This window comes from Poromitra crassiceps (assembly GCF_964638095.1).
Source record: "Poromitra crassiceps genome assembly, chromosome: 7".
NCBI lineage: Eukaryota > Metazoa > Chordata > Actinopteri > Beryciformes > Melamphaidae > Poromitra > Poromitra crassiceps.
In genome coordinates this window covers 34,902,858-34,974,946 of record NC_139628.1, presented here as the reverse complement: position 1 = coordinate 34,974,946, position 72,089 = coordinate 34,902,858, and the positions used below count along the sequence as shown (strand labels likewise).

The 72,089-nt window shown below is 42.0% G+C and overlaps 1 protein-coding gene across 6 annotated transcripts; it reads left to right on the top strand.

Annotated features, from left to right (window-relative positions):
• Positions 1-28,694: 28,694 nt before the first annotated feature.
• elavl2 (ELAV like neuron-specific RNA binding protein 2) lies at positions 28,695-57,119 on the top strand (the record flags this gene model as incomplete). 6 transcript variants are annotated; one of them, XM_083640743.1, is made up of 7 exons in its annotated part: positions 28,695-28,781; positions 30,710-30,958; positions 46,200-46,298; positions 50,570-50,723; positions 52,871-53,096; positions 53,865-53,903; positions 56,789-57,119. In XM_083640743.1, the coding sequence occupies 7 exons, from the start codon at positions 28,710-28,712 to the stop codon at positions 57,117-57,119; spliced, it is 1,170 nt and encodes a 389-aa protein (XP_083496869.1). The 6 variants fall into 6 exon arrangements, with proteins under 6 accessions (XP_083496869.1, XP_083496866.1, XP_083496865.1 ...); XM_083640740.1 differs by having other exon boundaries at positions 28,710-28,781; positions 30,713-30,958; positions 56,792-57,119; XM_083640739.1 differs by having other exon boundaries at positions 28,710-28,781; positions 30,713-30,958.
• Positions 57,120-72,089: the final 14,970 nt, after the last annotated feature.

Below are 72,089 nucleotides of genomic sequence, written 5' to 3'. Positions count from 1 at the left end.
GGTGATTTTTGTGTGCATCAGGTGATTTGTGTGTGCATCAGGTGATTTGTGTGTGTGCATCAGGTGATTTGTGTGTGTGCATCAGGTGATTTTTGTGTGCATCAGGTGATTTGTGTGTGTGTATATCAGGTGATTTGTGTGTGTGCATCAGGTGATTTTTGTGTGCATCATCAGGTGATTTGTGTGTGTGTATATCAGGTGATTTGTGTGTGTATATCAGGTGATTTGTGTGTGTGCATCAGGTGATTTTTGTGTGCATCATCAGGTGATTTTTGTGTGCATCAGGTGATTTGTGTGTGTGCATCAGGTGATTTGTGTGTGTGCATCAGGTGATTTGTGTGTGTGCATCAGGTGATTTTTGTGTGCATCAGGTGATTTGTGTGTGTGCATCAGGTGATTTTTGTGTGCATCATCAGGTGATTTGTGTGTGCATCAGGTGATTTTTACAGGGCAACAGAGTAGGGGAAAAGTCATCTGGTTGATCTCATATCAGTTGATTTAATGCTATACTTTATTCAGTAGAGTTTTGTCAGCTGTCTGGTCTTGTCTCCATTCCAAACACCTAGACAGTCACTTTTAATTGACAGTTAGCACAACTGGTGAGCTACTGAGACAGAGCTTGGCAGCAGCACTGTTACCTTTTGAGGTTGAAGGATGCCGTACAGCATATAAAACTGCAATAGCTGTGGTAGTTTATTTACCACTGGCATCTGACAATATGGCAAAGCTATGACATTTAAAAAAATAATCGATTTATAAGATCCATCGCGATGCGGACATGCGCGATTCTGCATCGATTCACAAATGTCAAAAATCGATTTTTTATAATCAAATAAAATATAATGGAAGTACATGCAGTTGTTTATTTTAATTATGGATCATAATACAATGCAATTCCAAATGCACTTTTATTTTAAAAGTAGCCACACAGTGAGAAAAAAGAAAGTGAGAAAAAATAAATCATGTATTGGGGAAAAAAAGTGATGCATCGATTTAAGATGCATCGATAATCGTAATCGAATCGTAGCCCTCTGAATCGTAATCGAATCGTGAGGGCAGTGAAGATTCACAGCCCTATATATATAACATTATTATTACCATATCAAATATTTGGAAAAGCCAGAACAGATAACAAATAAACAACACCCAAAAAGTGACAAAGCTTGTTACAGTTGTCCACCGGGGACCAACATTGATTTTACATTCATTTCGCTTAGGTGGTGCCCAATGGCTTGGGTGCTGTACCTAAGCCTTATAATGGTAGGGAAAACCCTGCGTGTGAGGTATTTGTGGCACGCATGACTATTCACAACTTTAGGTGGTGTCAAACAGTCAAAAGCATTTACCTTGTTTAAATAATGTGCTACCCAATAAATTGGGTATCCTCTGTACTCCCCCCTGCGAGACGGCGTGGGTGTAAGATCGGCTCGTCAACGCATTGTGATTGGCTGTACGTCGAGCGTGTGGGATTAACATGGCCAAAATGTCCAACAGCTTTACATTAGTTAACAAGCTAAGCTACTGATGTTATCAGAGATTTGGGAATGTTAACACGTTCACTGCCGTGGACGAGATATCTCGTCAAGCAGAAACCAGCGGTTGACTGCCGTGGACGAGATATCTCTGACGGTGGGACGTGGATCTAACCCTTTTACATCTCCTATAAAAATATGGGAGCCACCGAACGTGTACAACCCATTCCACCGACCCACTAAGTGGCGACAGTGCTCTCCAGAGTAGAAAAAGCCAAGCCAAAACTGCAGGGGAAAGCGCGAGGAAACCATTCTCATACTGTAGAATGGTTTGGCGAAAACGCTTTTGCGCTGGCGCACAACGGTGGCGCACAACGGTGGGGGGTTCCAAAAATAGACTGGGTGCAACACACTTTGAAACATGCAGCATAAATAAGCCCAGAATCGCAAAAGCTTCATCAAATCTCTCAACCGAAACCCCAAGAAACGAGCGAGCCCATCCAGACTCGCCCGACGAGGGGCAGACAGGCAGCAGACAGGCAGCAGAAACTCGCTTGTGACACGCCCGCTGCAGCCACGGAGGGAGGAGGAGAACACACACGGAGGGAGGAGTTTGAAGGAGAGGGGGGTTTCCTGCTGTTATGGAGGAAATTACTGTTCAAAACTATTGTTTAGATGTCTGACGTCTTACTGATGCCAAAAATAAATGGTTAAAGTGACTGTTCTATCGAATTTCACAAAAAGGCATTTATCTCAGCTTAAATTTTCAGACGCTGAAACCATGCTGTATTCAACTGCTAATGCCTACATAACTACTAACTCTACAAACTAACTCTTTTAGACAGAGAAAGCACACATTCTATTAGTCTTTTGAGATATTTTGTGTTCACAAAATCCTAACAGAAAATAATCCTCGGCTCTTGAAAGATGAGCCAGAATCCTCAAAAAAAAACCTTGGCAGAAGCTACCTACAGTAAAAAAAAAAACTGTTTGCAGTGAATGTGTTAATAATACATTGAAAATATGAATCATACAAACATTCAGTGATCAGGATTCAAGTGTACAGGACCATTTCTCATAAACATGAGCACCTTACTTTTTGAAAATAAATGTTGTGAGAGCTTAACTTCATCTGTAGTTGCAGGAGCCCGAGCACATCCGGTAGGACGGGCTGATCTTGCAGGGGGATCTGAGAGATCTACGGTACTAACTAGAGGTCGACCGATTAATCGGCCGGCCGATTAATTGGGGCCGATTATTGGCATTTTTAATTAATCGGCATCGGCCTGCAAAAAAAAAAAAATTTTTTTGGCAGGCCAGGCCAGGCCAGGCCACCGGGCATTTGCCCGACGTGCCCGATTATGCAGTCCGCCACTGAATGTGAGTCTTCTCATGCACCCATGAGCCTACTGTAACGTTACGTTTCCTCAGTCACCACCATCTTCTCCAAACACACTTCTCCCATCAAATGACAGCAAATCTAAACAGTTACATTATTATTATTATTATTATTATTGTTAATGTATAGAACAGTGCATGAATGAGTTCTCTGACATACTGCTCTCTCGCTATAGACTACCAGTCACTACTGAAATCTATACCGCATAACCCAATGTATTTTTCTATTTAATAAAAAGAATAATTGATATAAGATAACATCTTATATTAGATGTAGGCCTACAGTATAATGTTATATTCGATTTTCAATGTGCATGAATGGATAATGGAAATCTAGGCAACTAGATTTCTTTAAAAAAAAAATCAACAGAAGAATATTGCACATTTTTTGGGGGCGCTACCCACACGTTTAGCTGTGTGTTTCTCATTCCACGAATGCACAATCCTTACAAGTTGTACCCCGTTGTAAAGGTGACTAATCAGGCTTTCCAACTATATAAAATACAATACAAATTGGTATTATTAAAGGGGAGAAATAATCGAGCAAAATAACGTTTCCAAACTTTTTTTGAGGAGTTTATTTTAATCGTATTTTATCGAATGAACAAAATAAATAATAATCGGCATTATATATCGGCCATCGGCCGCCCTGCTCTCTAAAGATCGGCATCGGCATCGGCCATTGAAAAAGCAATATCGGTCGACCTCTAGTACTAACTAAACATGCTACACTTTCAAGAGTCCTCTAAGGGGGCCTGTTCAGTGAGGTAAAACTGTGTGCACGTGGATGGGTTTATCCTAGCAATGAGGGAAAACCAAAAACAGCCTTGTGATCTTCAACTGGGGCTGGTTTGTGACGAAAATGCCAAGGCAAGGCCTCCAGGGGAACAAGATGCTCCGTACTCAAATGCCAGCATGAGGAAGGAGGCTGCTGGCTGCACGCACACAGTGGAAGCCTTCACTGATTTTTGGGGGGGAGAGGCATCTTGCCAAGCGTCCTCTTCCAAGTGTTTATCTAATGAAATATTTCTGCCTTGTGGCACTATCTCTAGCGGGACAATAGCCAATGTTTGTACTTTGTACAGTACGTGGAATAAAAGGTGAAACATATGAATTGGAGATTGAAGCAGGACATTTTCCTGAAAAACAATATGTTCTCTTCTGCCATGTTTGTATTGTGATCTGCTGCTTTTCAATCTCTGCAAGTGGGAGGGGGCGAGGGACTCGTGGAGCAGAGAATTCCTCAGAATGTTAGTTTGGCAAGCGAACCTTTTCTGAATCTCAGGTTTTTGGTATTTCTGTACTTCTACCATTTCTTTGTCATCTTAATTGAAACTAGGGATGGGCATTTCTAGCAATAAATTAGCTGGGCCAAAGTCGACTTTTCGTCTAAATTCGCCCCCCCCCCCCCCCCCCCCCCAAAATTGCAACTTAAGTCGATCTTGATAATAAAAACGATTATTCGATCATTCGAAATTCGTTGCCCATCCCTAATTGAAACTGCAAAGAATATGTGGAAGTATAGACCCTTTTCACGGGGGCCATTTTGTGTCGAAAAGGCAGAATAAACACAGGTGCAACAAAACACTAATGAGGATTTCCAAATTCGTGTGGATGGAGACATGTTATTTTGTGCAGGCTCTTATTGCCTAAATGCTTTGAGACAAATGAGGCAGATGGAAAGAGCAGCAGGAGACTTCAGGCCCACATCATTCCATGACTGCAGTGCTTGCAGTGTATTGTGAGTTGGTGTGTTGACTGTACCTGCAGTGTATTGTGAGTTGGTGTGTTGACTGTACCTGCAGTGTATTGTGAGTTGGTGTGTTGACTGTACTTGCAGTGTATTTTGAGTTGGTGTGTTGACTGTACTTGCAGTGTATTGTGAGTTGGTGTGTTGACTGTACCTGCAGTGTATTGTGAGTTGGTGTGTTGACTGTACTTGCAGTGTATTGTGAGTTGGTGTGTTGACTGTACCTGCAGTGTATTGTGAGTTGGTGTGTTGACTGTACCTGCAGTGTATTGTCAGTTGGTGTGTTGACTGTACCTGCAGTGTATTGTGAGTTGGTGTGTTGACTGTACCTGCAGTGTATTGTGAGTTGGTGTGTTGACTGTACCTGCAGTGTGTTGTCAGTTGGTGTGTTGACTGTACCTGCAGTGTATTGTGAGTTGGTGTGTTGACTGTACCTGCAGTGTGTTGTCAGTTGGTGTGTTGACTGTACCTGCAGTGTATTGTGAGTTGGTGTGTTGACTGTACCTGCAGTGTATTGTGAGTTGGTGTGTTGACTGTACCTACAGTGTATTGTGAGTTGGTGTGTTGACTGTACTTGCAGTGTATTGTGAGTTGGTGTGTTGACTGTACCTGCAGTGTATTGTGAGTTGGTGTGTTGACTGTACCTGCAGTGTATTGTCAGTTGGTGTGTTGACTGTACCTGCAGTGTATTGTGAGTTGGTGTGTTAACTGTACTTGCAGTGTATTTTGAGTTGGTGTGTTGACTGTACTTGCAGTGTATTGTGAGTTGGTGTGTTGACTGTACTTGCAGTGTATTTTGAGTTGGTGTGTTGACTGTACCTGCAGTGTATTTTGAGTTGGTGTGTTGACTGTACCTGCAGTGTATTGTGAGTTGGTGTGTTGACTGTACTTGCAGTGTATTTTGAGTTGGTGTGTTGACTGTACCTGCAGTGTATTGTCAGTTGGTGTGTTGACTGTACCTGCAGTGTATTGTGAGTTGGTGTGTTGACTGTACTTGCAGTGTATTTTGAGTCGGTGTGTTGACTGTACTTGCAGTGTATTTTGAGTTGGTGTGTTGACTGTACTTGCAGTGTATTGTGAGTTGGTGTGTTGACTGTACCTGCAGTGTATTGTGAGTTGGTGTGTTGACTGTACTTGCAGTGTATTGTGAGTTGGTGTGTTGACTGTACTTGCAGTGTATTGTGAGTTGGTGTGTTGACTGTACCTGCAGTGTATTGTGAGTTGGTGTGTTGACTGTACCTGCAGTGTATTGTGCGTTGGTGTGTTGGCACAATCAGGAAGGCATTAATCTGTTGAAGTTGAGAACTACTGTCCAACTTCAATTACTAGCCTGGGTTTTTATTTGCTTCAATCACCCGCAATTGCTTTTGTGCTGCGCATGGAATTATGACATGTTAGATCTGGAGGGCCTTTGTGTTTGTGTCAATGACTTTGATTGGAAGTGCCGAGATCTGTTCCAGCAGATGAGGGAATTTAAAGGGACAGCTCACCCTAAAATCCAAAATACACATTTTGCCTCTCACTTGCAGTGCTATTTATCCATCTAGATCCTTTTGGTGCGAGATGCTGAGTTTTGGAGATATCTGGAGTAGAGATTTCTGCCTTCTCTCCAAAACAATGAAAGTGGATGGCCCTCGGCTTGTGGTGCTCAAAGCAAAAAAACAACAACACACATTTGAAAAAATGTATTTTTGATTTTAGGGTGAGCTGTCCCTTTAAATAGTTTTCCATTTGTATGGAATGATTGGATTGAGTGAAGTTCTATCTGGTTAGGGATGTTAACGGTAACACTTGTCGGTCTATTCACCTTATGTAGAAGAGACAGTCTGGCTTGAGAGAATAACAGGAAGTGTAAACACAATCTGAACTTCTGATTGTCCTGTGACTCATAAATCTGAGCCTGACTCATATGTAAGTTAAACTAGGTTTGACCAGGTGAGTCAGACTAGTTTGTGCAGGTAAAACAGCCAGTGTTTTGAACAGGAAGTCATGACACAATGGGTTAAGTGGGTGGGGCTACATACAGTGAATAAGAAAATTTGCATATCAGCAAAGTGCCTCGTTTCACTCCCAGTCAGTGAGCCCCCCCCCCCCCCCCACTGCTGTGTAAGCTTGGCTTCCTGTCTGCAACCAGCTCGAGACATCTTTTCTTAGCGACTTTTCAGACCCTCCTGGCGACTTTTTCTCGAGACTAGTGAAAACCTGGAGACTTTTTCTAGTAGGGATGGGTACCGAACTCGGTACTTTTACAGGCACCGACCGAATTACGTCGGTACTGCCCCGTACCAGTTCACATAAAAACGAACGGTACCAAATTTCGGTACTTGAACGCATCTGAGTAATAGAAAGAGAGTGGTGAAAATAGAAATTCCGACGGAACCTTAAGGCAACACGCAAGAGCGCGTTACGTCACTACGTCACTCTGGTTCTGAAAGCAAAACAGGACCAGCCGAAAGCTGTGGCTACACTTTTTACCAAGATAGACTCAGACAACACTGGTTGCAACATGTGTGATGTGAATTGCAAAGCTGGCCAGGGAAACACCTCAAACTTGAGGAAGCATGGTCAAACACAAGATATATTTAGCTAAATGCTGAAGACTGTAACGTCTTAGATAGGCTGAGGGTGAATGAAGCAGATAGCCTACCGCACCGTTGCTAACGTTAGCAGCACCTCCTCAGCTGTAACGTTGAGAGAGGCATCGACTTCTACAACATCAAGTAACGTTATTTAATTAGCTAGCGTTAGCTGTATTAGTTGTTTCACTGCCGTTGTGGTTGTTAGATAACGGGGCTTTTCACTGTCTTCACAACGACTGCAAACGTTACTACGTTAAACGTTAAACGCTAACGTTACTCTTGCTGCAGTAATTGTCAAGGGTTCAACAGAATGTATTTCCTCAGCCTGTATAGTAGCTATCAACATGAAATAAAAAGCATTTGAGAGCTTAAACCCGTGGGTTTTTATTTGGAAGGGTTACATTTGCCATAATCTTTATTAACATTTCTTAAAATGCATTAGAATATTTTTATTTTTAATTTTTGGGGTTAAAGATAAATTTTTTTTTTAATGAACATTAGGGCAAATATAATACGAAAAGCCAAAGGGTTAAGCTCTCAAATGCTTTTTATTTTATGTTTCTATGTGCTACAGAGCCTGAGATATGAAGGCTTTAGTGAATACTGACCGCTCTCTCTGAGAAGTTTGGATTTTTTTTATTTTTTACAACTGTAATTTTTTTTGTTATTAGAGCGTGTAAAGTACCGAAAATGGTACCGTTTTGGGTACCGTACCGAATTCCAGGTACCGGTATCGTACCGGTATCGGTTCAAATGTGAACGGTACCCATCCCTATTTTCTAGCCATTGGATTAGCAATATTTTTTTTTTATTTTTTTTTAGGTTTTTCTCCCATTTTCTCCCCAATTGTACTCTGCCAATTCCCCCTGCTGTCCCAGTCATTGCTCCACCCCCTCTGCCGATCTAGCACATGCTTCCTCCGATACATGTGCAGTCGCCAGCTGTTCTGTGAGTATTGTGAGTTGGTGTGTTGACTGTACCTGCAGTGTATTGTCAGTTGGTGTGTTGACTGTACCTGCAGTGTATTGTGAGTTGGTGTGTTGACTGTACTTGCAGTGTATTTTGAGTTGGTGTGTTGACTGTACCTGCAGTGTATTTTGAGTTGGTGTGTTGACTGTACCTGCAGTGTATTGTGAGTTGGTGTGTTGACTGTACTTGCAGTGTATTTTGAGTTGGTGTGTTGACTGTACCTGCAGTGTATTGTCAGTTGGTGTGTTGACTGTACCTGCAGTGTATTGTGAGTTGGTGTGTTGACTGTACCTGCAGTGTATTGTGAGTTGGTGTGTTGACTGTACTTGCAGTGTATTGTGAGTTGGTGTGTTGTTGACTGTACCTGCAGTGTATTGTGAGTTGGTGTGTTGACTGTACCTGCAGTGTATTGTGAGTTGGTGTGTTGACTGTACCTGCAGTGTATTGTCAGTTGGTGTGTTGAGTGTACTTGCAGTGTATTGTGAGTTGGTGTGTTAACTGTACTTGCAGTGTATTTTGAGTTGGTGTGTGGACTGTACCTGCAGTGTATTGTGCGTTGGTGTGTTGGCACAATCAGGAAGGCATTAATCTGTTGAAGTTGAGAACTACTGTCCAACTTCAATTACTAGCCTGGGTTTTTATTTGCTTCAATCACCCGCAATTGCTTTTGTGTTGCGCATGGAATTATGACATGTTAGATCTGGAGGGCCTTTGTGTTTGTGTCAATGACTTTGATTGGAAGTGCCGAGATCTGTTCCAGCAGATGAGTGAATTTAAAGGGACAGCTCACCCTAAAATCCAAAATACACATTTTGCCTCTCACTTGCAGTGCTATTTATCCATCTACCGTAGATCCTTTTGGTGCGAGATGCTGAGTTTTGGAGATATCTGGAGTAGAGATTTCTGCCTTCTCTCCAATACAATGAAAGTGGATGGCACTCGGCTTGTGGTGCTCAAAGCAACAACAAAAAAAACACATTTGAAAAAATGTATTTTTGATTTTAGGGTGAGCTGTCCCTTTAAATAGTTTTCCATTTGTATGGAATGATTGGATTGAGTGAAGTTCTATCTGGTTAGGGATGTTAACGGTAACACTTGTCAGTCTATTCACCTTATGTAGAAGAGACAGTCTGGCTTGAGAGAATAACAGGAAGTGTAAACACAATCTGAACTTCTGATTGTCCTGTGACTCATAAATCTGAGCCTGACTCATAAGTTAAACTAGGTTTGACCAGGTGAGTCAGACTAGTTTGTGCAGGTAAAACAGCCAGTGTTTTGAACAGGAAGTCATGACACAATGGGTGAAGTGGGTGGGGCTACATACAGTGAATAAGAAAATTTGCATATCAGCAAAGTGCCTCGTTTCACTCCCAGTCAGTGAGCCCCCCCCCCCCCCCCCACTGCTGTGTAAGCTTGGCTTCCTGTCTGCAACCAGCTCGAGACATCTTTTCTTAGCGACTTTTCAGACCCTCCTGGCGACTTTTTCTCGAGACTAGTGAAAACCTGGAGACTTTTTCTAGCCATTGGATTAGCAATGTTTTTATTTATTTATTTTTAGATTTTTCTCCCATTTTCTCCCCAATTGTACTCTGCCAATTCCCCCTGCTGTCCCAGTCATTGCTCCACCCCCTCTGCCGATCTAGCACATGCTTCCTCCGATACATGTGCAGTCGCCAGCTGCTTCTTTTTACCTGACAGCGAGGAGATTCACCAGCAGGACATAGTGCGTGGGAGGATCACGCTATTCCCGCCAGTTCTCCTCCCCCTGGAACAGGTGCAACCGACAGACCAGAGGAAGCACTAGTGCAGCGACCAGGACTCATACACTTATACTGTGGCTTGAATATCAGACAGGCAGGCTGCTACCTGGCTGCTGCAGCAGTCGGAAACTGGCAGAAACACAGCAGCCTAGCAAGCTTCATTCATAACGGAGCTACCTGTACATAGTAACAGACATACCGGTAGTTAAATTACAGCTTTTTGTTGTTGTAAAAACCGAACTTTCTCACACTTTTATTTTGAAGGCAAAATCACTAAACTGGAAGTGAAACTGCTGCTAGGTGCTGCTGCTAGGTACACAGAGTAAACTGTGTTCTTTATTTGAAGGTGTTTGTCGCCTGGCGCACTCCAGTAGTGTGGAGTTACTTTGCCGTGTTTAAGCATGTGATTGGCCCAAATGTCCAAGCACCGCCCAGACAGAAAACTAGCTTGTATCTCAAGAAGCTACCCTGCATGACCCATACATGATATGACCTGCCCTCAGCTGCACTGGGAGAGAAGGGGGCCGTTGAGGTGCCGTCACGATGGTGCGATGTTGAGGGTTGATCAGGTTTTGATGACATCACTTCACAAGTTGGTTTTCACTTTGAGAAACATGTGGAAGAGGCTGCCTGAGAGAGCCAAGTAATACAAAATAAAATAAACAAATATGGGAAAAAATAAAATGGAATTTGGGCATTGTGCACGTTACTTATCTAACCAGAGAGTTCTGATGATGAGAGAACTCCCCTTGCTCCTCTTGATAGCAGCCAGGGACTGTAAGATAGGGAGTGCTTGTAATCGTCACCCTGGCACGCATGGGCAGGCGGAGCTCTCTTTCTTTTATTGATTTTTTCCTACATAAAAAATAACCCGGTTAGTTACCGGTAATGGTTTCGGCAAAACCCAAAATGAACCCAAACTGACATCTCTAGTTTGTTCGTTTCTATGGTATATATCACTCATTGGTAATATTAGTCGGGATATGGAAATTCACCTGCTGGTATCCCAATTTTCCTGTAAATGAAGCCTCTGTCTGTACATTACATTTTATCTAGATTTTTTTGTGAACCCCCAAAATTCAAACTGCCCCTATGCTTTATTCCATTTGCACAAAACTCTTGCTCGGCAAAGATGAGAAATACTATCATAATGTTTATTTAAACCAGTAGGAATATTACTATAATCGGATAACATCACTTACCGCCAGAACAAATCTTTAATTTGCTCTCGCTCCAAGAGAAAACGCAACGAGTTGTTATTCAAACCTCTACAATCTGTAATTCTCTTTTCCCCCCTCAGATTTGTTTATTGGTTTTACGACATACAAATGTCCAGGAAGTCACTTACCAAGTTTCAATGTTGTGTCAAGTACAGTATGAACATATATTATTAGGGGTGCACCGATCACCGTTTTTGCCACCGATCACTGATTGCCGATCGCCTATGGGAAATATCTGCCCAACCGATCATCGACCGATCACCGATTACCGATCACCGATATATAAACTCCTCAAAGAAAGTTTGGAAACGTTATTTTAGGTAGATTATTTCTCCCCTTTAATAATACCAATTGGCATTGTATTTTATATCGTTGGAAAGCCTGATTAGTGATAGGGCTTTTTTTTATAAAAAAAAAATATATATATATATATATATATATATATATATATATATATAAATATAAATAAATTGCAGGTCGCCGATCGTATATTTGAGGTCAAAATCGGCCGATACAGATTGCTTGCCGATCGATCGGTGCACCCCTATATATTATAGAACAAAATCTTGCACAATCCAGTGACAAGAGACATAAAAAACAACCCCAACAAAAAACAAACGTAAACGTCGGCCACCAAGACAAAAATGTAAGATAAAATATAAAATTTACATGATAAAAGGGATACATTTCAAACCCACTATAGGTGTATATAAAAACCAAAAGGAAGAGAGAGAGCTGCTACTCTGGAATAGCAGTAAACCCCAGCCTCTAAGCATGTGCAAAAAAGGGCCCCCAAGTTTTATTTAATTTGGCAAGCGAGCCATTTACAGTACACCTTATCTTTTCCACTTTAACAAAATAAAAAATATCCCTGATCCAAGAGGAATGAGAGGGAGGTGCTGATCCAAGAGGAAGGAGAGGGAAGTGCGGTTGACATCCACCTCAGCAAAATCAGACGTCTGGCTAACAAAGTTACGAAAGCTACAAAGTCGGCTTTATAGTTTGGAAGCAGCAGAGTGAGAGGTGGAACCCCAAACAATGCTGTAACATGTAACAATGCTGTAACAGCAGAGTGAGAGGTGGAACCCCAAACAATGCTGTAACAGCAGAGTTAGAGGTGGAACCCCAAACAATGCTGTAACAGCAGAGTGAGAGGTGGAACCCCAAACAATGCTGTAACAGCAGAGTGAGAGGTGGAACCCCAAACAATGCTGTAACAGCAGAGTGAGAGGTGGAACCCCAAACAATGCTGTAACAGCAGAGTTAGAGGTGGAACCCCAAACAATGCTGTAACAGCAGAGTGAGAGGTGGAACCCCAAACAATGCTGTAACAGCAGAGTGAGAGGTGGAACCCCAAACAATGCTGTAACAGCAGAGTGAGAGGTGGAACCCCAAACAATGCTGTAACAGCAGAGTTAGAGGTGGAACCCCAAACAATGCTGTAACAGCAGAGTGAGAGGTGGAACCGCAAACAAAGCTGTAACAGCAGAGTGAGAGGTGGAACCGCAAACAAAGCTGTAACAGCTGTTGGTTCAAATTGAGTCCCAATACACTCCGACATTGAATTAAAAATGTCCAGCCAATAGCTGTATAGGGAAGAACAAGACCAAAACATATGAATATGTACAATCTGTAATTGTCAACAGATTTGTCATTCAAATTTCCCTGTAATCAATAGACAGTCTGTCAGTGTCAATTCCCCATGCAAACCACGTTTCTATCATCAGTCAGTCACAGGCCACCACCTGAAACACAAGCATCGGTTCCCCACCGCACAGCACTCTCTCTTTCCTGTGCGTAATGCTGTGCTGTGTGAGAGCTGCTGTATCCACTGTAGTTGAGCCGACCATATAAAACTAGGGATGTTCCTGGCGACTAATTTCCCTGATGACTAGTCTTGTTTTTTTAATTTAGACTAGTCGACTAGTCTAGAAGTAAGAAAGCACTTTATGTGGCACGTATATTATGAACATTGCACATCAGAAAACATGAGTACTCACCCCAGCACTGTGTCTTCAAGCTCATCATAGTCCATTCAGAGACATAGAAGATTTGCAACATCTCCATTCACTTCAATGGCCAGTTTTTTTACATTGCAAAAGGAACTTTTGGGAAGTAAGGTTCTAGATTAAGGAGCGCTGTCGAGTTGCATCAGAATTGACCGTTTGTGATGTACTTTGAAAGGGTGAGACGTTTAAAGAATCAAATTGGATATTATCAGCTTTATCTTATGCATTCAAACGTAGTGCGAGCCCCCTTCCTGAATCCGCATTTTCGACCTCCGATTGTCGCCACTCTCCTACTAGATTGCTCTGAGTCTATTATACCATGGTCTGGGTGAATACTTGATTCTGATTGGCTGCAGGGTGTCAATTATTTTGTGATAATGTACACCTAAGTAGTTCCAGTCAAACGGTCTGTTCACCATTCATAAATCAACGTGCGATGGTCTCAGCCCATATAGAGGATTTTACAGCAGAGCCATTCTGCTCTACAGCTGTTAAGGATTATTATGGCACTTTTATAAGCTAAAAAACGGTTCAAGTAACCATCTAGATGACCCTTGTGTGCTCAGTTTATCAAAATAATTGCTAGTATTTAGAAATCCCATTTTCGTTTTGGGCGATCTGAAGAACCAGTACGAGTCAGTCACGTCAGCTGACAGAAGCCAGGGAGAAAACGACAGAATTAACTGATTTGTGCAGCTCTGTGGTGATTAGCTAATGCCTCCGTGGAATTTCAATTATGATTTATTTCATTTTGGAAGATAATTTGTTCTCACAGATTAAATCTAAAAAGCCTAGTAGCTAAAAATCACTGTTTCCCCTATGAAGTTTTGCGGACAGTGCTGCTAGCCACACTGTCGCTTGTTAGCTCAGCTTGTTTTGATGGTCGTGCCTGTTTGTAGGTTAGCATTCTGTCAGTGTTGATCATTCACAAGGTTTTTACTGAGAGCAGAATGATATAGTACGAGGTCTCGTCCTCTAAAACACCTGCACCCAAAACTGGCAAACACACTAAATAAAGCAGTTTGCTAAACCTCACATTTTTTTCCACGACACTTTGGTGGACTGGTCAATGCAGGACAGAGCCTATTTTTTTATTTGTGTGTTTTTTAATTGATTTGGGGACAATGACATGGCTGAATAGCTAGCCTATCTTGTTGTTAAACATACTGTAAATTATATTCACAGTTTGTCAGCCGTACACAATGTTATTGACTTAGAAAGCTGCTAGCATGACGTTAGCTTTCTGGCTCTGAGCAGTGCTGTGAGCCGAAGGGCTGAGCGGACTATATTGCGTCCCATTGCTAAGGCTCGTCCTATTTACTGGAGCAGTGAACAACGTTTCCATTGCATGAGGAGCTGACGACAGAGACTGAGGAAGAGAAAGAGGGAGACAAGAGTGACTGAGGGAGACAGGAGAGAGAGGGACACATTGCACGTGTGCCAATAGGGCAGTCAAGGCCACGTAACAGCTGCGCAGCGGCCGAGCTGCAGGGCTGGTGATGCTGTGACTAGGAATTGAGCAAGTGGTATCAACGGGTTAATCAGAGTCAGAGTCAGTTTATTTACCATTTGCAAAAACTGGTCGAAACTACATTGGAATTGGGGTGCAAGTCATGACAACATAACATAGCATATAAATAGACAGACAGTAAAAAGGTTTAAAAAGTAAATAAGATAAAATAAGAGAATAAAACAATAAAATAATAAAAGGAGACAGGTACATCTGTGGATAAAGGCCCGAGTCATCCAGCTCACTTATTAAAGTGCAGGAACAAACAAAGTGCACAGTCAGACATAAAGTGCACAGTAGTAAAGTGCCTAAGCAAGGATTAATTGCATGAGAAGACCAGTATAATACATCTTATACAAAAGAAAATAACAGAAAAAATAAAGGTCTAGGTGTGTCTAGGTGGACTAGACAACAGAGATCTACCGTTTAGATTTGTGATCGTTCAAACTACGCACAGCACTCGGGTAAAAGCTTCTCGCAAAGCGAGAACACTTTGTGTACACTTTGTACACTTTGAGGTGTACAGTATCAGAAATGAATGGACTTTCACAGAGGCATCCATTAATTTCTGATAATGTGCACCTCATCTTGCGTTAACCCTTACTTAACAGGGCTCGACGTTAACTTTTAAAAGTGGTTGCCGGAGGGGCAACCTGGCAAGAGCTTTTGGTTGCCCGAATAAAAATATGGTTGCCCAATTTTAGTCGCCTTATATTTTGAGTAATTAAGATACTATGCAGTCATAAGCCGGCTTAATAATGACGATGTGACAGAAAAGTAAGTATAATAGTCTATAGTAGGCTATATAGTAGGGGTGTCACAATATATCGTCCCACGAAATTTCGCGATAGTAAAACGTCACGATATGTATCGTTGAGATGAAATCTCATATCGGAAAAAAATTTTTTTTTTTTTTTTTTTTTTTTTTTTAAATAGACTAAGAAACGTCTTTGTTTGTTGAAGTTCAATGTGTGGAAAGTAGTTCAGTTGAACAAGTCTCTGAAGAGACACATGAGAAGTTATACAGGAGAGAAACCATTCAATTGAGTTTCTGGCAAAACTGTTTACTTGACAGGAAAAACTGAAGATGCATAAAACATAGATTAAGAAAAGTCTTGTTGTTTAAGTTTGAAGAAAAACTGAAGATGCATAATGAGAATTTATACTGCTGAGAAACCTTTTAGTTCAAAGTAAATCTAAGTGACGGTGTAACTCATTCTATTTCAAGATAAGCCTTATCTCCAATCTCATGTTTTTTCTAGTTGTTATTGTAATAACAATTTCCCACAACAGCATGTTTTGTATTTGTGCATTTCAAATAAAATAATACTTTTCCAGTCATATATTGTCATTATTCAAGTTTATAAAAATATGGTTAAAATCGTATCGTATCGTATCGTTATCGTGAACCCAGTATCGTGATACGTATCGTATCGTGAACTGAGTGTATCGTGACACCCCTACTATATAGTATAATAGGCCTATTCAGTGTGCGCACCGGGTGTAGTAGTAGTAATAATGATAATAATAATAATAATAATAATAAATTTGTGTAATTTCGTTTTCTAAACAAATCTTATCTCTATCTAATCTAATCTTTTAAGTAGCCTATGCCTCATGTTCATTCAGGGATACTATGATGACAGTGGTTTGGGGCCCCCACCCTAACATGTTGCATAGGGCCCCAAAAGGCCCAGAAGCGGCCGCACTGAGCACTCCCTCTCTCTCACCCCGTATGAGAGGCTGACGAGGCAGATGAGGCAGGGATGCAAAAACATTCCTCAGCACATATACGCGGTGGTATAACGTTTTTGAAGGATGTCCTGGTCGAGGTGTATGTTGTAGGCTACATGCTTTGCAGTATAGCGTTGAGCTGGAATTATGCTTGAAGTTTGGACTGTCACAGAAATGAGAGACACTGAATCTTGACGAGGAAACGTGTGGAGCTTTTATACACTGTGTGGGTTTCTGCTGGCGGAAGTGAGCGGGAGTCTTGAAAACTCCACTTTGTCCGCCCAGCCGCGTCCACGTAGTTACACAATTCGGGGTGTGCACACGGCCAGGCGAAAGCTGTCTGCACAGGAGCCTTGTGGAGGGGCGCGTCTGCTGATTTGCAGCCAGACTTCATCTGCTTTTGACATCTTCACGATGCGTCTTTCAGCCGCTGTGATTGTGTGCGAGCAGCCCCACCTGTCCGAGTCAGTACTCGTTAAACACACCGCACGTGCAGCATGCATCACGTAGGTTCCGACTGGTAATTAGTAACATCGTTCCGATTGTAACAGCAATAAAATGTCACACATATGTCACTCACAACAAGTATTAAAACATATTTATTTGGTGTATATTTTGCTGTTTGCTGCTGTACATATTTTGTTGCATGTTAAATCGTGGCCAAGAAATGGTTGCCCTATTTTTTTTTTTGGTTGCCCAAGGCAACCGCGCAGCCGTTAATGTCGAGCCCTGCTTACCTTTCGGAAGCCTTTGGCTTCAACGAACTTGAGTGGAAGCATTCATTGCCAAATGAGCTGCGTTACCTTGTGTGGCTAACGCTTTAGAAGTGCTAGCTAGCATCAGGCCATTTAATTGACATTTTACGGTAATAATCTTTTGGCAATACATTCTGGCGATGTCTCATCATAGACATGGATGGGGGCGTGGGGGAAACCACCTGTCACACAACGTGTCAGGGAAGCATTGAGCAGGAGTCTTGCCATTCACACCAGAAAGCGCTCTGTTTTGTTCCACGCCTCGCTCTGTTTTACCCCGTGCCGGTCAAACTTGTATTGACTTCATGCCTGGCTGCACGCGGCCGCCCGTCTGTCACGTGTCAAAAATAGACCCGACGGTGAAACTCTCACTGCACGCGAGGCGACGCGAGGCTGCGGCCAGTGTGATCCGTCTCCCCTGTTAACAAGGACAGCCAAATGAAAGTGCCTCTGCAAGGCATTGCTTCAGTGTGGGATATGCGTCTGGTGTGTTTGGGCTGTAAGGCTCATAGGCTTCACTTCAAACACCCTATTGATAGGGTGGTCCTATGCACTGTCTTAGTCTATTTTTAATCATGTCTTTTGATGGTGTGTGACTGCTTTTTGTTTGTTTGGGCCAAACGTCTAGTTAGCCCCTCTTTAAAGTAATCCTGGTGGCTGGCGGTGTCTCCACACAGTGAACATTGTGTTACTTAGATGTCTGTTGTGTATATAATAGGGGTGTCACAATATATCGTCCCACGAAATTTCGCGATAGTAAAACGTCACGATATGTATCGTTGAGATGAAATCTCATATCGTGAAAAAAAAAAAAAACATTTTTTTTTTTTTTTTTTTTTTTCTTCAAAAATAGACAAAGAAACGTCTTTGTTTGTTTAAGTTCAATGTGTGGAAAGTAGTTCAGTTGAACAAGTCTCTGAAGAGACACATGAGAAGTTATACAGGAGTTTGAGTTTCTGGCAAAACTGTTTACTTGACAGGAAAAACTGAAGATGCATAAAAAATAGACTAAGAAAAGTCTTGTTGTTTGAGTTTGAAGAAAAACTGAAGATGCATAATGAGTATTTATACTGCTGAGAAACCTTTTAGTTCAAAATAAATCTAAGTGACGGTGTAACTCATTCTATTTCAAGATAAGCCTTATCTCCAATCTCATGTTTTTTCTAGTTATTGTAATAACAATTTCCCACAACAGCATGTTTTGTATTTGTGCATTTCAAATAAAATACTACTTTTCCAGTCATATATTGTCATTATTCAAGTTTAAAAAAATATTGTTAAAATCGTATCGTATCGTATCGTTATCGTGAACCCAGTATCGTGATACGTATCGTATCGTGAACTGAGTGTATCGTGACACCCCTAGTATATAATAATATAAGATATAAGAATCCATTTGCTGCCATTCATTCTTGTACAGTATAAGGCTGTCAGTAATTAAGTAGTAATGTAATTTTGTTTTATAATGAGTCCTAACCTGTTGAATGTGTCAAACAGATTCATTTATGTATTTCTTTATTTTTTTGCAGCGGACTAAACTAAACATGTTTTGGCCCCTTAGACTTTTATTCCCACAGCGCGGCGAAGCGCAGCCGAGGGCATCAAGACCCGTATTCAGGTGAGGCAGTCAGTCAGTCAGTCAGTCAGTCAGTCAGGAAAGCTTAGTGAGATGTCACTTCGTGAGATGGCCTCACGTTTCCTGGCTGGGCGGTGTTTGGACCTTCGGGCCAATCACGCACCAGTGCTTAAACATGGCAAACTATGGTAATAAGATGTTTAAAACCGAGCGAGAGATGGTAAGCCCTAGGGATGGGTAAGAGTACTCGGGTACTCGAGTACTTCATATTAACGTTACTATTTGAGTAACGTTTCTACCGTTCAGGTACTCTCACTTTAACAACACAACCCCGGTGCAAACGACATGCTTCTCCGTAACGCAGGCCGGATAAAACTCATTCAAAACTTTGCACTAGTTCACTTAAGTTACTTTGACTCCACTGTCGTTTCCCATAACATTAGCCACAACAAATATGGAGAAAAAAAACACTTTTTGGCAGACATTACTTTTTGGTGATCACTATTTAGCAGCTACAGTAATGTTAATCACTTGTTTGTAGTAAATCACTTTTTGGCAGAACACTAGATGATGTAATCAGTGAATTTACATTACTGGAACAGCTGATCATAAAGCAGTATGGATTATACCAGACATGTATTGGACATATCTGGTGAGCCTTCACGTGTTCCATCCACAACACTGTCTGCTCAAACTAAGTGCTAAACAGCTGATAACGGAGTTGCTCTCCCCCCACTCCTGGCTTGGCTTTCTTCGGTGGGGCAAGGCACTCTGGGTAGTGTATGGTGACATGGTTAGATTTATTAGCTCCCTAACAGAGTTACTGAGGTATGCTAACGGCTGCTAAGCTGACGCCAAATCACCTTATCATGATCCGTCCATCTGTCTGATTCTCGTTGACGCGATCTCACGAACACCTTGACGGAATTTCTTCCAATTTGGCTCAAACGTCGACTAGGACTCGAGGATGAACTGATTAGATTCATTTTGGTGGTCAAAGTTCAAGGTCACTGTGACCTCACGAATGCCATTTCCAAGCTCGTTAACGCGCTATCTCAGGAACGCCTTGACGGAATTTTCGACTTGGACTCAAGGATGAACTGAGTAGATTTTGGTGGTCAAAGGTCAAGGTCCCTGTGACCTCACAAATGCCATTTTCAAGGTCTTTAACGCGATATCTCAGGAACGCTTTGACGGAATTGCTTCAAATTTAGCTCAAACTTCCACTTGGACTCAAGGATGAACTGATTAGATTTGGTGTTCAAGGTCAGTGGCCTCACGACCGCCATTTTCATGCTCGTTAACGCGATATCTTTATGGGGAATTTCTACAAATTTGGCTCAAATATCCACTTAGACTCAGGGATGAACTAATTAGATTTTGGTGGTCAAAGTTCAAGGTCACTGACCGCACGACCTCCCGTTTCATGCTTGTTAACGCGCTATCTCAGGAACGTCTTGACGGAATTTCTTCAAATTTAGCTCAAACATCAACTAGGAATCAAGGATGAACTGATCAGATTTTGGTCGACAAAGGTCAAGGTTCAAAGGCACTGTTGCCGCATGTCCGTGGGGTAGGTGTAGGACCATTTTCCATGTGGAAAACGATTAGTCATGTTGTTAGGATACTCCTAAACATTGCCTAAAGTGCAATAAGGCTGAATGGCCACACCACTGCGCTGTGGGCTTCAAGGTATTTGTGCTTATATGAGTCTGGACAGACATGGAATGTAACTACTGACTTGTTGGCTTAGGCATACAACTGCATTGCGGTATTTCTAGTTTTTACGAGTACCTGGTTACTCATTCATAATAGGAGAGTACTTGAATATTGAAATTTCTTAAAATACCCATCCCATAAACGCTGGAGAGTGTGTGTCACAACTGTCGGTTATGCGGGGGTGGGGGGGGGTGGGCGAGGCAAATTAAACTGGAGATTGGAGATTGCATACATGCATTAATAGGAAACTCTGTTTATCATGTGAATTTCCTTATCCACTCTCTCCTCCACATGCAGGTGCATCTCAAATTCGTAATTTAAATCTAAAAGTTTAACTTTCATATATTCTAGATTCATTACACATAACGTGAAATATCTCACCCCTTTTCTTGTTTTAATTTTGATGATGACGGCTTACAGCTCATCAAAATCAAAAATCCAGTATCTAAATTTTTTTGTGATGCACCTGTACACTCACTGACAAAGCCACCCAAAAGCATTATTTGGGAAAACATGTTTCTTTTACCTTATTTATCTTGTTAGTGTATAGTAAATAATACATTACACATAACTCGCACCCTGATGTTGATGTTCCAAAACAGCCCAGTGGACAGAAATCGATCGGTCAGTAATTCTGTCCATTTTCAGCTGCAGCTAGTGGCATTCGACACACCGTCGTCCTCTACAGTAACTGTACTTGTTCTCTCTCTCGCGGTACACCACTAGCCTGCTAGTTTGTTGCTAGCATGCATATGGTACACTACTAGCCTGCTAGTTTGTTGCTAGCATGCATATGGTACACTACTAGCCTGCTAGTTTGTTGCTAGCATGCATATGGTACACTACTAGCCTGCTACTTTGTTGCTAGCATGCATATGCTTGCTAGCGTCAACATAGAAGACTTGAAAATTTAGCTATAATCCATCACAGTAATCATGACTCATTAATTTGGTTTTGTTAAAGTCCCTGGAAACCAGAAATATTTCTTTATTATTTAGAATTTTGAGTTCATCACATCACAGGACCCTATGTTAATAAGCCACCAGCCAAATTTGAACGATGATGAACGTCGCAAAGTACCGGTATATAAATTTAGGTTTGACAGTCATGGCAAAACTCATGAGAATCAATTAGTTTTTAGTGTATTTTCTCCCGCGGACTGTGTGGGCGTGTCCCGTCTGCAGCAGGGAAATTTCTCTCTGTCTCTCTCTCTCTCGGAGAGAGGGAGAGAAGGGTGTCTGTGTGTGTGTGTGTGTACGCGCGTTGCTCCGCCTCACGCATAGCGTACTGAGAGGAAGAGATCTCTGTCCGTTCTTTGCCCCCACAGCGCTCGTTCAGTGTCTGTCTCCCTCCCACTCTGTGTGCTGTGTGTGCGCTATGCTTCTCTCTCTCTCTCTCTCTCTCTCTCTCTCTCTCTCTCTCGGGACTAGTGAGAGAGAGAGAGCAGCATAGCGCTCGACACAGCCTGGTGACGCGAGGTTACTCACACACACAGTAGGGCGGGTTGCGCGCGTGTACAAAGGTTATATAGAGCTTATGATGTCATAAGCTCCTGCATTTTAGCACCTCGCGCACTGCTCTCTTCAATGAGGAAGTACCTTGTAGAATCTTGTAGAAAAGTGTCGATTTTAAGGCTTTGGGTTGAAAGTAATGTATAATAATTTCTGAGACACACAATTACTAACATAAGACCCTAAATAACATAGTTAGAACGTTTTTGTGGATTTTGGTTTCCAGGGACTTTAAGTTTCAGTTTTATCGGTTCACTGTCCCAGAGTTGAGTATCTCCATATAAATGTGTGCATTACGTTAGTCTGGACGGCACGGTGGCTCAGTAGTTAGCACTGTTGCCTCACAGCAAGAAGGTCCCGGGTTCGAACGCCGGTTCGTCACAGGTCCTTTTCTGTGTGGAGTTTGCTTGTTCTCCCCGTGTTTGTGTGGGTTTTCTCCGGTGCTCCGGTTTCCTCCTACCATCAAAGACATGTATGTTAGGGTTAATACTCCTGTCAGTGCCCCTGACCAAGGCACTGGCAAAAGAACTGGAGTTGGTCCCCGGGCGCTGCACAGTGGCTGCCCACTGCTCCTAGTTCTAGGAAGGTTCCTAGTAGAGGACGGGTCAAATGCAGAGGATGAATTTCCCCATGGGGATAAATAAAGGATAACTTAAAGGATAAATAAAGGATAACTTGGTTAGTTGCAGGAAGAAGAAAAAACACTCAAACTGTTGGGGAGCTGTGCCTCATTAGAACACTATTAGTCCAGGGTTGCCAACTTTAGGTACCTGGCTGGGGTGAGATTTTGATGCCATCAAACTACAAAGGAAGGAATCAGTGTGTGTCTTGCCTTTTGTGTGTGACAACCATATGTCTGAGCTACTTCACACACTTGGCCGGTGTGTTCCTGGGGAACCAAGCACGTCCGACGACTAATCAACTAATCGATTAATTGCTTGAACTAATGACTATTAGTCGACTAAGAAAATCTTTGGTCGAGGGCAGCCCTAGTGTCTACATATTGACAGTCTGTGTCTAATCTAGTCTGGGGGGGGACCCTGGGTTTGTTAGCTGGCTGAGACTAGGTTTAAAATATGGACATTATCTGACAGGCTGGATGGTTGTGGGCTAACTGCTTGTCCAACTCACCGGCTAGAAGGTGGTGGACGTGGTGCTGGTACTTAACTGTGGGCACCAAGTGTTGGTGGTGATTGGTGATACCTTTTCCTAAAGGCACTAGCTCGATCTGCCTTGTTTGGAATTCGCCGACAAACATAATGAGTGATTCATCGTTTTCAACCCAAAGAAACTGTTGCTTCCACAACTTTCACTTATTAATTCTAAGTATCCATCACCACATCTGCTCCACACAACTAAGTTCCCAGATCAACTCGGGGCTCGACAGTGCAAGCATTTCAACATTTCGGGAGGATTTGGTCAAAATCCGATGCGTATGTTTGTCACAAACAGATTTTTTCATAAACTCCCCAACGTGTCTTTCTTCCCCACAGTGCACTGTCTGTCTCTGTGTGTGTGTGTATGACGAGGGGGGAGATGAGTGAGAAATATACCAAAATAAACCTTTTTCAATGGCTTCTGTGCACTTTAGACTTGTGCCGATTGCAGAATCGTTGCTTTATTTTGAAAAAGTCCGACCAGAGGTCGTCTTGTTCTCGCTAGCGGAACATAACAGGAGTTAGCTAGCCAGCCTCCACAGTGCTCCCTGTAATGTTAGCCGGTTAGCTAGCCGGTATAACATGAGTCATATAAACAAATGGGATTAAAGTCAGATGGTTTTGTATGTTGGAGACAAAGTTACAGCTGCAGCAGACAAGACTTCTGACTAGCATTAGCTGGCTGCCTGACCTGACTGGCCAGACAAAGTGCAATGTAGACAAAAGTGGGCCAGTTGCAGAGCAGAGTCTCAAAGATCTCAGGCGTATTGACGTGTGTGAAATGGTACTAAGGAAAAACTTTTTTTAAACTGGCCCAAGGTACTGAACAATTAATTGGACCAAGTCAGCTTCTTACTGGCCCTGGGCCATTGGGCAATCCTTGTTGTTGAACCTCCCAGTTGTTGTGCCATATCATCCCAATTCACTTGATGTGCAAATACACTAGACTGCAGTGGGCCCATTGTTTTCTCTAATGAATGAAGCATCTTTCTTGAGTTAAGGGCCCTACAGTAATGTAGGAGTTAGAACTGTTTGTGCAAGGCTGTAGTTTTCAAGTGCCAGTGGGTTTTGACCTTGGTTGAGGGACATGCCGGGGAATTAGTTGAAAGAAGTATTTGCATTTGGCACTACAACTATGACACTGAATATTTTTGGATATTTTTTTTTTATTTTTATTTTTTTTGGATATTTTCAGCAGATTGAAAAGCCTGAGAAAATACCATGATGCATGCCAGGAATCCATAAAAAGGAAAAAACTACTCGTCCAGATGAACAAGGCATGAATGTTGAAATGTCAGTAGTATGGATCAGGCATATGGATAGCCATTTTCAATCATCTTCACAGCTCAACTAATTGATATTTTCAATTGATAAATTCAACGGAATGATCTGTTTTTAGAATGACTAACACTGCAGCTAAGGAGGAATGCACATGTAACTGATCAAGTTTTTGTCCGGTCTTTCCTACAGGTTGCAAATTTACTTTAGTAGTGCAAGGGGTGGTTATTGATGACTTGTTTATATTTCATGTAGCGTCCCCACTAAATATTTTCTCTCTCCATGCGTTGAAGTCTCTCGATCTAGTTAGTACATGCTAATCGCTTTGCACCAGTAGCTGACTATTGTACTTCTGATTATCGGGGGCTATGTTTCACCACTCATTGTGTCGTCATAGATGGACAGACTAGTTTGGTCATTGTAGTTCACTTACATGCTTTTGGCACTTGGCACCATTAAAGCAGAGTGTGCAGCAGGCTGCGGTGCGGTTCTAGGCTTATAAGTTACGGGTTGTTTTCAGAATGAACATGGAGCAAATGTTTCTTTCACAGTGTTGATGAAGTCAAAAGCACCTACTGTATGGGTGTGACACACTGACGGCAGAAAGGTATCCCGTCAGTCGGTCTAAGCCGCCATGAGTATATATACCTTGGAAGTGGATAACTGAAAGCTGCCTTGATGTTTTCAGAAGCTTGTTACCTAGGCCGTGTCCCAGACGTGATAAATAGTGTTGTTTAGAGTGATGACATCTGCAGAAGACGTATTTTTAAAGACATTTTATCATGTGACATCATGGGTTGCAGTAGTAACATGGTAACATTTTATCATGTGACATCATGGGTTGCAGTAGTAACATGGTAACATTTTATCATGTGACATCATGGTTTGCAGTAGTAACATGGTAACATTTTATCATGTGACATCATGGTTTGCAGTAGTAACATGGTAACATTTTATCATGTGACATGGTTTGCAGTAGTAACATGGTAACATTTTATCATGTGACATCATGAGTTGCAGTGGTAACATGGTAACATTTTTATCATGCAACATCATGGGTTGCAGTGGTAACATTGTAACCTGCCACAGGGCATCCCTGAAGCTTGAGGCTTCTTTGGACAATGATATGATATTTGCTGATATCACAAAGTCTGCCCCGATAGGATTTCGATTCAATTCAGGGGCCTGCGATCGATATGAGAGGATGTCATATGCCCATTTAACACATTTATGTCAACTCACAAAAAGCAACTAAATATGTGAGAATTTTATTTGAGCTCTTCCAGACATGAAAAACGATCTATTCCTTTTAACTCATTGAGTGCCAGCTTGGAGAACGGACGCTCCCAGTGCCAGAGTTTCAGAGCGTTTTCAGTGATTTCTCGAGGCCCACAGAATATTGTGTGATATTACTATGTAAACACCGAACACGCACAAAGAACGATGAGACTCTCTTCTATCATCTGCAAAAAAAAGTTTATTGATACCATTTTCCGTTCTTTAGTTATGAGCCGGAGAAGATAGGTTGTTTTGAGCAAAAAGAGACGTTTCAAATTAGAACCTGAGATATTCCGCCTTTTGTGAAATGAAGCATTTCAAGCACATTCACTGAGTCTGAAGCTAATATTTTCTGATGTAGTGACATGGTGTAGTTGTGTGGTGCCCTGCGTGCCCCACCCCCCTCTCCGCCCCTCAGCTGCAAACTCCTCCCCACACTAACACACAGCCTAACACGCACCCAGTCTATTTTCGGAGCGCTCCGGTTTTGTGCGCCGGCTCCCAGCGCGACACGGAAAAGCCAAACCGGACTGCTGAGAATGGTTTGGCCCTTCGGCGTCGGGTGCTGCCTTTCTGGCGGCTAATCGTGTGGAGAAACTATGCAGACAGACAGACAGAGGCAGAGGGGCTCAGTTGTGGGCGCGGATTGACTGCTGTTCGCAGCCAACGTCAGCTGCAGCCAGAGCCATCTATATGGCTCTGGCTTTTTCCTGCTGTTTTCCTGACCTTTCTCTAATCTGGAGAGCACTGTCGCCACCTAATGAGTCCGTAAAATAGGTTATACACCTTCAATAGCGCCCATATTTTTATAGGAGATGTAATAGGCTTTGATCCACGTCCCACCGTCAAAAAACGCAATTGACGACAATCGTCGTCATTGGCACTCTACGTCACTAATCGAATTGACGACGATTGTCGTCATTGGCACTCAATGAGTTAATAAATAGGATAAAAAAAAAAAAAACTGTTGTGTTTAATAAATAAACCTGTTTGCACTCAAACATTTCTCATGTTTGAGTGCAAATAATTTTTAGCAGTTAACTTTAAAGAGCCCTTGTTTACCTTATTATGAACATAAGCCATGCACATCTATGCTTCATCACCTCAGATTTACAAGGCAACAATGGAAAATAATATGACGATATATATCGATGTTTTCCCTTTGTATCGATACAGGATACAATATCGATGATGTATCCATATAAAACCTCCAAGTTATGTACAGGACTACATACAGTAGGAGGTACTACTTGTTGGGCTGTTCTGTTGTTTTTGTTCCGTTTACATTTTTATTGTTATTTGTACAGCTGTGTATTTTGTTAAGCAGGAGAGGAAAACCTGTACCCATTTTTATTTAATATGGGTTCTTTATTTCATATATTTTTTTCATTTACATGTTGATATTGTGCAGATGTATATTTTAAAACGGGGAAGGAAACCCTGTATTTTTATCACTATCTTATCTTGTTTCAATGAAAGCGCTTGTGACATCTCACATGTGGCTTTGACTTACTGTAGAACTGAACTTTTAGCCCACTTGTCTTTGTAGAAAACACTGAGATATACAGTACATTATGTATTGCCATTCAGCCTAAAAAATACAGATATGATTTTTGGTTCAGCCCTAACTTACTGCTGTGTAAATAAGATATTGTGATCAGTTGCCCTAAAGCATTTGTCTTTCAACCAAACCGAAGCAACCAAAGTTTTCAAATGCAATGATGGATTTCTTCAATGTCAGCCTGTTGCCAGTGGCAACATTCTCTGTCTTGCGCTTTTGTACTCAGAGGAGTGGGTAGCAGCCATGTATGTGTGTGTGTATTCACCTTTATTACCCTTAATATTGAACAATTTGAAGCTATTATAGCAAATGCGCCTAAAGCAGTCTGCTCCTCCAAGAAGGCAAATTATTAATAGATGCTGGATAATCTGTGATAGTCTGGAGACGACTGAGGTATTGGAATTTTGAATAAGATGATTGGCTTATAAACAGGGTGCATTACAAAAGTGTCCTGTCTGTAGCCAATGATGCACTGAGGCGTATCAGTTGACTGTGGTGAGATTTCCCATCACAGACAGCCAAGGTTTTCTACTATATCAAATCTGAAGAGCCCTGAACCAGTGTGGCTTGTTTTTACACTATTTGTTGTGGTGATTTAAGTCCGTTAGGAGCCTTGAAGGAGAACTTCACTGAAAAACAATCCTGATTTATTTTGCACATGATCTCACACACATCCCAAATTTAAGTTAAGTTGTGGGCCGGTGATGTCCTTCATGCACAAATGACATCACTGGCCCACATCTTCACTCAAAATCAACAATCTCAACATCTCAGTAACTGTCAAAGTAAACGAATGTCTGCGAAACTGCTTACAGTTTTTGGATATTGGTGAGATCATAATATGCCAAATCAATCGGCATTGTTTTTCAGTGAAGTTCTTTAAATGTGTTATTCTTGACTGTTGGGTTTGCCAAGATGATTGTTGCTCTGGCTTCTCATCTCACCTTGGCCATTTTCATGTATCCACAAGTCATTGGTTTTGTAGGAGTATGCTGATCATTACATTGTTTGAGGTTCACATGTATACAGCTGTGCAGTGTGTGCTTCTTTAAACTTGGTTCAAAAATGCAGGGTGTGTCAGTGTAAGTCACGCAGCACAGTGGCTCTATCTGCTGGATCAAACTGAGCAGGCTGATGGATTTGTGCTGTCCAACCTTGATCCATTTGACTAATTGTCATTCCTCATGCTCATTGAGGCCACGTTTCTGTCTTCACTGAACTTTTCTACATTCCTTGGTTCTGCTGTTTGCTCCTTGCTGAATTATGATTAAGTGAAACATGCCTTTTGCCTCTCCCTGGTTTAAGCCAATCTGCATGGACAGCCAGTTAAAAAAAAGTGTCTTTGCCACCCCCCCTGCTCCCCCAACAATGACATGTGCTCACTGCTCACCACTGACTGTTGATATTATTCTTGTTGATCTAACATGAAGTCCTTTTTGTGTCCACATTTGCAGACGGCAACTCCAAACTAACATGGCAGTCAGACTGTGCGATGTGGCTTCTCTGCTTAGAAGTGGTTCGTGGGCGGCTGAGCCTTGGACTGGGGTCTGTGGCACTTCTTTCTTGAATTAATTTGATTGGCCAGAAGGCCCTGCTCATTGTCTCAGTGCTCAGGCCATACCAATGACCAATGTTAGCGGTCAGTCATGTATGTTTGGACGTTCAAATAAAATAAATCGCCTTTTCAATTCGGACTTTATGGCACGTTTTGGGGGTTTTGTGTATGAAAAGCTCCACAAGTTGTTCATATGCCATATGACTGTATTGGTATGGTCTAAAACTGTCTATTGTCACTTTTCAAATGATGGCTCTATGGACTCTGTGCACCATGTGTTTGTCAAAATGTGATGGTCTAAGAATAATATGGATGGTGGTGTGATTAAACTGACCTGGATGCATTCTGCATCTGCACATTCCTGGATATGTTAATAAAGGATGACTCTTCATACATTAACTTGCTGCTGGTTGCCTTAAAGGAACAGCTCACCCTAAAATCCAAAATACATACAGTATATTCCCCTCTCACCTTTAGTGCTATTTATCCAACTACGGTATATCATTTTGTGTTAGTAGTTTTGGAGATATCAGCCGCAGAGTTTCTGCCCTCTCTCCAATACAATGGAACTGGATGGCACTCGGCTTGTGGTGCACAAAGTGCCAAAGAAATACATTTGAAAAACTCAACAGCAAATGTCTCCTTCCAGAAATCATGACCCCGTTACTCAAGATAATCCACAGACCAGTTTCATGGAGGAACTATTTTCTTTTGACCGAACTACACCCGTTAGCTGCTAGCTAGTTCCTACATGAGACTGCAAAAGAAAATAGTTCCTACATGAAACTGCTCACAACAAAGAGTCATGATTTCTGGAAAGAGACAATGCTGTTGAGTTTTTCAAACGTATTCTTTTGGTGCTTCGAGCACTACAAGCCGAGTGCCATCCAGTTTCATTGTATTCAAGAGAAGGCAGACATCTCTGCAGCCGATAGCTCCAAAACTCAGGCAACTATCCCGAAACGATATAGATGGATAAATAGCACTACAGGTGTGAGGAACAATATGTATTTTGGATTTTAGGGTGAGCTGTCCCTTTAACATGTAGGATTTCAGCTATAAACTTAATACCATTTTGCCCATGCTAGGGTACTGATGGCTGCAGATTGGCTCTGCTTCTTTAAATGCTTTTTATTTTTGCTGTATGAAATGTTTCACTTTGGCTGCTACATTTACCCTTGACAGATATTTTTTGAAACGTCACGTGTCGGCGTTAATACTGCTTTATCAAGTGTTCCTTTTTGACAGATTATAGTCGAGCGTCTCGTCTGTCTACCTAGAAACAAGAAAAGCATCTCTTTTTTTGGTGATACAACAGAATGGAGTTAAATGAGCTGTTCTTCTCTGTCTACCTGTGGTAGATCCAACCATCTCACATTTGGCCAAATATCAAAACAAAAAATACAAAAGCTTCACCGGCTGTGGCTCGAGATTTGCAACTTGACAGCAGATTACATTTTTTTTCTCCCAATGTTGGTGGTGACCTGTAATATTGATCTTGAGTTCTACTGTACCCAACCAAAATATTTTACTCTTAAGAAAAAGTAGTTGCATAAAGGACAGCAACCTCATTCATATGGTAATAGCCAACAAGAATAAATGGAAACAAAATGTTTTGCAATGTCCTTTTTTTTGCTATAAAAATACTCTTTACTTATGCATTGCTCTCTGCAGCTTTTTTTCTTGACATAATGTTGTTTTGAAAGGAGGTTGAACTTGAAATAGGTTCAAGTTTGATTGAACCGCAAATTGTAGTTATACAGGTCACCCTGCCAACAAATGAATACAAAAAAAAAACCAATGTTGCCATGTGTGAAGAGCGTCCTTTTTTAACACCATCTGTTTTGATTACCTTTAATTGGTATTTTGTTAATTGGTATGGCTTGTGGCTCTGACTTGAGTTTTTCTGTCTCTTTAGCAGGTAATTGCTGCCATGGAAACACAGCTGTCCAATGGGCCAACTTGCAACAACACGAGCAACGGTCCCTCAACAATCTCAAACAACTGCTCCTCTCCTGTAGAGTCAGGGAGCATAGAGGACAGTAAAACAAACTTGATAGTCAACTATCTGCCTCAGAACATGACCCAAGAGGAGCTGAAGAGCTTGTTTGGAAGCATCGGAGAAATTGAGTCGTGTAAACTAGTTCGAGACAAAATCACAGGTAACGTACCGACAATGACTCTGAACTCCATGCTGCTATGGCTGGCTAATAGTCGGGGCCCAACCGATAATCATTGCTCGGGCATAATTTCCATTGAGCTATTTTACATTTAAAGCTGGGGCAACATTGGGGGAGAATTCAGCACGGTTAATTGACCTTTCAATTCTGGCAGGGGCACATTTAGACCTGATCTTTGAGAAGAGCTTAAGATAAACTTTTCCTCCCTCATTATCAACATTGAAATAATGTATCAGTTGGGCCCTACCAACAGTATTGTCCATGTCAGAAGTGTTTACTGTTTATGCTTGCACAATATGTGAATTCCCTTCTATGTATTTGATCTCTTTTGATCTCGAGCATAATTAATTATGGAACTTTGCTTTTTACCATCAATGAATGCTTAATTTTGAAATCCAGCCAATAGTGAGGCAAAAGGAGGCTCTTAGTGTGTAGAATGTTATTAGATCCTGTCTTCACGTGGTGGTAACCGTTATGACACCTACCCAGCAACAAATCAGATTGACTTTCTAGTAGGGATGCACCAATATGAAAGTTTTGGCCGATACAGATAACCAATATTAACATTGCTGTTTTGGCCCATAACCGATATATTTCCAAAACATTTGGAAAAGATCATAGATCTACCGCATTTTCCTCTCAATGTGAAAATTTTAGCTGATACCGATAAAACTGATATTAACATTGGAACATCGGACCGATGCCGATATGATAAAAAATGACTAACATCGGCCAATTTCAAGTTCAACTTTATTGTCATAATGTATAAATACATTAAATTATTATGCTCTGCCTAAACACACAAGGACATGATCACAAAAGACCGACAGATTGCCGATATATCGTGCATCCCTACTTTCTCCTAGGGGTGTAACGTTACGGTACACAACAATCACAGTTCGGTTTTCTGTATAGTAATGGAAAAAATTGCTAAACTTTTATTATTTTTTATTTTAAATTAACACTTTTTATGTAGCAGTTGCTGGGGTGTGCCAGTCAGTCTCACAAAATATAATGTTTAGTGTACAGCCAGGAAAATCCAAAGGAACTGATACAGGTACCAACCCTTTCATTTGTCTGTGTGGAGAACTCGGATTTATTTTTATTTTTTATTTTTTCGAAATTCAGTACAGCTGCACTTCCGGGTACAGTTTCGGTACGAGTATGCTACGGATATGCGTACCTTTACATCCCTACTTTCTCCAATAATTACTTAAATATTTAATTGTTAAATATACTGGTTTAATTTGTAGTGTAGTACTGTTGTGCATCCTCTACTGAGCCACTAGCAAAAAAATTGGTATTGTGAGGAAATGGGCCTCAGGGAGCCTGAACCGGTACTGTGGAATATAGGTTTCCTATTGAAAGAGACTGTTTCCTTGGTTCATAATTACAGAGTTGGGGCACCTCCAAGGAACTCTGTGGAGTCCAATTTCAATTGAATATTAAGGTTCCTAATATTGGGGCAGGTAGAGGAGAATGTGACTGAAGATGGTTTTAATGGGCTCGCTGCTGCGGGTAGAGGCACACACTGACATGGGCTCGGACGTGAGCGGATAAATAATGGCTGAGGCTGCTGGATTCTTACCGCTTGCGGAGTTGGTCAAGGTTACCTAGACCTTCCCCCATCTGCTTCTTATAACGCAGTCTGACGGTCAGGGCTCTGGGCTTCACTAGCCTTCTGAGGAGGAATAGGCATCTGTTGAATTTGCATTTTTCCCTAAAACATCACCAGCCTCACTTTTAGTGAACTGGTCTCTCCCAGTGAACAGAGGAGGCAGGAGGCTGTTGGCTTTGTGTGAGAGGCATACGATTCCTGAATTGAGTCTGTGTATTGCTTTTGTAATTATAGACCCATCTTTTTTTTATTTTAAGACACCAAGGGTAGTCCAGCTTCATTAAATCAACATGCGTGTAAGATGTGCACACAACCACCTCTGGCTTTGAAATATTCATCATGCTAAATATTTCACAATGTCGTATTCATAAGAGGCCATCTTTTGCGTGTTCCCTACTGTTCACTGAGACTAGTAATGGCTTTTTTCCCCAAGTCGGAAAATGTAAATGCTCTGTGTTAGCATGGATGCATCAGTTTTATTTCCTAGAACCACAAAAATAATAATAAATAAATAAATTGTGAGGCTTTATCACCACCCTTAAAAAGCGAATGCCTATTTTAGGCTCTTCTGGTAAAAGCACTCGTGAAGTTTAACACCATTATTTGGTCTTGTGCAGAAAGTGGTTTGGAGTGCCACACAGCCAATGCTGCTTTACATACAAATCTAAGCTTTCATGTTTGATTTTTCCATAAGTTAAAGTGGCATGAAGTTGTGGAAGGAAGGGGGCGTTGTCATTGTGTGCTCATAGCTGAATTGAGCTGTTTGGCCTGTAGTGATGATGAAAGTACAGGCAAGTGCTTGGCCATGCATCATGCAAGAAAAGCATTTTGATTGTTGCTTTGTGAAATGGCTTGAGCTGAATTGACAAGTGATCCTTGTTTGTGTTGTGCATGATTGAACACACTGTAAACATGCTTGATCGGCTAACAGTGCATACTGCATACTGTTAACAGAGTAAGTGTGAAAGTAGCACTGTAAATAATGCAAGTGTTGGGAACTAAATGGAACAAGTTGTCTTGAAGCCCTCACGCATCTCAAGTGAAATAGAGATGAGTAGATCGTGGGGAGTAGAAATGTAGGCTACTTTTAACAGATATGTGCTGCTCTAAACCTTTGTGTTGGTCGGAGAAGAAGACATTTTATGTCTATAGACCACTGAAACCATTGGTTACATTTCCACCAAACATCTGTATGCCTCCGCACGGCAATAGCCGTGGCCGGAGGCATTATGTTTTCAGGTTGTCCGTATGTAGCATGAAACATTATTTAAGGGTAACTGTTCTATTAAGGAGGGTCTGGTTTCAGGAAATGTTCAACACAATGGTTTGTCGGTCAGGACAAAGGAGCAGATGGTAGTAGATTCCAGTGCGATCATTTATTGTAGGTTAGAGGTGTGTGTATGTCTGTCCATACGTACATGCGGTGCATATGTCCGTATGTCCGTCTGATTCCCACGATATGAATGCGATATCTCAGGATGGAAGGCCTTGAAGGAATTGCTTCAAATTTGGCTCAAACTTTGACTCAAGGATGAACAGGTTAGATTTTGGTGGACAAAGGTCAAAGTTCAAGGTCACTGGACGCATGTCCATCCATTCCATCAAGGAAGGGGGCAGGGCTAGGTAAAAGGGGCCATAGCTAGGGATAAGAAGGTCGTAGAGTCTGTATTCGAGGGGTGGGTAGGGGTGGTGAGGAAAGGGGTTGGGCTAGGGACAATGTGCCATTCTCGGTGCACAAATCGTTCGGCTCTAATTTCACCTCAGGCAGGCATTTGATTGGCTGTATGTCGGGCAACAGCTTTAGATTAGCTAACATGCTAACGCTAAGCTACGGATGTTATCAGACATGATAGCCATTAAAAATATGAATCAGGGTTAGGGTTTTTTCTTAGGGTTAGACCCATGGGTTAGACCCTGTTGTGGACCCCGAGCACTTCTACTCGGCTTACCGAGTAACGAGCAGCCGTAACGTATCTGGTATACATTGCCTGTAAGGCTGAATGGCCACACCATTGTGCTGTGGGCTTCAATGTATTTGTGCTTGTATGAGTCTGGACCGGTCTGGACAGACATGGATGTAGACTGCTGACTTGTATGAGTCTGGACAGACATGGATGTAGACTGCTGACTTGTATAAGTCTGGACAGACATGGATGTAGACTGCTGACTTGTATAAGTCTGGACCGGTCTGGACAGACATGGATGTAGACTGCTGACTTGTATAAGTCTGGACCGGTCTGGACAGACATGGATGCAGACTGCTGACTTGTATAAGTCTGGACCGGTCTGGACAGACATGGATGTAAACTGCTGACTTGTATAAGTATGGACCGGTCTGGACAGACATGGATGCAGACTGCTGACTTGTATAAGTCTGGACCGGTCTGGACAGACATGGATGCAGACTGCTGACTTGTATAAGTCTGGACCGGTCTGGACAGACATGGATGTAAACTGCTGACTTGTATAAGTCTGGACCGGTCTGGACAGACATGGATGCAGACTGCTGACTTGTATAAGTCTGGACCGGTCTGGACAGACATGGATGCAGACTGCTGACTTGTATAAGTCTGGACCGGTCTGGACAGACATGGATGCAGACTGCTGACTTGTATAAGTCTGGACCGGTCTGGACAGACATGGATGCAGACTGCTGACTTGTATAAGTCTGGACCGGTCTGGACAGACATGGATGTAAACTGCTGACTTGTACAGTATGAGTCTGGACCGGTCTGGACAGACATGGATGTACTACATCCATGTAGACTGCTGACTTGTCTAAGTCTGGACAGACATGGATGTAGACTGCTGACTTGTATGAGTCTGGACAGACATGGATGCAGACTGCTGACTTGTATGAGTCTGGACCGGTCTGGACAGACATGGATGCAGACTGCTGACTTGTATGAGAGTGGACAGACATGGATGTAGACTGCTGACTTGTATGAGAGTGGACAGACATGGATGTAGACTGCTGACTTGTTGGCAGAGGCATACAACCACGATGCAGTATTTCTAGTTAGGATATGACCTCTGTCTGAAATCAAGGTTGCTAATTTTTTTAAGTGGCTGACAGAGTGAACAAACTTTATAGACACAGCCAACATTTACCAGCAAGTGGCTGGTGACTTCCCACCTTTATGCTGGTGCTGTATGCATGTCTTTTTGTTACTCTATTTAGGGATTTATAAGTTAAATTTTAATGTTTGTTGTTGGCAAGAAGAGATGTATAGAGAAGTATAAATAGATCTGTCAGACTGCTTGTCATTGTAGTTTTGATTGTTTTGATGTTTTCTTTTGGATTTGGATTAAACTGTCTTGTTTTTCTCTTTTGATAACAACCAATTAAAATAAAATGTCGATATATCTCTGGAAACCCAATGCAGAGCTAACTGGGTTGTATTGAAATCTGGCCACAGCGGTTGCCAGTGAGTGGCCATTACTCAGAAGACTGCTTTTGTCAGTTATGCTCTTCAGGGCTCGAAGTTTTGCTCTGGTACTCGGAAACCGAGGCACGCCAGCAGACATTTATTTGCACCCCAAAAATGTAAGGGACACGTTACAGTTTTGTTGTTTGTTTTTATATTTATATTTATATTTATATTTATATTTATATTTATATTTATATTTATTTATTTTGAAAAGTGAGAAATAAAATGTCACTTTTACATTCTGTATATCCCAGATATCCAAATAACGAAAATAGAAACATACATCAGCAGCACTATTGTCAAGTAGTAGTAACATACATGTGTGTCTCTGTCTGTTGTTTTTTTTTTGGGGGGGGGGGGGGGGGGTTGTTGTTTTTAGGTGTTCCAGTGCTGGGGACCTCATTAATGTTTTGGTTGCACCTGTGTTTACCCTGCCTTTGAGACACAAAATGGCTTCCTGTTAACACATTCACTGCCAACAGTTTTTTTTTACTGTAGGTAGCTTCTGCCAAGGGGTTTTTGAGGATTCTGGCTCATCTTTCAAGAGCCGAGGATTATTTTCTGCTAGGACTTTGTGAACACAAAATATCTCAAAATAACTAATAGAATGTGTGCTTTCTCTGTCTAAAAGAGTTAGTTTGTAGAGTTAGTAGTTATGTAGGCATTAGCAGTTGAATACAGCATGGTTTCAGCGTCTGAAAAGGAAAGCTGAGATAAATGCCTTTTTGTGAAATTCGATAGAACAGTCACTTTAAAGTAGGGATGGGCATCGAATTTCGAATTTTCGAATAATCGTTGTTATTATCAAGGTCGACTTTTATTATTGAAATTCGAAATTCGGATTTCTTTTTTTTCTTTTTTTGTGAAATGTTGCATTGTCTCCCCTGATTCTAAGTATAGTCAAATCGCTTGGTTTGAGCAAGTAAAACAATTTTTATAAGCATTTTAAGCAAGGTTTATGGAAAAATGAATGGCGGATGAAATCCCATGAAGAGGGAGAGGGGGTGACTTTGGCACCCCTTTGGCACTCAGACCTGAGCCTACTAAATATTTAATGAACCACTCATGATTGTCAAAACTGTTTTTTATTTTCGAAAATGTCAATGTCATGTAACATGTTCTTTACTTCAGTGGTGCAATGCTTGTTTGAGCTAAAAATCCACAGCAGAAGCTTTTTATATTAATTAATAAAGCCGTAGACTTAGAATCAGGGGAGACAATGCAACATTTCACTCACAAAAAAAAAAGTTTTTTTTTTTTTTTTTTTTTTTTTTTTTTTTACATTTTTTTATTTATTTTTCGAATTTCGAATTAAATTCGAATTTGGCCAGCGAATTTCGAATAGTGTTTTTGCTAGAAATGCCCATCCCTACTTTAAACATTTATTTTTGGCATCAGTAAGACATCAGACATCTAAACAATAGTTCTGAACAGTAATTTCCTCCATAACAGCACCCCCACCCCCCTCTCCTTCAAACTCCTCCCTCCGTGGGTGTGTCTCTGGTGGCTTTGCAGCGTTTGTCACAAGCGAGTTTCTGCTGCCTGTCTGTGCTGCCTGGCTGCTGGCGGCCCCTCACGGGCGAGTCTGGATGGGGCTCGCTCGTTTCTTGGGGTTTCGGTTGAGAGCTTTGATGAAGCTTTGTGCGATTCTGGGCTTTATGCTGCGTGTTTCAAAGTGTGTTGCACCCAGTCTATTTTTGGAACCCTCCCACCGTTGTGCGCCACCGTTGTGCGCCAGCGCGAAAGCGTTTTCGCCAAACCATTCTACAGTATGAGAATGGTTTCCTCACACTTTTCCCTGCAGTTTTGGCTCGGCTTTCTCTAGTCTGGAGAGCACTGTCGCCACTTAGTGGGTCAGTGGAATGGGTTGTACACGTTCGGTGGCTCCCATATTTTTATAGGAGATGTAAAAGGGTTTGATCCACGTCCCACCGTCAAATTATTATTATTATTTTTTGACGAGATAACTCGTCGACGGCAGTCAACCGTTGGATTTTTTTTGACGAGATAACTCGTCGACGGCAGTGAACGTGTTAAAAGGGTCCAGTGTACTTGGCCAATTCCCCCTGCTGTCCCAGTGGTTGCTCCGTAGATTAGCACATGCGTCCTCCGATACATGTCTAGTTGCCAGCCCCTTCGTTTCACGTGACATCGAGGGATTTCACCCGCAGGACGTAGCGCGATCACACTATTCGCCTAGTTTGCCTCCCCCTCAAACAGGCGCCCCGACCGACCAGAGAAGGCGCTAGTGCTGCGACCAGAACTCCTACTAGAGTTCTCCATTTCAGCCAGAGCCTGACCCAGCCCGACAATTTATGCTAATAAATCGGGACGGGTCGGGCTGAGCAAATTTTTATTTTATTTTTGTAGGCATTTACAGTAGGCCAGAATGATACTCTCATTCTCTTCCCTGCTCACACGTACACACATACAGCTTAGAGTTCTCAGATTCAGCCTGAGCCCAACGGAACCCGACCCTGACTGGCTCGGCCCGGGTTCGGGCTAATTGGTCGGCCCGGGCTTCAACTTACTAGGGTCGGGTTTGAATTTTCAGGCCCGTGTAACTCCTACCCCACTGGCTTCCCACCTGCAGACACGGCCAATTGTGTCTGTAGGAACATCTGACCAAGCCAGAAGTACCGCTGCCAGGAATTTAACCCGGGGCTCTGCGGTGGTAGGCGAGTGCTTTTACCTCTACACTACCCAGACGCTCCTAAAGTACATCAAATATATATCAGTTGTTTACACAGCTTCCATGTTCTGTGTCCTCTGGACATCACATTACGGCAACTCTGCTATTATAGAAAATCCCAGGTGTTGAGTCAAATTGAACTGGCAAATAGGGCAATGCATTGCACTCATGTTCACCTCATATGAAGTGTTGGGCAATTTTACACATTAAAAAAGTTAAGTTACTGTCTAGCACACATTACAAACACAAGCAAGTGTGGAGCGTAGAATCATACAGTAAGTTTCACTTGGTTTTCACAACGGGAGATTCTGTTGGATTGGATGAGATGCAACCAAACTATAAAGATATGGACGTAGCATCCCATTGGTTTGTGGACTCCCGTTTTGAAGCCTTGTGTTTGGCATTTTGACCGTCTGAATCTGTTTTCTCTCTCCGTTTTTTAAGCCAGACAGAGCTGCAGCGCCTCCTGGTCTGTGATCGGTGAGCTGCACAATCACTGGACAGGTCAATCACGGCCCCAAAGCATAGTCTGCTTTATCATCTACTGTATTTCCCTCTAAAAAATTTCTCTCTTTTGGAGCCAGCCTCAAGTGGTCACTTGCGGAACTGCAATTTTTGGCTCTTCCTCGTCGGCGTGATTTTTCAGAACCGGAGTTTGAGGCTTGGATGCAACGGGAGCAAACTCCTCTATTGCACTGGCACAACACTATATATATACATAAATACATATAGGCCACTTGGAAAAGTGTGTTTTCCGCAAGCGTCCACTGCTGGCCTCATTGCCGTCTTATGAGAGGAAGCCTCAGGAATGGGATTTGATTTCAGACAATAATAGCAACCGTTTGGAGCTAAACATAGTCAAGGTGATGTTTGATTGTCTAAAAAAAATATCTGGCAGGTGATTGATTGGACGAACCATCTGTCTATCACTGTCACAAACTCGCTTCTCGCTGTCGTCAGACTTAAATCCCGCGCGTAGGTGCCTCTGGACCCTCTGCCCACTGCTGGGACGGAGCCAATAGCTTGGAGCACAGCAAGATAGATTTCTCATGCAATCATGATCTTGCAAATCTAGCTACCTTTAAATTTCAACTCTGCACCAGAAAAATGGTTTATTCCTCACTGATGATGTTATTGTCATTTTGTCATTGATCCCTATGGATGAGTAGTATATTTTGTCATCCGGTGATTATGGAGGATACATTATGGACGGATTGTTTTACCTGCGTTGCATATTAGCCATACTGTAAGTGATCATGCTACTGTATCAAGAGCTTGAATTTAAACAGCTCTTCTGGCAATGGTTTCAAACTATAGGGCCCAAATATTATTCAAGCCTTGAATTTTATTCAGAGCCTTCAGGCCATTTCATGTGGATGGTGTACTGATTCAGTTTCAGGCACTGCACAGCCTTTTAGACTGTTACTCTCTCGTCTCGCCTTGCCCCTGTGGCAGTGTATTTATGCCAGCCTGCATCTGTGTGCTGGTGCTACGTCGTCAGATGTTAAGTAATCGCCACAGAGCTGCATGTCTTCCTCCTCTTGAAATGCTGTTGTATTGCTGCAGCAGCTTACCCTTGACATCTCTCCTTCCTACCTTCTATGGGCAGTAGTGATGCGCGGGTCACCCAGAACCCGCCGGGTCCCGCGGGCTGGCCCGCCCCGCAGGCGGTCTGGGTTGGCAAATTATGAAAATATCGCGGGTGCGGGCGGGGCAGGCTCAGAACGTGACAAAGCAACATTATTAAATAATTTAGAGCAGTGAAACACGCAGAGTAATTAACCTTAAGACGTGAACTCTCTCTCACACACGTAGGCCTACACACAATCAGACAGACTCCTGCTGCACTCTCTGTAGCCTACATGGAGTAAAGAAATGCTTCAATGAGGTAGCCTATGTGCTCTCAAAACAAACATTTTGATTTGCTGTAATTATTATTTGAAGTGTCCATAAAACTAATGCCACCACAGATTTTCTGTTGCATAGGATTCGTGACCAATTGAGAGCATGAGGTAATTAAAAGAAATCCGATGGCGAGTCTGAAGCCGTATCTGCAAGCCGTCTGCGCACCTGCTGCACTACTACGTTTAGTATTACTGCAACGTGACCAATTGAGAGCGCATGAGGTAATTAAAAGAAATGGGGAAGAATAAGAACTGTTTCTGTAGCCTACCTCTACCTGCTACCTCCATTTGAAGACCTTGGATTAATTGAAGAAAGACCGACATGAAAGCAGCCACACAACTCATCCAGAGCAGAACAACTGTTGTCACGCACAGCAGCATGTGAGTGTCTGCGTGTGTGAGAGAGAGAGGGGGGGAGAGAGACAGTTATTAGCTACTTTTCACACCGCTACTTTTCAACATATTACATTAAATTGGGCGTTGCGGGCTGCTGGGTTGGGCTGGGTTCCGATATTTTAACGGGCTGGGCGTAGGGCTGGGCGATATATTGAATATACTCGATGTATCGCGGCTTGTGCCACGTGAGATGTAGAAATGACTATATCGCGAACATTCAAGTATAATTGTCACGCATTGTTTATATCTTAAGCCGCCGACATGACTCGCTTCACGTTTCCTCTTGCCAGCTCTCCCTCTCAAGGAAGAGCTCTGTCACACTTCAGGAAGGGAGGGGGAATCACATGGATATGTCAAACACGTCAAACCGCGTCAGACACACTCAGCCCCAGCAGCTGGCGAAACATGGCCGCCTCCAGTGTAGCTGTTGACAGTTTCAAATGATGACAAAACAACCACTTTTGCAATTTGCAATACATGTCCCGCAAGGTTTCTGAGATTAGGGGAAAGTCTGAGCTGGCGTTACGCTAAACCAAACGTGGGGAGGAGGCAGCGGATTTGTTTGGCGTTAACGTTAGCTGTTGTGGTGGCTATGGCTAACGTTAGCTAGCTAGTTGTGGCTACCTTCAGCAGGCAGCGCTCCACAAGCATGTTGTGACCAAAATCCCCGCATTTAAAGCACTTCATACTCCCAGAGCTGGCATAAACCATAGAGAACCTCATGCATTACTCAAAATGAAACGTCCAGGGTTTGTGTCTCCACTCTCCAAAAGCAACTAACGCTAACGTTACATGCAAGCTAACGTGAAGCTAACGTAGCTAGCTGCGGGGCAGTCATGATCTATAAGGAAAACATTTACATAAAAGTCAACATCACATACGTGTCTTTTCTTTAATCTAGAGGCATAATTTTTCAGTCAAAAGTGAAACGACACAGATATGATGGCGTATACAGTGAGGCTTTCCATGCCTCACTATAGAACTGGCCCCAATGCAAAATTCAGACAGCTTATATGTTGCCGTCATGCCAATAAGAGTCTAAATTGCCTTTTATGTTTTATCTGCAGACTAAGCAGCTAGGCTTTCGGTTCTATAAAAGCCATTATTTTTTGTATTGACTATTGAGTGATACACTTTACTAAAACAATCATATTATATCACAATAGTGATGTCAGATTTGCTTAGGTCAGAGCTATGGAATATTAAATCATCTATCTTTGCTCACTACATCTGCCCTTTCTTTCTTCTTCTTTTTTACCCCAGGTGTGCATAAAATACAGGTTAAGAACTTATGGAAAAGTCATGGAAATCCATTGGTCAAAATGTGTATGAACCCTGAAGGGTTAAATTGAGCATTTATGAGAGATTTCAAAAATATCGAGATATATATCGTGTATCGCGATATAGCCGAAAAACATCGCGATATCCTTTAGAGGCCATATCGCCCAGCCTGGCTCCAATGACGGGTTGGGTTGGGGCGGGCCTTAAAAAACCCTGACCCGCGCATCACTAATGGGCAGTGCTAGTCTTTAGCCGTCCACTGTTCAAAAGTGCTTCCCACCACGTGTGTCCTGTCCTCCACCTCTCAGCTGCAGCTTGGGGACCTGCTATGCCTTATAGGCAAATGTTTTAAGTCACAGCTTTAACTTGAGGAGCAAATGTTGAGACGTTCCATAGGAAGAGACAATTGTAAGCATGCACACGCAGACCACGTAGAAGAACCCAGTGAGGCAGGCTGCGTTTACCCTCCAGGCTTAAGAAAAAGTGTCATCTCACCAGCTCATTTCAAAGGCTCTGCATGTTTCTCCTGGCTATAGTGGTCCCTGAGATGCTAGGTGAAATTAAGTTCATGAACTACCCTTGATCACAGCTGAGGAACCCGTGAGAGCAGTGACTCATGCTAGTAAGCCAGATAAAGCCAGTATGGATGCATGTAGGCTATTGGGTACCAGGGGGGGTAAAGCTAATTTGCTAGCGGTGCTGCCAGTGAAAGCTGGTTGCAAATGTATTATTTTCCATATTAATATAAATATCGGAGTACTTATTTTACATACGTACACACACATTACAGCCTGATAGTTCAGTTCAGTACTTTATTGTCCCACTGGGGGAAATTCGTCTTGCGACAAAGCACAAAGAGGACGTACAACAACAGTGCAACACAACAACACATGAGAGTACACTGATCAAATCAATAAAAATGAAAAAAAAAAAAAAAGATAAGATAAAATAAAATAAAATAAAATAAGATAAAATGGGTAAAGTGTAGCGGTGATAGTGTGCAAAATTTACAAAAGCCAGTGTTGCTCACAAAAAAATGAAACATTGATATAGATTTAGTTGACCAGCCATAGAGACACTGCGGAGTGCGTCATCATTCATAGGAGAACGCCAGCATTGGACGGGAGTTTGTGTTTCCCCCCATTTTGGGCGTGGTTTCTGAATGATGACGCGCTCCACAGTGTCTCTGTAGACACCCCTCCCCCCCCCAGCCCCAAATAATCAATGTTTGAGTTATGGAAAACATGAAAAAATTTGATAAGTAGTAAAATGTCCTGGAAAATGTTTGGTCTTGGAAAATAATTTCAACATTCTCCTATTGTCCTTTAGCTGAGAATGATCTACTACTGTTAGCTATCTACCAGAGCTCCCCAAAACATAAAAAGTATTTTGAATAGGCTCCTCTCAGTTATGTTGTGGAAACGCTGTGAACGCACCCCCAAAGTCCCGTCACGTGGCAGTACATGCAGGTTTTAAAACGCGGAATAATTGAAGTGATCCTTCAAATGTAAATATTAGCAACTCTTGGCTGGTAACTGTGGTCGTTATTAGGTTCACACAAGAAAACATGATCCATCGCCGTACATTTACATCTGCAGGTGTGTTTGCATTATTCTATGATCAATTTGTTATCATTTCTAAGCCTGTAAGAGATTATTCCATAGATGAATTCTAGCCATAGACTGCAGGTCTTTTAAATCAGACTTCCACAGAGAGGAGGATATTGGTGTATGGCTCCATCCCCGTCTGTCATACCAGCAAGATCATCACCAGAAATGTCCTGGAAGATCATCTATAGAAAAGAGTGGGAACCCTGTTGTTGTTGTTGCTTAAAAGCAATGCTATGGGTACATGGAAATATAAACTTCCAACCGATCTTGTACAAAGTTTTTGATATAATTCCAGCTTGTGTATTAATAGGCTGAAGTTGATTGCGCTGGTGAACTTGACCGGTAGTGGAATTGCATGGAGAGCCAGCAGTGTGGGTGGAGCAAATTGAATTGCCTCTGTGCACATAAAGTGTGGGTGTCAATCTATGGTGCATTTGAGAGATAAAGTGGAGAGGGAAGGGCAACACCGTGAGCCTCAGCTGCTGCACGCTGCCTCAGATGAGTCGCTGGGAAAAGCAGAGGAATCGCCTGTCGGTCGTCATTTAAGACGTGTTTGTCAAGGAGTTGGCACCAGACTGGAGCTTCTAAGCCAAAGAGGCTTTTTATTGGAGATGGCCTTGAGCCCTGCTGTAGTCGACATACTCTGCCCTTTCAGCTCTAATACAAAGGAAGACGGGGTTCATGGCAGCTTTAGCGCAGGGGTTCCCCAACCTTTTCTGCCTTGTGACCCCACTTTGGTGTGACAACATTTAGGGACGACATTCAAATGTATGCTGACTTTTTCCCTCAGAATTCTGAGTTAATCTGAGAATTCTGACATTTTCCCTCAGAATTCTGAGTTAATCTGAGAATTCTGACATTAAAACTCAGAATTATGACTTTTCCCCCTCAGAATTATGACTTTTCCCCCTCAGAATTATGACTTTTCCTCTCAGAAATATGACTTTTTCCCCTCAGAATTATGACTTTAAACTCAGAATTATGACTTTTCTCCCTCAGAATTATGACTTTTCCCCCTCACAGTTATGACTTTAAACTCAGAATTATGCCTTTAAACTCAAAATTATGACTTTTCCCCCTCAGAATTATGACTTTAAACTCAGAATTATGCCTTTAAACTCAAAATTATGACTTTTCCCCCTCAGAATTATGACTTTAAACTCAGAATTATGCCTTTAAACTCAAAATTATGACTTTTCCCCCTCAGAATTATGACTTTAAACTCAGAATTATGACTTTAAACTCAGAATTATGACTTTTCCCCCTCAGAATTATGACTTTCCCCTCAGAATTATGACTTTAAACTCAGAGTTATGACTTTAAACTCAGAAGTATGACTTTTCCCCCTCAGAATTATGACTTTAAACTCAGAATAATGACTTTTTCCCCTCAGAATTATGACTTTAATCTCAAAATTCTGTCTTTCCTCAGAATTCTGACATTAAACTCAGTATTCACAGAAGTCTTCTGACCCACCCTCCGCCCCCCTAATTATGACATTAAACTCAGAATTCTAACTTTATTTTCAGAATCCTGATTCAAACTCAGAACTCAAATAAATGTTTCCCATATGGCCCTAATCCTCCTCTGTAGTTTTAAATTGTGTGTGGTGAAAGTAGAAAATCAAACCAAATCAAATAAATCAGGCGAATTCCAGCGACCCCAAAGTTGGGAAGCACTGCTTTAGCTGCATAAAGAGTAAAGGCTAGGGATGCACGATATATCAGCAATCATATTGGTATCCTCTATCAGCTGATGTTAGTCATTAAATACTGTATATCGATATCGGTCCGATCAGCAAAATAACAGCAGTTAATATCAGTTATCGGTAGCGGCCAAAATGTTCACATTGAATCTATGATTTATGGGCTTTTCCAAATGTTTTGGAAATTAAGAACGACATTACTTTTTAAAATTCACATGTGTTTTTCAGTATGTACAGAATTTGATTATCATAGAAACTGGTTTTTATACAGATCATATTGACATAGGTAAATATCGGTTATCAGCCATAACGGCAATGTTAATATCAGTATCGGCCAAAATGTTTCATATGTTCGCATCCCTAGTAAAGGCTGTTATACAACAGATTCTGTGTCCTAGTGGCATCAATGAGAAATTTGCCATTTTTCGTCAGGTAAAACTGCATTGTTACTGTAGCATCCGGCAATAAATTGTGAAAGGAGTAAGGATGATAAAGTGGTAATACATTTTGACTGTGTAGTTTGCATTCACTCATGTCAAACTAGCCTAAATTAAGTATGGCTTTTGTATTTCTGCTCTTATTGCAGGGCAGAGCCTAGGCTATGGATTTGTGAATTATGTGGACCCGAAGGACGCAGAAAAAGCCATCAATACCTTAAATGGCCTGAGACTTCAGACCAAAACCATCAAGGTAAGATGTCATACATGTAATGGACTTTGATTTAACATAATGTTGCCATTTTTGTTGTTCTCATTCTTCTTGTTGTTTGTGTTCTTGTTCTTCTTAAATTGTCTACATCCAATACGCATCCAGATCTCTGGGTTGGAGTCAAAGCATAGTGAGGGAGGGAGGGGAGGAAAGGGAGCCTATTGTTAATCTGGGCACAGGCAGCTTTGCCTGGGACTCAAGTAGAGCAGAACTGTTTCTATGGTTGCATATGCTGTAGCAGCGCTGCTGTACGGTGCCGTTAGAGGGAGGTGGCCGCCATTAGCATTCATCAGGCAATGTAGGACTGGATGTGCTGCTGTAAAAACTCATTTGCTTCATATAGTGAAGCAGGACTTGTGGATGCTGGAGACACATTATTACATGTGATATTTTTCCACTGTGGCCTTGGAACGGGGAAGGGAAGCAGTCGGATCTCTCCCGGAGCTGCTGGGGCTGCAGGGGGAGAAAATGGCTGTAGGCAAAAATGTATTTAGTGATAATAAATTGATCTTTTGAGTGGCACCAAATTGTGCGCCGCATACTTGATGACTTTACATTGGTATCGGGGCTGCAAGCTGTGGCATGTTTTCAGCTGCACCCATTTAATTTGCATGAATCAAACACACGGAACAGAGTTTTTTTTTTTTCTTCTTTTTCTCTCGTCTCCACCTCTCCACTTCAGCTCACACCTCTGAAAGTAGAACACGGGGTGGGAGAATGTATATATCACGCATCATCCAAAATTCCCCAGTCGCTCTTGTCAGAAGCGCAAATAAATCCCAGTGAGGTAAAGGAATATACTTTGCAAATATTAGCATCAAATATAAAGTGTGAAGGCGATACTGGGAGCGAGGGTGGATTAGCTTCCTGTTCACCTCATCTGACTTCCCTTCAGGACAGGAATAGGGGGAGATGGAGGGTGGGGGGGGGCGACGACTGAGTGTGGGGGTCTCATTGATCGGGGGGTGGGGGGGGGCGGGGGTGCACCAAAAGGGATCCTATTTGGAGGTTTAATTAAAGCGAGTGAATTTTATTGATACAATCCATCGGGTGAGATTGCAGAGAGGAGTTTGGTGTAGCACCATTTAGCAGGCCTGACACTGTAATTAAATACGTTGCAGATAATAGACGGCCCTGTCAGGAACCCTGCAGCCACCAGGCGCAGGGCAGGGCGAGATGCAGCCGAGTCAGCCTCCGCACTGTCCACACAAACATCAACTCACACACACAGACACACACGCACACACACACGCACACACACACACACACACACACACACACACACACACACACATCAACTCACACAAACACACACACAACCTCCAAGCCAGCATCACACATCAACACACAAACACACACACAACCTCCAAGCCACCCTCACACATCAACTCCTAAATAGGGACACATAATGACGTCGGCACGACATCGTTATCGGCCGTTAATGGCTTTAAAATGAAATATCGGCTTATCATCGGAAGTGTCATTTCTGCCGATGTGACAGGCTGATAATATGACCCTTTAATTATGCCCCAAATGCATCCGAGCCTGTTATGTAGTGCGAGCGAGCCAGCGTCCTGGGTTCTCCTCACGGAGTAACTTGGGGACAAAACGATAACTGAGTAACGAGAGACGACGCAGCAGCATGTCCAGCAGCGATCGCTGGCACTTTTATTGTGGAAGTCTGCCAACTTCTCCTGCCCTATGGCAACTCAGAGGGGACACACAGACATTGCATAGAGACGCACACATACTGTAGTGAACAATAGAACGGGCTGTTACAGTAGGATGGATTTTACTGTTTTGTTTGAAAGAAAAGGTTACATAATATGGCATGTTTTACATCACCTACGTTGAAGCAGTTTTCTTATTTTGTACAGTGATTGTGTACATTTTGAAAAGCATTGTTGTATTCATGTCTGCATCTGCCAGATAAGAGCAGGGATAGCAATGTGTTAATTCCACTACAGGAGTGACTTGATGTTGTCTGAAATGAGGTGTATGGGGGAATTTGCGCATACCTATAATCGGCATTGGCAATCGGCCAAAAGAGATGGAAAATATCAGCATATCAGATATCGGGGGGGGGGGGGGGGAATCCAATATGGTGCATCCCTGCTCCTAAGTGTGTGTGTGTGTGTGTGTGTGTGTGCGCGCGCCTCCATGCGAGTTCCTGAGTGTCGACATGACTCTGAAAAAAGGATGGTGCACCCAGCACAAAGAATGTATGACTACTCAGGGGTGTAATGATGTATTGATCGACAGCACCTGCTAGATGACTATCTGGTCCCCCTCCATTTTCTATTACTCGCCTGTGTTTATGGACAAATGTTGATTTATGACTACGCTGGGCGTTTATTTAGCCCAGTGCCGGGGCGCCACAACGCCCCTTCCAAATCTGTCACGGCTTCACAAAAAGCAACGGATAAGATTAGTCGCAGAGTGGCTGCTTTGTTACAAGTCACAACAACACAGGCATCGACTTGAGTAATTCAGTAGTGCCATAAATGAAAACTTTATTTTGGAAAGTTTTTTTTTTTTTTTACCAGTCATGCTGTGTCTGTCCTAAAATCCCCTCAAGCCTACAGTATAAATTTAAGATATATGTGTGTGTGTGTGTGTGTATGTATGTATGTATGTATGTATATATATATATATATATATATATATATATATATATATATATATATATATATATATATTAGGGCATTCACGACTAGTGAATTTTACTAGTCGACTAGTCGTCCCTAAAGGTAGTCGACTAGTCGACTAACCGTTTAAAAAAAAAAAAAAATTAATTTTTTTTTTTTTTTTTTTTTTTTTTTTTTTTTTTAAATCTTTAAGAAAGAACATGAGGTATTTACACGACATACATGGACTATCATATCCCATATCCCCCACAAAGAACATCAAAACACAACAAAACAAAACAAGAAAACTGCATAAGATACACAATAATCCAAGAACAAACAAGACTATTGGACAAACAACCAAACAAAAACAATGCATTCAGCTCCTATCCTGATAAGCCTAATGACACTGGGGTAAAAAGTTCTTAAAGTCAAACTCTGTATGTGGTTGCCATATTTTGGGGATGTCTAAGAATCTGATTCTTGTAGTAAATTTCTTGTAGTAAATGTTATCCAACGTATGGTAGCTTGAGAGTTCATTCCACCAGTGAACTACAGCTGGGGGATTGGATGCTTTCCAATTTAAAGCTATGCATTTCCTAGCTGCCAACAGGGCAAGATCTATGTATTTACTTTGAATGCATTGTTTTTGTTTGGTTGTTTGTCCAATAGTCTTGTTTGTTCTTGGATTATTGTGTATTTTATGCAGTTTTCTTGTTTTGTTTTGTTGTGTTTTGATGTTCTTTGTGGGGGATATGGGATATGATAGTCCATGTATGTTCTTTCTTAAAGATATAATTTTTTTTTTTTTTTTTTTTTTTTTTTTTTTTTTTTTGCTAAAACGACTAGTCGACTACTAAGCACAGTGTCGACTAGTGGTTTTACTAGTCGACTAGTCGACTAGTCGACTAGTCTGTGAATGCCCTAATATATATATATATATATATAAATATACAGTACAGGGCACATCTGTTAGTCCCGTCCTGCCTGTTCCCCCTCCTTTGTTCAGTCATGCGACATTTGACATTACAGGATAAATCAGAGGTGATTTAGGGGCACATGCATTTAATTTTTTTGTTTTTTTTCCCCATCATTGTAAATGAGTAGGTTTAGGTTAACACAGTTATTAGTTTAGTGCACTATAGATTTATCACAGCATGCTGAGCTGATGCACAACACTAGGTTCACAGTACGTTATCAAAATATAAGAAATTAAATTGAAAGTCTCTTATGAGAGCATATATTAGGCAAAGGTAGCATGATGCAGGAGTGATTTTCTGATTTCATATTGTCATGCTATATTGTATGATGTGTTGCATGTACTGTACATCATGTGGTCTACACGGTCTACATAATCGGTCTGTTTGAGTGTTCTGTTTAATTGGACCTGAGCTTGGTAAGGTTAAAGAGCACTTTGTGCTTGCGTTCTCTCTACCAGAAAGAGGCCACAGTGTCTGCTCTCATATGGTAGTCTGAACAAATGTAAGCAGAGATTTGACAGACAGACAGTCCATGCTGCAGGTGTGTGAGTGAGTGTGATACTGTGTGTGCACTGCTGAAATTGACTATAATGTCTGTGCTGCACAAGCAAAAACCAGTGGTCATGTGAACGGTCTCCCGCTGTAGGTTTCCTATGCGCGTCCGAGCTCCGCCTCCATCAGAGATGCAAATTTGTACGTCAGTGGCTTGCCAAAAACCATGACTCAGAAAGAACTGGAGCAGCTCTTCTCTCAGTATGGACGCATCATTACCTCACGCATTCTGGTGGACCAGGTGACCGGTGAGTAGAACAGCCCCCCTCCCCCTTCTCCCACACACACACACACACACACACACCCCTTTTTCACATCACATCGTTCGTCTCCCTCGTTCGCTCACTGACTCCCTGACAAAATGCCACAGCCAGGCCCAAGGAATACATCAGAGGTGGCAGCATGTGATCCCCAAAAATGCAATTTTCCACCGGAGGTGTTCATAAATATGCATAGATGGATAGAATATGAAATGGGTGTGAAGTAGCAGGACTCGATGCCTGGTAATTTCTTTTCTCCTCTCCAATTTCCCCCCACTGCCCGCACTTACCTTCTCCCGCTCTGCCTCCCTTTCTCTTCCCATCCCCAAGGTGTAGCTGCAATGCCTGTTTCATGGCAGGGGGGAAAATGCATTTAGATCAGTTGTAATCTCCATTTCCCCAACTGCCATGTGGAAACTGAGTCCTTTATGAAATACTAATCAACAGAATTTTTCACCGAGCCGTTTGCCTAACGCTACTTCTGTCCCTACCTGCTGCTGCGACGTGCAATGTTCTTTCAGCTGAGGGTTAAGGAGAAAGCTTCCATGTGTCATTTGTTGTCGGGGTAATTCAAGTTACCTTCTTTTTTTTTATACAAGACCACCAGTGCAGACTGCAGAGCATGCTTCTTATGCTTAAAATACACTACAAGAGTTTCCCTCCCATTTTACATAGGATTTCCAGTTGGGCTCAGTCTGTCTTTGTTGACTCTAGTCTGCAGTTGTTGTGGGCAGTTGTGCCAATTAGCAGCAAAATCTGTTAGTGTATTATGGGTACAGATTTCTAATCGTCACGTGTAAACTGCCTCCCGACGCCAGTCGGAGCCACAACGATTACAAAACATGTTTGAATTTCTCACGTTGAGTCGGGTAGTGTAAACTGGTCCAACCATCAACTCAACTCACACGTGCATGTGGAATCCTGTCGATATCCAATGAAAAACTAGGAGGCAATGAGCCAAAAGCAGTCAAATAGCTAGTCTTCATACAATAGATATTTCTGATACCAAGGCACACGTGAATAATAGAGGGAAGCATCAAATACGCTAGTATGCCGGTTGAATAAAACCGAAAATTCCCGTTACAAATTCCAAAATAAAACTATATCATTGCAACCGTTTTGTGTGTGTTATCTGAAATACCCCAAGTACCAAAGAGGAAATAAAGAATACATTTGCATAGAAACCTGTTTTAAATTAACATAATGTTGTGGCTTCGAAAAGTAAATTTTAACCCGTAGTGAGTCATGCAGTAATACATTGGCGCTTTTATTTTGAAACTAAAATTGTCTAGTATGATTAGTATGGTCATGTCAGTTTGCTGGTTATTTGTGTTGTGGGTTCAAGACACCGTCTTCTAACTTGAAAGACGTGAGTTTGATGGGCGCACAGTCGGGTAGTGTATTTTGTTCTGTAATTCCAGTCATGTCATGTATTTCAGTTGTGATAAACAATCTTAATGAAAAAGTCGTGTAGTATAAACTCAGTCTTTTCATAATCAGTTAAGATTTCAAAGTCATCTAGTGTATCTAGGCTATTAGCTGAGAGTAGCTCTGATACATTGTAACATTTAGAGTTGATGTTTTCAGCAATGCACTGATCAATGGAGCCATGAGACATTGGTGATCGCTGATTGGCCGTTTCAGCATCCCGATCACATGATACGCCCACATTTTTAAATGTCTGCTTATGTGCCATTCGACAGGAGGCAGACTCTTTTCTTCTTCTTTTTAAGGAGAATGGGTCCATATGTCTTTTTTTAGTTGGCGGCTTACCACACACACATTAACATCTAATAACTACATTTGCATAAAAGAATATTCATTTGCACATGGCTAGGCCAGCAATTTTGATCATTGTTAGTATAAATTACAGGAAAATTGTTTCAGTCTTGGTGACTTCATTGGTGAACAGATCAGACGGTTAAAAAAATATAATCTGGTAATCAGAATCGACAAAAAAAAAAAAATGGTTTGCTGCCCTAAATTACCATATTACATTTTGCCATATTCATTGTTTTAAACTCCTCTGATGTGTCAATGAATTCCACCGTGCCGAGTCGGTGTTGAATGTTGGCAGTCCTGTCCGGAGGCACTGAGCGCAATAACCATCTGTTCCGCGTCCTCTCCTCTCTCAGGTGTCTCCAGAGGGGTGGGCTTCATCCGTTTTGACCGGCGGATTGAGGCCGAGGAGGCCATCAAGGGTCTGAACTGCCAGAAGCCGCCCGGCGCCACCGAGCCCATTACAGTCAAGTTTGCCAACAACCCGAGTCAGAAGACCAGCCAGGCGCTGCTGTCCCAACTGTATCAGTCACCCAATCGAAGGTACCCAGGACCCCTCGCACAGCAGGCACAGCGGTTCAGGTAAAAGGGGCAGACCGAGAAAACTCAATCTGATTAGAGCCGAGTCTAGTTAATACTGCTAGTGATATATAATCTATTGACCCTCTGGGGCTATTGAAATTAGCATTTAAATTGTCTCGCGGCAGTATTATGAAAATATTCTGTGTTGGAGCTCATCAGTACTCTGGACAGAATAATTTATCTCCATATTCACATTTTAATCTGTGCTGTGTTCCTCCTGTTGCAGACGACACTATTGGGTTTGCGGGGATTTTGTCAAATATGGAACTGAGATGAACAATACTCTGTTGTTGTTAATTAAGTCAACGGTTTGCTTGATTGATTGGTTGATTTTTAGACTTGAAAGACTAGTTATTGACCGTAAACTTGGCATACATTCATGAATAAATTGCCTAATCTCAAAATGTCTAGTCTCATACTGTCTAAAAATAAAGGTTGTTTTCATGTGATAAACAAGAAGCCCTGCTGCAGTCTTTCCAACCTACCTTCTGCTCTGTGTTTAAAGTGAAGGTCTTCTGTCGGCCGTGTTGTGTAGGTAGAAGGTGGAATATTGATAAACAAGTTCAAAAGTCAGCGGGTTAATAATGACATGATTGTCTTGGGAATAACTGCAGTATAACAGCTGACTATTTGAGCTATGGCAACAGAGCTATTGATTCATCTCTGTACCATCCTGAGCAACACTGTCAAAATGTCTTCATCAACCTCATGAAACGCATCATCTATATTGGAACTAATGTATCGGTGTTTGTGTGCACTTTCCTTTAGGTTGGACAATCTGCTCAACATGGCCTATGGAGTCAAAAGGTAAATTGATTACTTTAGTCATGATTTCTTAACTCAGCTTTAATTAATCTCCCGGGAAATGTCCGACCCAACATGAGGGAGTTGCGTATGACATGTCTGCTTTGTCTTGTCACTTTTCTCCTTCTCCTTCACGAGCATTGTGTGTAGATGCTAAACACTGCATGGGAATAGGTGGCATGGATTCAATATGAGGAGGTTGATCAAAGAAAAATGATTTTGTGTCCGTGCTTTAGCGCCCCTCACAGAACTCTTCCTGGCATGATGGAAAAGAGTCTGAAACCATACGAATGAAAGAGTGGAAGCCAGTGCTTAATTTGTGCCGGATCCGGCACCTGCCGTTTTGGACTACCTGCATTCTGGTAGCTATTGCGTGGACCCGGCGCCTGGTGGCATGAAAGTTATTTATCTACTTATTTATTTATTTTGTCTGACTCAACATACTCTACTCAGACTGCCCTACCTGCTCCTGTAACCCTGGGCACTCACTTCCCCTCTGACTCAACATACTCTTTGACCCCTTTATTTACAGTTCCACAGATGAAACATGACAAAATTCTGCCGTTCACACGGAGCTGGATTTCTTGAGATTTGTTTTTGTGTTTTTAAATAGGCTGCTGCCACAGTGCATTTCAGATTGTCTTTTGTTGGCATGCTGTCACAGCATCATTTCTAGATTAAAGCATTGTCTACACTGCTTATCTACATAACAAACAGATTTTTTTTTCCAATCTCTTACTTGCATACCTGTATTTTGAGCTCCACCCTCTTGATCTACCTTGATCTATTATGGACAATCGCGTCCTGTTTTAAACTTTGTTGCCTCAGATGCCTTTCAGGGTTCACCAGGATAGCAATTTGTCTGAGCTCAGTTTCATTAGAATGCCTTCCTAGGGCATGATTGAAGCTCAAAGGCCCATCACTGGCGACAGTAGACTTGTGATTTCTCTTGTCTCCTGCTCATTGGGTGACGTCTTGGTTGCCAAATCTCTCTCGGGGTCCTTGATGCTGGGAGCACACCTGTCATGGTGGATGGTCCTTGATGCTGGGAGCACACCTGTCATGGTGGATGTTCCCTGAGAGGCTAACTGGAGCAGCTAATCTCATGCGACACCTGCTGCAATAATTCATGGCTCTTCCATGCACTTTGGATTTTGTTTCTTCAATCTGCAAAACCACATTTACCAAAAATCAGGGCTTTTGTGTGCCTCTCTAGGCTACTAGGCATCTCGCACGCTGCGCGCACTCGGTTCCTAGGCTCGGAAACAAACAGTGCCCACTTGCTCCATTTTATACAATTCCTAGACTCGGCTAATTCCTAGGCTCGGCCGCTGCTCTTATGACATCACTGATGATGTCACAGCTTCGCGTTACTGATGACATCACAACTGCTCTTATGACATCACTGATGATGTCATAATGCCTATGACATCAACAGTGATGTCACAATGCCTATGACATCAGTGGGACAAAAATGGAAACGGGAACAGACAGACAGGGATTGCCCACTTTCCCCCTTTTATAGGTAGATCTGAGGAACGCCTTGGCGGAATTTCATAAAATTGATAACTGAAACGTCACCTTGGACTCAAGGATGAACTGATTCGATTTTGGTGTTCAAAGGTCAAGGTCACTGTGACCTCACGACCGCTTGTTTCATGCTCGTTAATGCGATATCTAGGGCTGCAACTAACGATTATTTTCATTATCGATTAATCTGTCTGAGTATCTGCGTGGTGGGATGGGGCGTGGTCAGGACAGGGGGCGTGGCTAGGTAAAAGAGGCCATAGCTAGAGTTAGGAAAATCATCGAGGGTCAGGGGTTAGAGGGATGGGTAGGGGGAGTGGCTGGCTGTATCTCTGTGGTGGGAGGGCGTGATCAGGAAAGGGGTGGGGCAAGGTCAAAGGAAGGGCTAGTCCGACAGAGTCAGGGTTGGAGGTTTGGATAGGGCTGTGTGTCAGGATTAGACTTCTGATCTGACTCAACGTTTGCATATCGTAGCAGACTGGCGTATTGGCCTTGGCGGAGGTCTGCACTCTCCGAATGCACTTGTAGTTTTACTATACATCCCGGAACATGGCGCTAGCGTTCTTCATCCACATACAGTTTAATGTTAGCATTTGAGCTAATTGTTACTGTAACAGACTACATTATACCAGTACACTCAGTTATATTACTAACGTGATGATTTGGGCGATGTACCCCAGTTGCTTTCACACTGTCAGGCTAATTTTAATTCTCATGGAAAGTGCTGTGCATTGTTTTCCTATATGGAGGGTGAATGAAATGAAAGGGTTTTTAACACGTGTTAAAATGGTAAGCGTAATGTAAACAAGACGCAAATGAAGTAGGGCTACCACTGATGCCTGTAGAGACTTGTCAGATTCTGTTGAGCTTGTCAATTTGATCTCTAATCTTTAAGGATGGCTTTACAGATTATCATCCCACTTTGCATCATATATCATCTCGGTAATATAAGCACGTGGGCAGTGTTTACCTTCTCTCTGTTTACCTCACAGAGAGAAATCCTCCCTTTCTCTGCCTGCAGAAACTCTTACCCCCGCCAGCTGCAAGTCTTTAAGGCTCTCGATGCGATTCTCCGTGGATGTGCGCATACTTTAAAAAAAAAAAAAAAACGGCTGCCCTCGGAGCAGATTCTGCATCTCGAGCAGTTCCGTTGTGACGGAAAGTGCATCACAACAGGGCATTTTGCCAGAGGAGGAAATGGGAGCTCTCTGTGAGGAAAACACAGAGAGAAGGTAAACACTGCCCATGTGCTTATATTACGGAGATTATGAATGATACAAAGTGGGTTGATAATCGCTGAAGCCATTAGCTTCTTGGCTTTTGGTCTTGTCTTGAACTGCGCTGTTTTTGTCTTTCTACAGCAGGTTCTCCCCCATGGCCATTGACGGGGTGACCAGCCTGGCTGGTATCAACATCCCGGGCCACGCAGGCACCGGCTGGTGCATCTTCGTCTACAACCTGGCTCCAGATGCAGACGAAAGCATCCTGTGGCAGATGTTTGGGCCATTTGGTGCGGTCACAAATGTGAAGGTCATCCGTGACTTCAACACAAACAAGTGCAAAGGATTTGGTTTTGTCACCATGACTAACTACGACGAGGCAGCCGTGGCCATCGCCAGCTTGAATGGATACCGCCTTGGGGACAGAGTTCTGCAAGTCTCGTTCAAAACCAACAAAACGCACAAAGCCTAATTCCCGCTCAGATTGTTATTTAGCGTCAGCAACGTGATTTTCTTTGCTTTTCCTTAATTGAATCTTCTTGATATACTTTATGTTGAAAAGAGGAAAAAATACGGCAGGTTTTCATGCCCCGTAATATGATAAACGTACTATAAACGTAATATAATATCTTTTGTTCAGTATTTAAAAGGATGTACATGTTTTTTATTTTGTGTTTGGATACGTTTTGTGTTTTGGATACTTTTTTTGCATTTTTTCCATGTTCAGTACATCGATAAATAAGTTAATTGGTTGGCTGCATAATGTTGCTTATTGTAAAATTAATGGAGAAAAGACAAAAAAAATTCTTAAAGCAGTACCTTGCCAAAGAGCTAAGAACCTCTTTGATGTGGGTTTAAAAAGCATCTATTTTTATAAAAAGAAAAATTTGGAGAAACTTTTTACTGGACCTGGAACAAAATATTTTGACTTGGATACTTTGAGAAATATCTTCATATGACACCTTGTGAGCTTTTGAACTTTACCAGAAAGTTTGCAGTGGTTGAAATTTCTGGAGAGATTTATGATGTAAAAGATACCTTTTGAGATCTTTGTATTATCTTTAGATTCTAGAATCAATGGCAGTGGTGGTTTCATTGTAAAATCATCTGTGGGTCGTCCCATCATCCTGGTTGTTATATGACTAGCAACTCGCTTTCCGATTTGATTTGGAAACGGACAAAAATACAAAGGTTTGTTCGCAAAATTGCATGCAAAATTATAACGTGGAGATATCTTAAAAGGTAAATGGGGGATAAAAATCAGTTCTTCCTAAAGGGTTCCCTTCAGACAGAGCTCATGGTGTTTTGTGGTGTACTTACGCTATATCATTAGACTGATTTCGTCTTACTATCAACCAATAAGGGTTTTACCTACATTGTATGAAAGATTGAGGAGGACAAGACGATGGAGGCAGCAGCTTAAGAAAACTAGTTTGAACGAAGAATAGAATGGATTACCTATGATCTTAGAGCTATGTAAATAAGTCCTTTTTTATGTTCAGTATTTGGCAAACTTATTTTGGTTCTAGTTTGGACTTAATTGCAAAGTGCTTTTTTTTTCTTTTCTTTAAGGAGTCTTGTATTTCCTCTGTTAGTGGCCGGTGGTGAATTAAAAGCTGGGCCTCCAATAAAGGCCCTCTGCAGTTGAGGTAAAGGCAGGCCCGGGCCAATAGGGGAAATACGGTATGTAAGCTATTTTCATTTTAGATATCGCCTTTGTGCTACAATTTCGCCCGGCATGAACAAATGTTCCCTCCCACCCTCTTATCTTTGTCTTGTGAGAATGATTATTTCAAGTTTATTTGAAGTTATTTGAAGTTGTACAGTCTTGACTTGCTTTACTCATTTTGGGAATATAATATATCTTTTGTTGAGTATTTAAACGGATGTACATGTTCTTTACTTTGTGTTCGGATACTTTGGATTTTTTTTTCTATGTTCAGTGCGTCAATAAATAAGTTGAAGGGCAATGCAATGTTGTGAATGAATCCCATCATTACTTTTTCCATCATAAAGAATGTGTTTTGGTCGTGACTGTAAAGGTAGAGTTGGAATCAGCCAGTTGAGGCGGTCAAAACAGATTCAGAACCGCACCCCTTTGTTGACTTGATCCCAGTGTAAAGGTGAGCTTAAAGCCCCGCCCCTCCAGTCATCTTTTCCTACCTGTATAACCACTGATGACCTATGAACACGTACATGTGCGCGTGCTCTAACAACGTGCGTCATTTGCACCAAAGAGCTTACATTGATGAGAACTGGTAATGCCTTGTTCCACCGATTACAGAGCTGAACAGTCACGTGACATCTTTTGCCCCGGAAGTGAGATTCCCGTTCATTTTCTCCATAGAAACTTTGGGGGAAAAAACGTATAGAACGAGTTTTAAGGCTGGAATCAAGCCACCCCGTGACCTACTGAATTGTGAGTGACCGTAAAACATTTCAGTTGGAGAAAAATAAAATGACATCGGGTGGAAAGAATGTTCGTTTTTTTCCCCCCGTCTTTATTTTTTGTTTTTGCTCCAAGTGAAATTCAGTAGGTCACTGGTTGGCTTGGTTCCAGCCTTAAAACACATAAGGTTTGTTTAAATGTCTCTGGAGAAAATTAATGGGAAACTCACTTCCGGGGCAAGAAATGTCACATGACTGGGGCTCTATTCCACTGCAGCCCAATGACTGCAGCACTGTTCTGTCTTTTTTCACACTGGCGGATGTTGCCGGCATGACAGTCTGAAAACGTTATTTTAGAGTCACAATATTGTTATAAATATCAACAACTAGCCAACAGATATCAGCGTTGGTGGGCTTTATGGAGAGAGTGTGACTCCAACTGGTTGACAGTTACTGTATATCAAACTGGTCATTCAGTGGCATTTTGTTGCCACATAATTAACATAGCTCACCGAGCTAACATCTAGCTAATGCCAGATAAATGTAACTTAATGTAACATATCTGAATATCATACGTAACTCGTTGACAACCATCATCTCTGATGTCATCACCCGTTTTTACCAACAGCTTATTTTTTTAGGACTTTGAGGCCAAAATAAGATTAGTCAACAAAATACACTGGCGAACACTGGCTAATCGGCAGAGCAGGGAAAACACAGCAACACATGAAATATCTGAATAAAAACGATGACATACACTGGAGGGGGGCTTCAAGCACTAATCACAGCCGACATCCTGCAATTGATTGCTCTGCTCTCCCTCGATCTTCCCTATTGGCTTCAAAGTGTCTGTCTCTTTGCAGAAAACCCTGTGTTTTTACATCTGGATACAGCGTTTCAAACCCTGTGTTTTTAAATCTGGATACAGCGTTTCAAACCCTGTGTTTTTTTACATCTGGATACAGCGTTTCAAACCCTGTGTTTTTACATCTGGATACAGCGTTTCAAACCCTGTGTTTTTACATCTGGATACAGCATTTCAAACCCTGTGTTTTTACATCTGGATACAGCGTTTCAAACCCTGTGTTTTTACATCTGGATACAGCGTTTCAAACCCTGTGTTTTTACATCTGGATACAGCGTTTCAAACCCTGTGTTTTTACATCTGGATACAGCATTTCAAACCCTGTGTTTTTACATCTGGATACAGCGTTTCAAACCCTGTGTTTTTACATCTGGATACAGCGTTTCAAACCCTGTGTTTTTACATCTGGATACAGTGTTTCAAACCCTGTGTTTTTACATCTGGATACAGCGTTTCAAACGCTGTGTTTTTACATCTGGATACAGCGTTTCAAACCCTGTGTTTTTACATCTGGATACAGCGTTTCCCCGTCTCCTAACAACTCAACCAGTTGCTGTGAAAGATTGAGGACAAGATGTCGGCCGCAGCTTAAGAAAACTAGTTTGAATGAAGAATAGATCGGATTACTCCTGAGCTTAGAGCTATGTAAATATGTCCTTTTTTATGTTGAGTATTTGGTCAACTTATTTTGGTTCTGGTTTGGACTTAATTGAAAAGTGCTTTTTCCCTTTTTCTTTCAGGAGGTCTTTTCATTTTGGATATTGACTTTTATTTCAGTCGTTTCCCTTCAGTTGAAATACTTGATTTTGTTGTCCTATGGACTAGCATTGCAGTGCATCAAATTTGTTGGTTGTTTGGTCTGTAGATAGTCTTGCTTTGTAAAAAAGGTATTAAGAAACTATAGACGTTCTTTTTGTTTTTGTTTTTTAAATATATAAACATTATAGATATATATTTATGTGGTAAAGAATGGATATAAACCACAGTTTTGAACTATTTGATTACTTTTGTTTCCATACTCATATAAACGTAATGCATATAACCTGTCTTTAAAATCGTACAAAGGTGTATGTTGCTTAATTCACTTTGGGGGAAGGATGGCGAAGCAGTTCCATGACCATAGCAAAATGGGAGTTGTACCACCAACCTCTTGCTTATCTCGAACAAACGGAGGCTGGTCAAGCCTTAGATGCGCCGAGTACTGCGCCTGCATCCTGCTTGGTATTTAAACCCATGACTACTCATGCTTCCCCTTACAATGAGCAGTGTGCTATGCATTATAGAAGTCTCTTTGCAACTGCTTGTTGATCTTTTCCTTCTTTGGGTTTCTTGTAAAAGTTTTAAGTCTAGATGAGTTGTGATACTTGCTGCTGTGGGGTAGGGGCTACATTTTTCATGCCTGACATCTCATACATCAAAACGAAGCGTTTCTTTTTGTAACTTGACAACTTCTTCACGATGGTGTTGGGGGGGGGGTCTGACATTTTGTTGCTACGATGTGATGGCCCGGCATGAAGAAATGTTCCCTTCCACCCCTCTTATCTCAATTCGTAACGTGAGAATGATTATTTAGTTGAAGTTGTACAGTCTGACTTGGTTTACAGCATTTTGGGAATAGAATATATATCTTTTGTTGAGTATTTAAAAAGATGTACATGTTCTTTACTTTGTGTTTGGATACTTTGGATTTTTTTTTTCTTCTCATGTTCAGTACATCAATAAATAAGTTGAAGGGCAATGCAAAGTTGTGAATGAATCCCATCATTATTTTTCATCGTCAAAGAATGTGTTTTTCGGTCTTCAGGACTGTAAAAGTCCAGGAGAGGCTGTAAAAATTGAGATTCATAAACATAAGCCACCTTTATGTGTTTTGGAAGTCCATATTGCTGGAACTAGTTTGTTTTTTGTTGACTTCATCCCTGTGTAAAGGTGATTACAAGCACTAATCACAGCCGCCATCATTCCGTTTAATGCAATTGATTGCTCTGCTCCCTTTTGATCTTCGCTATTCACTTCAGAGTGTGGGCCTCTTTGGAGAAAACCCTCCTGTTCTTTGCATCTAGATATAGCATTTACCAGTGTCCTGAGAACTCATCAACCTTGTTGCTGTGGTCAACGTCTTGAGTGAAGCAGACCTTTGACCACTGTCTCCTCCTGGTTTGAGGGTGATTTCATTTATTTACTCATTTTTGTTTTATCTAAATGTACAATGATGCCAATGCCAATATCCCAATAACTGACTTGTACTGTATCGAAATGCAGAAGTTGGATTGGGGACTCGTGTTCCTCAAGTCACTGCAGCACTTTGCGTCTGATTCAGAAAGATTCCTATTTGCTTTATTTTATTTTTGATGAAATGCTCGTCTTAGCCTATATCTCACATCTCTATCCAACATTAGTACTGCCTCATCTTCCTTTTTCTGGCAGTGGGTGTTTTCGTGCTCATGGTTGCTGCAGATGTCGACGAATCCTCTGATGTAAAGTTGTATCCGGCGGGATTTTTCCTTTCTACTGCGCCGCCACGAGGAAGAGATTGGACGCTGAATAAAGACGCCGCATTTTACTTGAAATTTTTCACAAGCGTTAATTGGGGCAGAGTTCAGGCGCCGGCTCGAATGTGCTGTCACAAAGAGCGGTGCGAGGCTTGAAGGAAGACGCCTGATATAGAGTATTGATTTTCCTTATCTCATGCTCCACTTGAGGCCCGACAGCCTTGGCGAAGATGAAATGGCCCGCTTTGAAGTGCGCTCCCCCACTGTGCAGCCACCTCACACTGCCCCACTGTCATTCTAAGGGGCATAGGAAGGACGCCGACGAGGGCCAATCACACGCGGCGTTGTTGCGAAGAAAGGCTCTCTTTAGCGTGTGTTTCGGAGGGGGGGAGCTTTACCCCGACATTTAATTTAATGAAGACAATATTTATGCCATGCTCAATCATGTGCTCATTCTGGGTGGCTAGCTGCAGATAAGGGCTCTAATCTGTGTGCTGCTTAAAAAGCTTTCCGAGCAGTCTTTCTGATATTTACTGCTCTTAATGGTGTTCCATTAGCCTGCATGTTAAAGCACGTCATCTCTCCCGACGGCCATTTTTAGCGTGAAAGGGCCCAATTTTTTCACTTGCTGCTCCGTTTTTAAAAGCGTCTCTTTTGTAAAAAAAAATTGAAGGGATTCTGAATGTACTTGTCGTTAGGTTTGTTGTGCTTTACGGCTAACGGATATTGACGTGTGAGAAGCTTTGGCAGAGTGACGCCCTGTCGGTTCTTATCCGACATGCTTGTGGCGGTTCGCCCAGCTTAAGACCAGTGTTGTCACGGCAGACGAGTGCTGTGATTGGTCATCTTCCAGCTATAGGTTCTGATTACACGCTGCTAGTGGAAATAGGATTAAGCAGGAGCCATCAGAAGTTAATGGCCATCTCAGAGGCGTCGTTCAAAGCTGATGTCATATCCCTCTTAATTATATGACACCGTCTCAATGTGCACGTCTGCTCGGTTTCTTCAGCCAGCGCACTGAATCATCAGGGTTTTTTGACGTGCTTGAAGAGTAGACTTTGACTCGTGTGCTTTGGACAAACAGTCGTTCAGATTATAACATTAGCCAGGAGTGAAGGATGAATTGGTATTAAGGATACAAAGAAATTAGGTTTTAACTTGTCAGAGCACACCGTTCTATCGTCAGTGCCTGTGCTGTAACTGCCAGAATATAAAATTGCATTTGTTCACTCACAGGTCAAAACTTATATTATAACCTATAACCCAGGAAAAAGAGGAGAGAAAACACATGTATCTTTGTATCTTTTTTTTTTTTTTTTTACACATTTGTCTCTAGATGCACCATCTTTTCTAAGTAGTGGTAGATTATGGTTGATGCTTTCTATGCTACTCCACCTTTTGAAATTACTTTCTTGCATATTAGTTGTGCATGACGTTTTCTAGAATATCTCTAGAGAGAGTGTTTTTTTTTAAAATAGCATAAGTGTTCGCTGTGGTCTTCTGACAATAACGGATATGAAGAACATTTGTCCCATCTGCCCTTGGTCCATTACTTCATTATAATTCCTACATACTGTGAAGTGGAAGGCGCTGGACTGCAGCTCCCACATGAGAAACGTATGGGGACTATGAGATCCGACCTCCAGCGGTGTCCTCTATACGTTCATTTTCTACATGCTACCTATACCGCCACCTCCAAAGCCCTATTTAAGACTTTGTGTTCGTCGAGAAGAGGGTAACACAGATGTTCTCTCCATTATTATCTCACACATTTGCAATTCTCCCCTTCTCACTCACGCCCCTCCTTCTGCTCTAGCATGGTGCCTGCCATGGGGGGGGGGGGGGGCGGGGGGGGCTAAATAAAACATGGCGGTGAATTTGGTCCGGCGTGCGCTGCCGATGTCAGCAGATGCCCATAAACACATTTGCATGTGGCCTGTCTGCTGATTTGATTTATGGCAGACCGGATTTTCTATTATGCTCATTTATAGTGTGCACCTATCTGCCTGTCAATGAGATTTTTCAGCACTAAAGAGCCACAAGGGCCCTTATCAGTCATTATGGTTTCTCCCGTTACGCATTCTGAGAGCTTGTGTTTGCGCTCGGACAAATGGGATAATACCATCGATTGTATAATAGATAATACAAACAAGTTGCTAAGTGGTAGGAAGTGTGTACTTTGAGCAAAAGTCAGCGTTCTGCGTACCCCCAAAATGCACAGGGTTACACAAAGCAATCGAAGCTTTTACGGAAAACTTTGAACACTAGCGAGACCGTGACAAACGAGATGGATTTCAGTTGAACAGAGTTGTTGAGGCCGTTTGTGGTATTTGTCACTGGCTGATATTAAAATGTTTTTCCAGACATAGTCCTCACTTGTACTCTTAATTATTATGTACTAATTTTCATGATGATTTGACAAGATATTGCTCACTTATGCAGTTATCGTATTTAAGAAGTTCAATGCAGCTACATAAATAAAAGCCTTCGGAGATGGTTCAGTTGAGAACAAGGCAATACTATATATTAGGGATGCACCGATATGAAAATTTTGGCCGATGCCGATAACCGATATTAACATTGCTGTTATGGCCGATAACCGATATTTACCGATGTCGATATGATCTGTATAAAACCACATTTTTATGATCATCACATTTTGTACATACTGAAAAACACATGTTAACACTGAATTTGAAAAAGTTATGCATTTCTTTATTTGCAAAGCCTTTGGAAAAGCCCATAAATCATAGATTTACTGCATTATTTCATATCAATGTGAAGAATTTGGCTGATAATGATAACCGATATTAACATTGCAACATCTGACCGATACCGATATGACCGATATGTTAAAAAATCGGCCGATACTGGCCGATACCGATATGATTGCCGATATATCGTGCATCCCTACTATATATTGTTGGCAGTATACAGTACATGTACTGTACATGTATATACTGTAATATACAAATATGACACCTTGTTTTGACCTGTAATTCTCACAGTTAGTGAGATGCATCATTTAAACAAGTTTGCGTCCAAGTTATTGCATATGAAGAAGGAGCAGCTCACTGGGGCTAATCGCTGTCATTTTGAAGTAGTGAGTACTGCATAATAATTTCCCTCGATTTCAGATCAGATCAGCCATGCATAAGATATTGTACAGACAGACAGACACATACAGACTGAGTTTGTTTGTTCGTTGCTGGTGGAAGCCAAGTCACTGGCAACCAGTGTTGGCCAAGTTACTTTCAAAATGTAATATACTACATATTACTAGTTACTTTCATTTGAAAGTAATACGTTACTTTACAATATTACTCTCTGTGTAGAGTAACTTGTTACTTATACACTACTTTTGCATTACTTTTACCAAAAGAACAGCAGCAGCAGAATGACATCGCCGCAATGATTGTATCTTTTTTAAATATGTGCTTTGATTTAATCAAATGTAACTCAATTTATAACTTGAGTTACTTCACAAAGCAACTGGTATAATATTACTGAAATCCTATAAGTAATAAGTTACATTACTGAGTTACTGCTAAAAGTAATATATTACATGTAATATGTTACTTTTGTAATTAGTTACCCCCAACACTGCTGGCAACAGATACCAGATACCTGAGTAAGACAAAGAAGACATCCAGATTCAAGTACGCAGATATGTTTTTTTTCACCAGAATCTGCATCCAGTAGAAATGCATATTGGCTCAATAATTTGTCTCTACTTTGGTGGATCACCGGTCTCATGGCTCATAGCCTGGAACAGCAGCCTTGAGATGTGCTAAACTAGAAATCTTCTCCACATGATTGACGATCTGACATTGTTAATACTGCACACTGTTACCATCAAATCACACTTGTTTAATTCCTCCTTTGACACGGTAACATCCTCAAAGCGGTATTATTTATGCCTTTATTAGAGCAGCCATCACTTCATCTCAATCCTCAAGCTGATCTGATTTACATTGTCTGCTCGCTGCACAGCTGTTCATTGAATATTTGTCCCCTGAAATGCTCTCGAACGTTTTAAATGAAAAGGGCTTTAAGTTGATTGGTGTGGAGTGGATGAATAGTGGTTCTTTATGGGCCTTTTATATGGTCCTTTTAATGGCAAAGTGTCACCAATACTTCACCGGTAAATTCACAAGTACCCTCCTCTCTCCATGTCCGCTTTTTACGTCAAGCACCCCCTGAAATATTCCTTTTGACAAAGGTTTAGACATTTCACACGTGTCTACTTAAGAGGATAAGTGGGGATCAACCATTCTTGTTGATTGCACATCCAAATGAGAAAATGGCAAAGTTGAAAACACTGAAATGGAGGTAAAGTACTGTATCACAGAATTCTAACTAATTTAATTAGACCTTGAAGGTCAAGATAATAATGTCGAGTCCCTCCATTCCCCCGCCCCCCATTTTCTCCCCAATTGTACTTGACAAATTCCCCCTGCTGCCGTTGCTCTGCCGATCTGGGGAGAGTTGTAGACTAGCACATGCTTCCTCCGATACATGTTTCTATTTTTCTATTTATTTATTTGAGAAAGGGACAGTGCATATTAATGAACAGTACAGTCAGTACATGTAAATATGCCAGATTATAGCTCGAAGGCTAGTTTCCATCTGGAGTCCCTTGGCAGGTTGAAAGCAAAGTGACAGATAACACATACATACATTACATAGGAAATATACAATATCAGTAATAGTACAATTAGTAAAAGAGAGAAAAGGAAAAATAAATGATTAATGTAAAAGTTAGTACATGTGTGAGCATCCTGCACAATCACACATGGTCACAGGACTGGTTAATTCTCAGCCACGCCTTCAGATGGCCCTTGAAGGTGGCCAAGCTGGAGCTTCCCCTTATAGAGGGAGGTAGGCTGTTCCATACAGCGCATTCTTTAAAGGATAGCACGTTTTGACCAAACAGGGTTCTTCTGAGCGGAACTTCACAATCCCTGTTGGTGATGGCTCTAGTTAGCCGGGTCGGATTGGCAGTAGATCTATATTTAATAAAGGTTACAAGAGGTGGAGGTGCTAGGCCATGCAGGACTTTGTATATCAAGCAGGCAGAGGTGAATTTCCTGAAGTTGTCAAAGCTTAGCATGTTGAATTTGGTTAGAATATTGCAGTGATGATAGGTGAAGGGTTTTTTATCTAGGATTTTTAATGCTTTTTTGTAAAGTGATTCAATTGGTGCAGTCGTCAGCCGCTGACAGACAGCAAGGAGTTTCACCAGCAGGACGTAGCATGCTGTTCCCCCCAGTTCCCAGCCCTGACCGACCGCAGGAGGCACTAGTGCAGCGACCAGGACTCATACCCCACTGGCTTCCCACCCGCAGACACGGCCAATTGTGTCTGTAGGAACGTCTGACCAAGCCAGAAGTACCGCTTCCGGAAATTGAACCCAAGTCTCCACGGTGGTAGGTGAGTGCTTTTACATCGATACTACCCAGACGCCACTAATATAGAATGTTGTATGTGATAACATTGTGTGCATAATTTATCACAGGATTTGACTGAATTCTCCCTCCACTCTATTTGATGCCATGTGGCTTGTTGGATCTACTGTAATTCACAATGTCCACTGCTTGTCCGCATTGGCGTTCTGTTTGTTACACATCAAGACTGGCGCGCGGCTCGGCACAGGACCTCGTCCCGACGTCTTCCAGTCCGCCGTCGAAGGCGTTCAGCCATTGGATTCGAACGCTCAACATGGAAAATGGCGGGAGCTTGGCTCGCTCCTCCGGCCCCTGTCGGATCAGCGCCGACTTCCATCGACAAGGCGTCATCTGTCTCCTCCTAACGGCTGCTAACGGGGGGGCCCGTGTTACTCTCCCTATGAGGCCTTGGCACCTCCGCTCCATAATGAGGCAGTGAAGAAGAGTGGTGCAGATTAGATTAACAGCCTTAACTAATCCCTAACAGGCCGATGAGGCGCCACGTTTGGGGAAACCGTGTCATTTGTCATTTCGCACTGCGGCAGCACGATCTCTCCCCCCCCCCCCCCCCTCTCCCCCCCACGCAAAACAAGCCCGGAGAACAGCGGCTGTGGCAGACCGCCGGCGCAAGACGGCAATCAACCAAACGTAGCGCCCCCCCCCCTCCCCCCGCATCTTCCTTCTTCAGCTCCTGCCAATAGTCTGAGGAGAACAGAACAGAGAGGAAATCCATGCCTCTGACTTTGGAAATCAAAGATGAGTTTCAGCCGGGAGGAAAACAACTCGGCGGACTGCGGCCCTCGTCTCAGGCACAGCGGCGGTTCTGCCAGTGATTGCTTTGGATACGTCTTCTTCCTCATGTCCTTGTAGGAGAAGAGCTGTGGACACAAGCAGGCTAGATCAGATGCTAGATCAAAGCTTACTGACTAGGGTCTGTGAGCGTCAACAGCTGCTGTGGTTGTTCACTCGTGATTCCGCAGCATGCAGGCCTTCTGAACTTGGGTAAACTGGAAGAATACCGTATCCATATTGAATGTTCGTGCTACACTGGAGTATGAGCAGTCACGGAAGAAGAACTCATGCCTGAATACTTGTTTGTGACTACAAATACTGTTCTGCCTTTCTCCCGTTATTATGTTGTTGAGCTCGGCTGGTGAAACCGCTACCTGTCACCGATGTTCTATTCGGCATTTCAAATGCAAAATCCCCAAGCAAAATTCTGCTGTAGCTCTGGCCATTTTTCTACCGCCTGCACAGCGTATGCAGGTGAAATACTGTACTGTATATGAATGACAACGGGAGGCCACCTCTCCTCCATGGTGTCAGGTTTTACGCCTGTAATTTCAGTTCTCCTCCTGGTCGGTGACTTTTGGCATCGCCAAACGCATCGCCAACAGCCAATCGTGCTTTCCCGGCGCCAACGGCGGAACCATTTCCCCATAAACACAGTAGGCCTATTTCACACCGGCGAAATAACCCGACTCCTTTGCTGGTTTTGGTCCGCGCATGCGCTTCTGATGCCCCGAGGCCCCCATGACTCCCCAGCGACTGCTCCGCTCGGCACCCACCCCCGCCCCCCCCCCCGCCCCCCAACAAGCGACCGTTCCGCTCGGCGCCCCCCCCCCCCCCCCCCAGCGACCGCCCCGCTCGGCGCGCCCCTGTAAAAATGCAATTTGCGGCGCCCGAGGCAAGGAGACGTGAAGCAGGCGAGAGGAGAGAGAGCGGCACACATATATTATGTACAGTATATATGTTTTTCCACACCCTCCCTCATGGCACAGACACACCGGACACTCTTTCTAGATTGCAGCCCTCCCACTGTGTCTGTTGATATGTGCCTTTGAGGAACGGGCCGCTCGCTGGAGTATGGAGGTCTTGATGAAGGAAACCCTGCAGCATGAGCGAGAGTGTGGCTATCAGTTTGTTTGCCTGTGTGTTATGGGTCCATACATATGTGTCCATACATAAATGCATGCATGTTTTTGCATAGCTGTGTTTTTGCATAGCTGTAGTTTACACGCGTGGTAGGCGGAGGGAGGAGTAGCTGGTGGCCACTTTGTTAGTGTCTGGGTGTTTATCGGAAAACTTGGCATTTTGCATTCTTGATGTTTGATTTTCAAAGTACTGTTTTAAAAGTATTTAAGCCCCTTTTTGGATTAAGTGGATCCTTACCTCTCAGGAAAATGTGCCGTGCCATCTCACCTTATCTTTTTATTTTTTCACATATAAACAACTGTGTTTTGTCAACCCTGTTACCGACATAACAATTACTGTTTGAAAAGGTTTTAAATCCATATTTAGAACAAATCTGATATATTATGAAAGATAAAGTCTCCCTTGTTACACTAAGTGTGTTTGTAAAGTGAGAATATTGACGAGTTTACTTTTTTCCCATGGATGAATATGCCCATTTACATTTGGCACTTTCACAGCATCTTCTGTTTAAGAAAAAGTTATGTAAACAAACTAATAATACCCAAATTTCTTTGAGTGGATTACTGGTACTTTTTACTTAACGCATAAAATTCGTTTATTTTACATGTGTCTTTTCATTTTTTAAATTATATTAGAATATTATACAAGTAACAGGGCTGACACCTCAATAACAGGGTTGACAACAGTTAGCATATTGGTTATTCTGCCTGTTTAAGTTATAGTTATGGATGCAATATTTATGGAGTTGTAACGGAGTTAGTTATGTGACATTCATAAACCTTTAATTCAACATTACTAATCAGAATATTTTGGTGACAGATTTATTGAGAGGTTTTAGCATAGAAGATGATGAAAAAATGACGAGGAGAATGAGAATTGCTGCCTGATGTGGAAAACATGTTTCTTGAACCTATGCAGCAGACAAGTGAAATGCTCATTAAGCTCCTCTAAAGAGCTTTCGATTCGTTTTTTTGCTGTCACTTTGAATGGCACAGCCTTTTTTTCTTGTGGCATTGTCTTCTCCTCCATTACCCACTGTGTGTATGTAACACGCATTGTAGCATCATGAACAGTAGCCAGTGGGAACCTTTTCAGTTTGCATGTGGGACACTCTCCATACATGCACTCCTACTGTTGGTGCTGCAAGAGACCTCCTCTGTTAGCCTCTCAAGGTTTGAGTTGGTAAGCAAACCTAGTTGCTTCAGCTTGTCAACCACAAAGCTGAGGTTCTCGTGGGTTTTGCACATGCAAGTATCTCTGTCCTGAATGGTTGGACGTACAGCCCAGAAGGGACGTTGTCTGCAAACGACAGCGTAGGACAAGACTCTGTTTGGATTTTCAGCTTGGAACTTCCTGTGAAGGTTTAACAGTGAATCAACAAGAAATCTCTTTTGTTTTTTAACTTTGTGTCGCGTTATGGTCTGGTTTCTTCCAGTCGTGACCCGACTGACATCATCTCGGTCATAGAAGGCAGAAAGGGGCATCCTAATAAAATAATAAAACACAAATACATAAATCAATCGATCGTTAACAGTAACCTTCCTACAATTAAAAAAATAATTAATTTGATTTACAAAGCACATTTCTAAAACCCAATGCACTGATAGTGTAATATAGATTAGTAGACCTATAGTCAGTAACCATCAACACACTTTAGCCTACCTATCAGTTTAATAAATAGAAAACCATAATATTTAGGGATGAAACTGTAAGCTACCCTAGAATGGTAACAGGGTTGACAAAAATGTTGCTAACACCACATGGTGTGCATTCATGAGAGCCCGAAATTATCTTATATATCTACATTTAAAATTCCAAACAAATCACTTTTTAATGTATGCTTTTCTGGTAACAGGGCTGACACAGCGTGCTCGTCCCCCTCTGTCAGACATTACAAAACTTGAAGAAAATTCATTAAAAGCAGATGTCACTTATCTTTCCACCATCATCTTTAGAAAAGGCAGGTGATGTCACTTCCTGGAAATGCTACAACTTTTGGAACAGTCCATTATGTCTGAAGGGGTGTTTTCGTTAAAAGTAACAGGGTTGACGACAACATGGATACAATACTATATTGTTCTTTTTCTCATCATTTTACACATAATTAGTAATGAAACAACACTTGGGGCATTATATAGGTGTATGTTTTTTTATGATAGTTTGATGTTTTTTGGCCTAGCCAAAGTAGAAAGATCAGACTGAGATACAGGTCATTTTCGCATTTTTTGCAAGATGCTTCACACAAAAAAGTGTTTAAAACGCTTTAAAAACAAAATGAAGAAATCATTTGTTTTTATTAAGAGACATATCTGGGG